The sequence below is a fragment of the Trachinotus anak genome, unplaced genomic scaffold (genome assembly GCF_046630095.1).
Source record: "Trachinotus anak isolate AG129_WGS33_773 ecotype Australia unplaced genomic scaffold, CSIRO_AGI_Tana_v1 ptg000002l, whole genome shotgun sequence".
NCBI classification, from domain to species: domain Eukaryota; kingdom Metazoa; phylum Chordata; class Actinopteri; order Carangiformes; family Carangidae; genus Trachinotus; species Trachinotus anak.
In genome coordinates, this window is record NW_027273853.1 from 1,785,001 (window position 1) to 1,845,990 (window position 60,990).

The window sequence follows — 60,990 nt, forward strand, 5'->3', positions numbered from 1 at the left end:
GCAGAGGTCCCCATCACCCACTGTGAAGATTATTACACTGATGAGGTTTTAAATAATACTAATAAAACTACTACTACTACTACTACTAATAATAATAATGATAATAATAACAATAATGATAATGATAATGATAATAATAATGTAAAAATGATTCTGCACATGACACCAGTAAATAAAAAGGCTGCTACCAAATAAACCTGTTCTAATGTGTCCTCCACTGTCACTCATAAATACACAAATAAATTAATTAGAAAATAAAAACACTGTAGTTTCCATTGAACATTTGAACGTGATTGTGTTTTGCAGACAGATGAGGCCACATTAGAAATCATGCTATGATCTTTCTGATGAAGATTTCCCTCTAAACACTGACAGTAGGTGTGTTTCCATTAAGCTGCTTAATGTGCAGTTTGAAATTATAAACTTAAAAACGAATCACAGAAACACATGAATTGAATGAATTGAAATCAAACTAACCAGCCAACTTTAATCTGAAGCTCATTCACTAAGTGCCTGATACTATCTCCTGACAATATAGTCTTCTCACATTTCACTTTTATTTTGACGGTTCACTGCTCACCCGCTCCATTGACGTCAGTCACCTGTGGTCTTCACTTTGTTCCCGCTTTGTTCCGATTTTGATCTTGATCTTCAAAGTTCATGGACACTGGAAAAAGAGGGAATGGGCTCGTTTTGTAATTTTTTTTGTTTTTCGTTTTTCACAGGTTTATACATCAGAACAGCTGCACCACATCTGTCCCATCGTCTGAGTAAAAAAAAAGGGAAGGAAGCTTTTATTTTATTATAGTGCGATGACAAAGACATTTTTCATATTCCAAGATCAGTTCCTGCTGAAATAAGAATGTGTTAAAAACAATGCTGTCAGCAGCCAGTTAGCACATTAGCTTGCTAGCAGCAGGCGTCCCTCAGGAGCCAGAGTCGTACGTGCATCAGGTTCTGACCACGTCCTTGTATGAATGGAGGCATTTTGCACAGCTCTAGCTCAATAAGCTGAACACTGTGACCTCTCTGTCCCCTCCACCACCTACACCACTCAGAGCCCCATTTCCTCCGGCCATATAAACAGACTCTATCAGCCTCAGTAAGACAAACAGCAGCGCTGCTTGGTTTAGCTAATCCTGTCACGGGTATCACCTCTGTTTGGACCGATCACATTTCTCAACAAACCGACCCTGCGACCTTTCATCACGCTGCTGCTCCAATCCCTTGTTTCCCTCAGCGGGGGGAGAGAGCGAGGTGTGAGCTTAACCCTGTCTTCACCTTCAGAGATTCCCCCACACTGCCCCCCAGCACACTCTCACTGTGTTTGTCCCTGAGTTGTGTATTTACCTTTACCAGTTGTTACACATAATATATGAAGTGAAGACTTAAATAATTAAATTAATTAGTCTGTTAAATGTTTGAGTTTGGGTCAAAAACTCGCGTGAGGTCATAGTCACCTTTGACCTTTGACCACCAAAGTCTAATCAGGTGAATGTTCATGACAGATGTAATGAAATTCTCTCCAGGTAATCGTGATATATCACAGGAACAAGAATGGTACATAGGTGAGGTTGACCTTTGACCTTTGACCAGAAATGAAGAAATGAGACCCCGTAGCTTGTAATAATACTTTATTACCTTAATATAATAATTTGATAATCATCATATTTCACCTCCAAATGACATTCACAGTTTAGTTACAGACTCTAGAGAAACCAGCTGTGTGCAGTGCAGGTTACACAGATCACAAGTGTCCAATGAGAGTCCAGCTGCTGTGGTCAGCTGACACAACCCGCTGCCAGGTACTGAACATCACACAGGACATGACATCCAATCAAACACAAGTATCCTCACTGGGAAAAGGCACTTCCTTTATTGTCTAAAAACTGGTACAGTCAGGGAGGACATCCTAGTTTTGAGCGTCCACAATGTCTCTGGGCCGACCTCGGCACGGAGTTCAACGGTGACGTGACACCGAGGGGTTTGACCACGTGATCACCACAAACACAGAGCGGCTGTTTCCTGTTCAGTCAGACATGAGCAGGATGGTGAAAGGTTTCATTTTACTTCCTGTCACCGACTGCAGCAGAGGCGGAGCAGCTGAACTGAAGTTATCCTACAGTTATTTATTTGACTCCAGCACAGAAACTTCATGGTCACTCACTAAAGGAACAGTCTGATGTTTGACTGTTTGTGCTCCAGAGTCAGACGAGCAGGTCAGTGGTTTCACCGCTGACTGTCCAGCACTGAGCTACGTCCAGGACATGTTTAGCCTAGCTTAGCATAAAGAGAGAAACTGAGAACATCTCTTCATCAAAGAAGGACAAGTACTCCTTCCAGAAACACCGGAGGTGCTGCACACTGGTCATGTACAGAATAAATAATTGAGTCAGGACTATAAACTCAGGTTAGGAAGGAAACAGATCAAATTTAGTCTTTCTGCACATTAAACCGAACCACATGAAAGTTAAGCAGAGCAGTCTGTTATTAATGGAAGGTGCTGAGACGCTGTTCTGGTTCCAGGTTGTGGTGATGATCCAGGGTCAGTTTTTATTACTGACTGAGTTCTTGTGTGATGAGTAACATTTAAGCTTCGAGTACAGATGTTATATCCACGGTTCACCTAGCGACAGCTGGGTGATTTAGAAACAGCTAACAGCTCCCGAACACACCACTTCTTATTCTCACCTTCAAATTTCTATTATAAAATATATACAAACAGTTTTGGAGGAAGACAGAGATGGAGCTAGGCTAGCAGTTTCTACCCGCTGCCATTCTTCATGCTAAACTAAGCTAATCGGGGTCCTGGAGCTGTGTCCACCTGGCTCTGGGTGAGAACACCGGTCTGTCAGAGCTGTGTGTGAGGAGGGAGGTGACTTCACACAGATTTAATAAGAAAGCAGCTCATGTAAACGCTGACACTGGTTCCTTCAACACATCAGGAGCCTCATCATTTCGCTTGATGTGTGTTAATGGTGCAAACACTGAGGCTGGGGCCCTTTGGGGCCCCTGGTGGTCCAGCTGATAACCCAGTCACACACACACTTAGTGTTTGTCTGCAGTACTTCCAACCCTGTGCTTGTTGGTCAGTCACAGAGCAGCATAGGTAAGTGATGGCTGCCATGATGAGCACGCCGGAGGACGACTCCATCATTCACTGAAGGGGAACCAGACCTCCCTCATCTTTAATGACGCCTGCACGCCCAGTGCAGTGTGTGCATGTGAACACACACACTGCTCACCTCTTTCCTCTCCTGTGCAGTTTAAAAGTACAAGAATAAGAAAAAATACTCTCATATTTTACACATATTATAAAATGTTCTCTGACATAAAAACTTCTCCCCGCTAACGAAAGTCTCCCTCATCATCTTTTACATTTACATTTTACATGAACATCACAATGAAAAAAAAGTGTTAATGTGACATCAAACTTTGCCAAACTATATTCAGGCCAGGGGGAGTGATGTATGGTTCTGTCAGTGGACCAGTGTTAATAACAGAGCTGATGGTTTGATGTGTTTGACAGTGAAGAGCTGGACTGAAGCAGAGACGTGGAAGATGAAGCTGTGTGGACCTGTGTGGACCTGTGGCTCCCGTTACTGACCTGCCTGTTACTTCCTGACACATGTGTCTACACTGTTGTTACATAAAACAGTAACTGCTTTGGCTCCATATTTAATGTAAACAAGAATATTTTTAATATTTTAGAGGAACATTTTAAAGCTTTACAGCTACAGGTCTGCAGGTCTACAAGTCTGCAGGTCTACGGGTCTACAGGTCTATAAATCTGCTCATCAGGAAACTAAATCTACACTTTGTTTAATAAACAGACTGAGACTGGTTGACAGGTCAGAGGAAACACAGAGAGTAGAGTGTGACAAACCGTAAGGCAATACCTCCAGAACACAGACATACACACGTTTATACACCCCAGATAAGAGAACAAGAGCATATTGTCCCATAATGCACTGCTCCCAAACTGTTCAAACTTTAGAGAAATTTCCTTATTTTGACCTTGACTCTCTGATGGTTCATGTTCGTGTGTTTGTGTGCTTGTTCTATACAGTTCTGCAGGACTGAGTCCTAAAACCTGGACCTTAGTCACATGTCCTCACTTCCTGTCCCCTGGTCCCTAGTCTCTAGTTGTTTGAATGTTTCTGCTTGATGACTGAAATCAGGTCTGTGTTTAACAGCAGCTCCTGATTTCTTGAAGCTTCACCGTCTGTTAAAAAACTGGCCGGTTGCTAACAAGTGTCTAAATGAGATGACAGAGGTTGTCGGGGATGTTAAACGTCATCAGCCCAACATGAAAACCGATCTCCTCACCAGTCCACCTTTACAGCCTCGCTGTGTTTCTACAAACTGTCACTAACTCTGTCAGAGGAAAGAATTTTGAAGAAGAGCTCAGAGCTAAATCAAACTACAGGTTGAAGGTTAGTGGTGGTGACGGTGAAGTCATGCGACCGTGGTGCCGTTGGTTTATAGCCTAACATGAGCTTTTTACTGCTGCTGATTGTATTTAGGGTTCAAACATCATAAAGTGGAGTCATTAGTGAAGATGATCCTGCTGAACAAAACCTGTCAGCATCAGAAACTGTTGCTGATTTTCTTTAATCATCCGAAACACAACGGAGAAATCCTATTGGCTGTTTGTGGAGGGAAACAGGTGATGATGACTTCAGGGATGGACTACAGAAACACATCATCCCTGCAGCTCTCTATGTGTGTGTGTGTGTGTGTGTGTGTATGTTATTAGAGTTATATGATGTAAACCTGCATCTAACTAACTTTCCCCTCTCATCTCCAAAATATTTTCTGAATAACTGCTGCAGAAATGATTGAAAACCATCATAATGACATATGTGAGCCACAGGAACTGAGCTGAGCTTCATGTTTGCAGTGTTGTGGACCCAAATGTTCCACGTCTTTTATTTACACACACACACACACACACACACACACACACACAGATATATATATATATATATATGTATATATATATATATATATATATATATATATATATATATATATATAATATCTTAAGCCTTGAAGTAAACCCATGAGATGAATCGTGTATCAGATCATAAATCAAAATAATTAAATATTAAACAAGAAAGTTACAAAGGAGAATTTTTTTGTTTCACTTTTAACTGGTTTCCTCTACATGTTTGGGTGTTTTGTGATTTATAGTTGGGACCTGGTGGCTCACAGACTTTGAGTGTCTCCACCATCTGTTTTGGCTCCTGTAGGTGTAGCAGTGCTGGGTGAGGTGGAGTACAGATCAGATAAATACACTCTCAGCCAATCACAACACTGCTGTGCTCTGAGCACACATCTCTGATCCGAAACTTCTGATTTATCACTGCACAGCACATGTCATGGATGCAGGATTTCATGAAGTGAAGGAGAAAGTTTTCCAGGTATGTAATCTGTTCCAGGAGCAGATATGGTTTACTCTCTTCTCTCCTCATGTGAATGGACCTGTGAGCTCTGCAGGACACAAAGCTCCACACAGGTCAGCAAAATACCAAACTGTGCTTTACACTGCAATGAAAATAAGCCCTGATGAAAGTATACTGCTCTATCACTGTGTTGTTGTGATGTCTCTGATAGCTTTGTAGGTTTTACAGCCCTTCACACGTAATTTTGTCATGAGATGATTTCCTGGATATGTGGATATCACACTGACTCATTTACAGGAGCATCATCATTATTTGTTATACTGACCAGCTGACACATTATGGCATTAAATCATCTCCCTGGGGTGAATATAAATTGTTTATAGAACCAGATTCTGTACATCACATCAGCCTCATGCTGCAGACACTTAGTGTTGTCAGTGTTGTTCCGTCTGTAGATTGTGAAAACCCATGGTCCACTAAGGCTGGTCAGAAACCAGCAGAACCCCCTGTTCTGTGACTATGTCTGCATCTCTGTCTATGTCTGTCTGCAACTGTGTCTGCACATGTATCTGCGTCTGTGTGTCTGTCTGCGTCTGTCAGCAACTGCATCTGCATCTCTGTCTGCGTCTGTCTGCAACTGTGTCTTTGTCTGCGTCTCTGTCTGCGTCTCTGTCTGCGTCTCTGTCTGCGTCGGCCTGCAACTGTGTCTGCGTCTGCAACTGTGTCTGTGGCTGCGTCTGTATGTCTGTCTGCATCTGTGTCTGACTCAGTCCACCTTAAAAACAGAATCAGTGACTCAACAGGAAGAAGCTGCTGCTCAGTCTGTCGTCTGGCTGAAGGGAGCACAGCTACCTGCTGTTGTTACAGTGCTCTGTGGTTGTACCATCCCTCACTGCTACAGTGTCAGGTGTCAGTATCGTCATGGTTACAGTGTTATGATGTTGCCGTCCTCTCTCATACTCTCGTGACTGCTACTGGCCGTGTTTCCGTTGTGGCTGGACATCGCCGTGGAGCTGTCACTCAGGGATGCTCCAACGCTGTTGGGCAATGAGATGCTCTGTGGGAGGGGCCTACCCACAGTGGAGTGGTGCGGCTTGTTGCTAGGTGAGTCTCTGTTGTTGAGGTTAGTGTTGTTGCTGTTGGTGATCCGGTGGGAGCTGTAGGGCGTCAGGTCGTTCTCCAGAATGACATCACCATCATCATCTTCATCATCGCTGTCACCCTCTGCAATGCTGTTGCTATGGTAACAACAGACAACATGGTTATGATGGTTATAGATTGGATCTAGAAGTTACAGTCTGATTCAGAAGTTTAATAGTTTGTTAGTGTTGCCTCTGTGTTCGCTCTGTGTTTGGGCTCCACCAGCTGCTCTGACTGAGTCTGATGAAAACAGTGAGAGTGAACCAACAGATTTGAAAAAAAAAAAACAGAACAGAATACAAAAACAAAACAAACAGAAATATGCTGAACCTTCATTCTCTGGTCTCACTGAGTGTGTGGCTGATAAATCTGATTAATGCTGGTTGTGTGTTGAAGCTCATGTTTTTCCACCAGTTCTCCAACATCAATATAATCAATAGCACTGTTTTTATCAGGTGCCACCAAGTGTGACAGGCAGGAGGTGCTGTGGAAAATACTGATGAATATTAATATTCAGTGGCCTACCAGGGACAGGTTGACAGTGTTAGTGCATGTAAGATGTGACCAGTAAGTAAACTAAGATTTGTCAGATGGCCTGTAATGTATGATGATGGTGTTACCAGGAAATGGAAGAGTAGAGATTAAACAGTTACCACTTTCACACTAAATCACAGTAAGACGGTTATAACTGTTTAAATTTTAATTATCACTATAACCGTGGTCGATTACTGTGTTAATTACTGGTTAATTTAACTCATGTTAGATTCTGTAGCCACAGTCTCCCAGACATGTGCGCCCATCAATGTGGGTTTGTTTAGAGTCAGTCAAACACAGCATCACTGGAGATTTTTCAGACTTCTAATACGTTTTACACCAAAACCAGCAGGTATATGAACGCAACTGTTTTTGCACTGACGGACAAATTTTTGTTTATGTTCGGAGAGGACACACACAGCTGCAGTAACAGAGCACACACACAAACACAGGGAAAAAGAGTGAGCTGCCAGCTGCTGTGTAAACTGGATAAAATGGATCTGTTGCGTCTCCATTGTTGTTCCTGTCAGTGTTGGAGACTCTGTGTGAGACATTTTGGTCGGTGAGTGTGTGTTTTTGAAACTTATTTCAGGGCTGCAGCTCACTGTCATCCCAGAGAACAGTGTAGCTGCTGTATTTGGTGGTTTAGCAGCACCGTGCTGGACAGGTGACAGGTGTGTTTACAGTATGCGTGCTCTGAAAGACGTTAGAGCAGGAAAGCAATATTATTATTATTATTATTATAATTATCATTATCATCATCATCTTCTTCATCATCATCATCATCATCATCATCATCATTATTATTATTATTATATATTTGTTATTCCCTTGTTCACAGAGTGGACATGCAGCAGTATTACTATCTGTTGGACATGTTATTATTTTAAAGTTTAAAAGCTGAAATTATTTCAGGTTGTCTTTTATTACCTTTTGAATATTTTCAGCATATTTTTTACTATGATAATACTGATAACTGTGATCATTTTGGTCACTAACATCGTGATATAAAATTTTGATACAGTTTCATCTCTATTGGAGAGATGACTTATTTACACAGGAATGATAGTAATGTACAGGGATGTTTGCTCGTATTTGTTCTGATCTGTTTGATCTGTTGCTGCCATTTTGATACAGGGGTGATAATTATTTTTACCTCTTATGCTACAGTTATCGTGATACATGAGAGATAGCATTATGAGAGGTGATGCTAATGTTTATGTCCTTCATTTATTTATATATATTTTATAGCTTTATAGTTTTTATTGTTTTTACTGTTACTTCCTTGTTGGTGTCTTTGTTCTGTGTGATGTTACTGTTCCTTTTTTTTTTCTTTTTTGAAAAGCATTAAAAAGCGAATTAAAACATTTTTAACATTTTTTTCATGATTGTAATTCTTGAACCAAGAAGGTTTATCCAAATGTTAGATACATATTATTTCCATATCTCATGTGCCACTCCACATGAATGTAATGTTCTCCCACCAATTTCATTCTGTGAAACCTCGACCGTTGATATAATCTCTGTCTCTTGTTTTCCTGCTCGTTTCTGTGTTGATCATTATGATCAGGTCGGACATGGGGAAAACACTGACCAACTCTCAGTCCTGGCGTCATGGATTCTCGTCTTAGCAGCTTCACGCAGCTGCTCTTCTGTCCATGTCCTACCTTGCAGTAATGGGGTTGCTTTGAGAGGCGGGGCTTGGTGAGTCATGTGACAAAGTGGAGCCTGTAGATCCAGCTGAGCCCACTGAACCGGAGTTGCCCACCGAGATTTTACTCCCACGATGCACTACGTTGTTCCTCTGGTTCGCTGGCTTCACCGTCACAATGAGGTTGTGGCTGTTGGCCACCATCATGTCTGTGACCTGGAATGACAGGTGGATGGTTGATGATGATGATGATGATGATGATTGACAACATCAGTCACATGGATCACAGTTCTTCTACAAAATAAATGTAGTCTGACTGTTCATCATTAAACAAAGACCAAACCAGACTTCCTGTCTGTCTCTGATTTGTTGAATTAAGATGGAAGAAAAATATATTTATGAAAATGATGATAACACCATGCGATGGTGACATGGTGGTGGTGGTGGTGTTCTTCAAGTTTAAATAACTGAACTGATTTACCATAATATAAAAACAGTTAGAAAAGCCCAGACTTAGAAACACTTCAGTCAGGTTGTACTGGTCTGATACCAATGCATTCAAACATGTTTATCAGCTGTACATCACTGGCCCTGTATGGATGTGATATGACTCTGTCACCGTCATGGCTCTGACTGAGGCTGGGGTGTGATCATGAGACGGCAGGTACACACTGGGGAACCTTAAAAAACCTTGAACTGGGTCATGAAGAGCTGCTGTGGGTGAAGACATTCGTCAGCTTCTCAGTGAAGAGTTTATTTTCTCCAGTTTGTGTAAAACATGAACAGATACATGAATCTTTCTGACTGTCAGTCAGAAGAATGAACAACACTAAACCCTCCAAATTAAAGCCTTACTGCACGAACACAAAGGTAACATACATACATATATTATATTTTAATATATGAAATATATGTTCATATAAAATTAAAGCACATACGTACAAATCATACAGTACTGGAATAATTTCATACAGACAAATATACCCATATAAATATGTATGTTTAAGTATGTATTCTTATATTGCATGTTGTTTGTTTTGTTGTATGTTACATAGATATACAGTATATCATCCCACAGTCAGGATGTTTTGGTGTCATAAAGAGTAGAGTCTAAAAGTCTGAGACACTTTATCAGGACGAGAAGAGACATGTTTAAAATTTATGAGAAATACAGAAGAAAAACATAAATAAACATATATAGTTTGTGTTTGTTGTTTTGATAAACTTACATATATAAATTCAATCTACATCATTAACATATGGTTACAACATATTATACCATCTAAAAATCATCATAGATATTTTAATATAAATACAATACAAATTTTACTATGTGTATTTCATATACGCTGTAAACTTATATCCTCATATATACAGAGGATGTATATATGTGATGATAATATAGGTGACATGTGTGTCGTGTCATATTTTAGTATAGGAGTTCACACTGTCTTTTTTCTGGTGGCACTTTCCACTGCCACATGTTTCCAAACTGTTGACGTTTTGCTAACAGCTAATGTTACATTATTCACCAGACACCAGTTCTTCTTCACTGCTCTAAAACTGTGGTTGCCTGTTGTGGCACAGCACAACTTCCTGTGTAAGCTGCTGTTTTAGAGGAAACTGCCATTTTATCTGGGTTTGAAACTATAAAGTGAATTAATTAATCACGTGGTATCAGATCAGTGATTAGACTCAGATACCCCCTGACTCCTGATCCTGTGTACTGGGTAGCATCAAAGGTGGCTGTGACTGTAGTGTCAGTATCAGAGCAACTCTGACTGGAAGATAAGATAAGATAAGATCAGACTCTTAAAAAATCCTCATTAGTATGTTAGATATGTTTAAAGTCATCTCATAAGCAGCTGTGCTGAAATGACTGGAACGACCAGGATCAACATCCAGGTTAATAATATTATCATGTAACAGCTCACAGGGTCCCATACAAGAAAACACTGCCTACACTCTTATTGGTCAATCAGGCAACGTCCTTCTGTCTCTACTGAATATTTCATACAGTCTCCGTGAAGGTGAAGGTGAACCACTGAGTTTTTACCTGGTCCAGAGATTTTCCTGCGACATCGATTCCGTTCACCTCAAGAATCTCGTCGTTAACTCCCAGCAGCCCCGTGCTCTCTGCCAGCCCGCCACGCACCAGACGAGATATGAACACCCCTGGAACCTGCAGGATGGAGGAAAGGTGACACAGATTTTACACCTGGAGACAAAATGAGAACTACTTGTCCATTATAGGTCAGAGTTAATGATTAAGCTTCTCTTGTCCTTGGTCTGGTGGAGGTTCAGTGAACATGGAATGTGTTTGATTCAAACGAGTCCTGGGGTCCTCAGAGTCTGTGCGTCACTGACATGAATGATTAATGATTACACGACAGGAATGAGCTGGTCCATCTAATACAGCTGTGTCTATGTCTTTGTGTTGAGTGATTTATTAGAAAAATTAAAATTTCATGTTTTAGTGTGACCTGTAACATCTGTCAGGAGGCTACAGATTATTGTAATTATTATTTATCATTATGCAAATCTCTGTTAATAAATAAACATAAACTTCCCTCCATCTAAATGAGTCAAAACAAGAAGAGGAACATTGATTTTAGAAAATCTCCTCTAAGACCAGCTGTCAGAACAGCTGCTGACATCTGTGTGTTGTTGATGATGATAACAAACTGTCCCTACAAACATCTCTGTTACTGTCTCTACTGACATGATGACTCATTTATAGAAGCTTCATTTGAACTGTTTGTATTAGTGTTGGAAACCTGGATGTGTCCAGTCAGAACAGACTTGTTGTCAGACAGAAGTCAGAGCCGTCTGAGCTGCTTTCAGATCAGCTGTATGGAAGATGAAGAGACTCTGTGTGTCTTTCATCACTGTGATGTTGATATGATTAATGACACACATTATTATTATGGTTGTGTTCCTCACACTACACTGGCACAGGCATTTCCCTGCATTGTTGTTGTTGAACCTTGACCCCTCCCATAGAGAAATGTAATGGGACACCTCTGTCAAGATCGATGTTGCCAACAATGTGGGGGTATATCATTATCACACATATAAATATATGAAGATATAAGTTTATAACATAGATGAAATACCCAAAGTAAAATTTGTATGTGTACATATATCAGAAATGTCTATAAGATGAACCTTTATACAGTATAACATGTTGTGACCATATATGGTAATCATATATTTAATTTAGTTCGGACCCCGGGCCTGGGTCCTTTCTGTGTGGAGTTTGCATGTTCTCCCCGTGTCTGTGTGGGTTCCCTCTGGTGACTCTAAGTTGCCCATAGGTGTGAATGTGAGTGTGAATGGTTGTTTGTCTCTTTGTGTCAGCCCTGTGATAGACTGGCGTCCTGTCCAGGGTGTACCCCGCCCTCGCCCAATGTTGGCTAGGATTGGCTCCAGCCCCCCCGCAACCCGGTTCTGATAAGCAGTATAGATAGTGGATAGATAGAGGGATATATTTAATTTATATATATATATATATATATAAATTAAATATATGATTTTTTTTATTTTTATAATTCATTTCTCAGTAATTTTAAACATGTCTCTTCAGGCTGTGGGATGATATATATTTTATATATTACATACACTGCCTGGCCAAAAAAAAAGTCGCCACCAAAAAAAAAAAGGTCACACACTCTAATATTTCGTTGGACCGCCTTTAGCTTTGATTACGGCACACATTCGCTGTGGCATTGTTTCGATAAGCTTCTGCAATGTCACAAGATTTATTTCCATCCAGTATTGCATTAATTTCTCACCAAGATCTTGTATTGATGATGGTAGAGTCTGACCGCTGCGCAAAGCCCTCTCCAGCACATCCCAAAGATTCTCAATGGGGTTAAGGTCTGGACTCTGTGGTGGCCAATCCATGTGTGAAAATGATGTCTCATGCTCCCTGAACCACTCTTTCTCAATTTGAGCCCGATGAATCCTGGCATTGTCATCTTGGAATATCCCCGTGCCATCAGGGAAGAAAAAATCCATTGATGGAATAACCTGGTCATTCAGTATATTCAGGTAGTCAGCTGACCTCATTCTTTGACCACATGCTGTTGCTGAACCTAGACCTGACCAACTGCAGCAACCCCAGATCACAGCACTGCCCCCACAGGCTTGTACAGTCGGCACTAGGCATGATGGGTGCATCGCTTCATCTGCCTCTCTTCTTACCCTGATGCGCCCATCACTCTGGAACAGGGTAAATCTGGACTCATCAGACCACATGACCTTCTTCCATTGCTCCAGAGTCCAATCTTTATGCTCCCTAGCAAATTGAAGCCTTTTTTTCCGGTTAGCCTCACTGATTAATGGTTTTCTTAAGGCTACACAGCTGTTCAGTCCCAATCCCTTGAGTTCCCTTCACATTGTGCGTGTGGAAATGCTCTTACTCACTATTAAACATAGCCCCGAGTTCTACTGTTGTTTTTCTTCAATTTGATTTCACCAAACGTTTAAGTGATCGCTGATCACGATCAATCAGGATTTTTTTCCGGCCACATTTCTTCCTCGAAGACGATGGGTCCCCACTATCCTTCCAGTTTTTAATAATGCGTTGGACAATTCTTAACTCAATTTTAGTAGTTTCTGCAATCTCCTTAGATGTTTTCTCTGCTTGATGCATGCCAATAATTTGACCCTTCTCAAACAGACTAACATCTTTTCCACGACCACGGGATGTGTCTTTCGACATGGTTGTTTAAGAAATGAGAAGCAACTCATTGCACCAGTTGGGGTTAAATAACTGCCAGCTGAAAGATAATCGCCCATGCAGTAATTATCCAATAGGAGGCTCGTACCTATTTGCTTAGTTAAATCCAGGTGGCGACTTTTTTTTTGGCCAGGCAGTGTATGTCTATAATATAAACATAATTATTTACATGGGTTTGACATATATGTTAATATATGAAATTGTTCCAACTTCTAATAGGTTTCATAAAAATGTTTACATCTATGTTTTATTCTATATGTACATATATTTCATAGATGGCAATTCAATATATGTACATATACGTTTGCTTGGTTCATAACAGCTTTTCTCTATCTTTATCTTGGTTTATTCTCTAAATGTTGTTGCGGACTTATTATTGAGAATGAAATAAACTGTATGAGCACACACTGAACTCACCACTCCTCTAAATGATGTGTTTAATGATGTAAAGAAAGATTGACCCACAGCGGTTTAAGGGTGAGTGATGGAAAACTGGAAGAAGTGGTGGAGGTTTAGTGTCTCAATGAAAATATTAAGAGATGAGATGGAGGTGTGAGATGAGAACAGCCCACCCACATACAAATCTACACATTACATTTTATTTCTTAACTAGAATCACCACCTCATAGCTGTCGACCTCCGCCACTCAGACTAGTTTCAGATCACATCCTGTTTTTCCATTTTAACCATTTGTGTAAAATTTTGTCATAATTGCTCAGTGAAGTCTTGAGTAATGACTAAAAAGTGTTTTGTGAGGTCACGCTGATCTTGACCTTTGATCTTTAACTACTAAAGTCAAATCAGCAATCAAACTGTTGATTGTTGCTTGCTTGAAGAGTGAGTTCAGCAGTGACGCCCCCAACAATGTAAAGATTCATATTAAGATTATGTCCAAATACAACAGAACCTTATATCTGAGTGAGACATACTATATTTATCATTAACTTTGTCATTTGAAATGTGGAGTGATAATTGACGAGTAGACTCAATTAAATAACTGATCTCACCTTCTCTACACCCTGTGGTGTCACCCGCACGCTCACCCCGTCACGGATGTAGAAGCCCAGGGGTTTGTGGGTACCGTGTTTGTGCAGTCGAACGCGCCGGTGTGTCTCAGGTAAGATGTCCACGTCAATGATGGATGAGATCTGTCTGAAGTCCTGTGGCCGGCCAATCATCAGGCCCGGTTTGTTCTTGGTGTGGGTGGAGCCTGAGACAGAGGTGCGCAGGCCAGTTAAGCCCAGCCCCTTTTTACGCCTCTGGAGGGAGTTGGTGGTGAAAACTACAGGTTCATCCTCTGAAAGATGACACAGAAGGACAGAGAGAAGAGTCGTTATTTCAACATGTTCACAGGATGTTTTTATACAGTAAAGACACATGATGAGTGAAATAATCAGTCAACACCATGACTTGATGTTGAGGATGTTGCACAGGAACTCTTAAAAGGTTTTCTTAGTTAAGGAAAAAAGTTAAGGCATTTGCAGCAGAAAAATTCTACTGTATCGTCATGTTTCCCACTCATCCTGAGATTCATGTTCTTCATTTATCAACATTAACTCAGATAACAGAGAGTCAGAGGTATCTTCAGTTTTTATCCTTACTTTGATCACCAAGGTCTATTATGCAATGGTTTAACTGACTTGAGTGATTCCTTTAGTATACAACCAAGATAAGGAGAGAAACTTACACACTGAAGTTAACATGTTAAGGAAACCTTAAGGAAAAGATGTAGGGGTGTTTATTTTAAGGAAACTTTAAATGAGACTTTTAAGAAAATCTTAACTTAAGTTAGGTTAGGTACAGCAGAGGTGTGAGAGAGATGAAGAGAGGAAGAGGAGTAAAGACAGACTGATGAAGGAGAAGGCAAAGACACACACATACTTCACATACTTCAGTGCACCAACACAGGTTTATCTATATAATCTAATCAAGAGGAACAGGACATCTGGATATTTTTCTTCTTTTCTGTTTGGAGGAACTTTCATTTGATTCAGTCCAACAATATTATTCTCTGTGTCAGGTTTCAGATCAGGATCCATGACTCTGACTGTATGTTTATAGTACAGTATTCACATTTTTAATTTCACACTTCATATTGTCTTTTCCTCTTTCTCATCAATGATCACCTGACAGCAGGGCTTCATCAGAAAGACAGATTCCCAGAAAGAAGAGATAATTAAAGGTCCATGTTTTACTGTGCTTTATCTGAAGTGTTGATCTCCATCAGAAGATATATTTGTGATTTAAAGAACCCAAAACCATCTCAGTTTAGTTTACATCTCCTCTCTCAGGCTTCTCTCTGGAGCTCTAGTTACAATAGGTCAGTCAGCTAATCAGAAGAGAGACTCTGAGCCTCTCCTCTGACTGGCTGACTGTTTTCTGAGTGATCCAATAAAAATACAGCTGATTTCAGTTAAACACTAAAAGAAACCAAATCCTGCAAGGTTGGATGGTGGGTCCAGGTGGGTGGGGCTTGGGACAAGACTGAGGGTGGTGACTGCTTTGTTGTGACATCACAAAGTTCCAGAAGTCCTGACAGCTGGTTTTAAGGCTCAGTGTCTGAATACAGGCTGTGTGCATTTCTCTGTGGACTGAGGCTTTGATACTTTCACAGTATTAATATAGAACCTAGACCTGCTTTATAATAAAAAACATATGGACATCTACCTTTAGACTGGATGGAACTTTAAAGGGGCTAATTGTAAGTTTTCTCTGTTGCCGAGCAGGTGGTGGTGATGGTTGCTTGGCCATCAGCCATCACTGCGTTCACAGTCCAAGAAATGACAGTGACTCGGTATCGACAAGTGACAAGATGTTCTAGTTGTACCAGGGCTAGCTGCTTAGCATGCTAACTTCAGTAGAAGAAGACAAGTTCATGGTAAATTATGAGCTGTTAATGCAAACACTGGCTATGTACCAATAACACACCATGTGGCTTCTTTAATAAATGAACATTCCTTCCTCTACGACTCAGTCCATCTTTATATCCAGTCACTGAATAAAGCTAGTGATTCAAATACAGCAAACTATTTTTAATTACAGATATTTTTTAATGAATAAATGAATCATTTAGTCCCATTACCCTGGTGGTCTCTGTGGTCAAGGTAAATTGTGCCCAGTATCTGAGAATCTGTGGTATTTATGTGTGGATGACTGGGTCTTAGATAATTTTCAATCACTGTTTAATATGACAAATACACTCCTGTATGTTGGTAACTGAGCCATGTAAAAGAGTTTAATCTTATTTTCATCTCAATATTAAGATCTGATTTTATATCATCCATTGTGAGTCCTAACTTCCCTGATTGATTATGCGTTAACATCTGGTAACCTCTGGATTAATCCTCACTCTGTGGATTAGGACTAGCAGGGAACCATGTGAGTGATGGCCTGTACTGTGTTTACACTGCTCTCTGCTGAGTGCTGCACAGACAGGGATGATAGCGGTCAGACGGAGAGGGTTAAAGGGTTTCTCAGTCCAGATGTGACTTAGATGTGATCTATTGATTCTGGCTTCATGTAGTAGAACCAATAATATTTATGAATATTTGAGAGTAAAAAGCAGCTTTTTATCGAAGACACAGCCACTAACTGCTGAGAACATGCAGCCGGACTGAACCTGACTCTGAGTCACAGTTCAAATGTCTGAGCTGGTTTTCTGTGTGAGGACAAACAAACGTTTCTCTCTTCGCGTCCATCACATGACTGAGTGACAGGTCTGTAATCATGCTCCTGGTCTGAGAGAGAGAGAGGGGTGACTGTGAACTGTCTGCCCAAGCAGGGAGTCCTGACTCCTTCTACACTGAAACAACACACCATCAGATTTTATCGTGAGGCGATCTCTAGTGGTCGTAGTGATTATGACGGGAGTGAAGGAGGAAGACAGGTGACAAAGTCCATGTCAGGGGAACTTTCTTACAGGAGACTGTTGTTGCCTTGATCCATGATCGTTCCACAACATTTACCGTATCTTTATTATTGTAACCATGACAACAAAGGTCTGGTGCTCCTGCAGCTGGTCTTCGTATCCGAGGGTAATTTAGGTTGGGGGACTTGTTGCAGGCAGAACTCACGCTGAGCGGCCTCACCCTTTCCCTCCACTATGAACCAGACTGTTGCAGCTTTGAGGGAAAATGTTTTGGAAGACTTACAAACACTTGAAAAAAGAGCACTTCACTTTATGTTTCTACATATTTTGTTTCTGCAAACGTCTCATCCTTAAAAGCAGCTCAACCAGCTAACTGAACCCAAACCTGCCTGTGAAGATTTGACTACATGATCAGAGCTGGTGACTGACGTCTTCCTGGGGACAAGAGAAAACAAGTTCAGGACAAAGAGAGATCTTCTGTGGGACACCTCTGGGATGAAAGGCAATCTATATATAATCTTTTATTTATTTATGATAAAGTGATAGTTGTGGTCATGTGACGTGGGGTTGTGTGAGGTACTTATCTGTAGTCAGTGTGACACCTGCAGTAGATGTTCAGAGAAGCAGCAGGTATAGGAGGCTGCTTGTGTGTAGTAATACAGTAGTTCAGTGCTTCAGAAACTGTAGTTTCAAAGTAAAGGTCTGTTTGACGGCAGATATTCTAATTAAACTGAACACTTCAGTTGATATTAGTTTGTTTCTCTGGATATTTCTAAAGAGGCTAAAACGTGTTTTTTTTCTGCCTCACGGCCCCACGTCACATGACCACAACTATCACTAAATTATTGTTTAGCATATGAGAAACTGAAGCAAGCGCTGACTAGTGACTACAACAGAGCGTGTGATCTCCTGCTGTTACCATGGTTACTATCACTCAGCACAAGACCGGACATGTTCAGTGCAAAACACTGGTCCATCTGTGCCCTCAGTCACGCTCGCAGGCAGGACCATGTAAATACGCTGCAGACAGAGAGCAGTCTGAGGACACGTGCTGGACTCAGTCACCTGCTGTCACCTGCAGGAGTGGCTCTACCCCGACTGTGTGTGAGGACATCATCATTTAAGGTACAGTTAGACTCGTTCAACACAACATTGTGTCTTTGTTGTGCTCATCGAAGTCTGAAACAGTGTGAGTGAACATACAGCTTGTACATGGACAGTAGTGGCTGCCGTTATAGAGTAGCTGGTTCATGATATGGTGCAATTAGGACACATGATACGTTTAATGTTAATGAACTTTAAAATATAAAACTATAGATGATAATAAACAACAGTTTGTTTTTGTGACACAGATGAAAACAGCTGATCACTGTCCTCAGGTCACACAGAGACAGGGGGTCACCACCTCCTCTGACCTGTCATCATATCATCACACCTCCACAGGTAACCTGATGATACCTCAGCTAACTCCAAGAAAGCCATGAGATACAGGTGAAAGATCCAGATTAAATCTAGTAAGTGGACACTGACATAACATTGTTTTCTCAAAATTTCTGAAAATGAAATTATACTATAGCTCATACTATACTGAGGAGAAGAGGATAACTTATCTCAGTAGGTATTATGGTACAGCCACACACGTCTCTCTCTCTCTCTCACTCTGTTTGTCCGTCTGTCTCCCTCTCTCTCTCTCATTCTGTCTGTCTGTCTCTCTCTCTCTGTTTGTCTGTCTGTCTCCCTCTCTCTATCTCTCTCTCTCTCTCTCTCTCAGAGCTATCACCTGCATGGTCAGCCTGTACAAACTATTTGAATAAGGTGGTGTCAGCTGATGGAAAACACCTGCTGTGATGTCACTGATGTGGGCGTGACCTCTGGTGAGTCAGGGTTGGTTCAGCCTTTAAATGAAATGAGTGTTGTGTGTCTCTGAGGCTGGACTCAGTCAAACCGGACCTGACATGTATTCATTCACTGCACACATAGATGAATAAAATTCAATGAAGTCAAATGCTCATTAACTGTGATCATTTCAACCCCACCTCTCCACAGGTAACACCACAGGTGAGTGTTTTCATCTGATACAAACATCCAGCACAGTGAGTCACTCAGGTGAGTGTTAGCAGGTCTCCATAGGCTCTTTCACTTAGCTAGTGAGCTGAAAACTGAATGACCACCATGAGTAGCTGACGTTCATCGAACAACGACAATAGTTTCCCTCCACAGAAAAACTACTTCAAACAGTATTTCACATCTTTACTTACAGAAATCACCTGCGACGACAGGAGACAGCACACAGGTCATCTCCTCAAGGCCCTGACCCTCCAACAACCAGCAGGTCAGGGTCTCATCCTTCAGAGGCTACATCTGGACATTGTGTCACAGCAGAGAGACCAGGCTGTCCCAGGTCAAAGGCTCCTTCAGGTGTGTCCTTCTTTACCTTGACCATGAAGGCTCCAACAGGTGGAGACATATCCAGCATATCCCAGGATTCACTGTGCACCAGTAATAAAAATAATCTGTCATCAAACAGCACAGACAGAGAGTCTGAGGATCCCACTGTTAAATGTCAGTGTTGTGTTTAAGCTCAGTTCAACAGTAGAAAAAAATGTACATGTTGTCAAGGTTGCTGAGCAACAGGAGCTGCGCTTTGTGACACAACAGTAAGGGCGGGAACAGCTGGTGACACAAAAAGAAAACCTAGACCAGACTGTCTCATTACAGTTCGACCTTCGGCCTCCTCTGAAGGACGTGGCCCCTGAGTGGGGATACAACCTCCTTCCTGAGTTACAGAGCTGAATAAGGGCCAGTTGACCTTTGACCTTTTGGATATAAAATGGCATCACTTCTTCCTTGTAGACATCAGAGTTAAATTGTTTCATAATTAGTGAATCAATTCATGAGTTACGGCCAAAAACTTGGTCTGACCTTGACCTTTGACTTTTGACTGCCAAAATCCATTAAGTTGATGTCCAAAGAACATTTATACTACTCTAAAAAGACAAAAGACAATCACAGTCATCTCTGACTCTGTCTGGTCAGGAGAGATGATTTCTGACAGGTCCCAGGCCTAAACCCTAACACATAGAAGATTTTTTAATCCAAAAATGCCACTGTTACCTCCTACATGTCAGATAATTATTCAAAGATTGAGCTTTGTTCAGGTTAGCTGCAGGATCTTCATCATACATGACACCTGAACCAGTGGCTCTAACCACAGCATGTCAGTAATGTGGCAGGTAAACCTCATCACAACATGTCATAACTCTGAGGGCCATAAGACAAACTGTGTTAACTTTTCATTCATGTTCACCAAAGACAGGTGTACATTTTATTTTGAAGGGTTTCATATACAGTATCACTGCTCATCTTAGTTTACAGGTGCAAATGTGACGACACAAACACCTGCAGCAGTGTGTGAGAACGGCCTGATGTAAGTGACTGAGACTGGTGGAGCAGAGACTGTTTGACTGTGGCTTGTCTACATCCACTCACTGAGGAGGTGGACGTCAGACCTGTCCATGTGTCTCACTGAGACTCAGATTTATAAAACACAACCAGGCATAGCAGGACTTTACTAATGTGACTGGTGTCTGTCTGTGGACTCACACAGTGTAAGAGAGCTGAGCTGATGGTCCAGGTGAACACACCTGTTCCCTCCAGTTACTCAGACAGAACTGCTCAGTCAAAGAAAAGACACTCTGATGAACCTGGAGCTTTTATTGTGGAGGAGAAGAAGAGCGTGAACAGGCAGCAGCTACTTCTTCTCTGCTGGAGACAAATACCTGACCTGCTCATGCTACATTCCTCCGCCTCGTCACACAGGATGGTTCACATATCCACCAACGCAGAGCAACATCAGCAGCAAGAGGAAACACACACATGCACACACAACACAAACACACACTGTCTGCACTTGGAGAGTGTGTTTCCTGACAAGGCAGACAGACTGAGGCCTGAAGGCACAGACACTGCTAAGCCCCTTCTAAACACACACACACACACACACACACACACACACACACACACACACACACTGGCCTGGCTTTCCCCTTCCCCAAAATATTAGACCAACCCAGTCCTTTAATGCAGTGATACACCCAAAATCTGACCACCCTTATAATCCCTGTAAATCCTACAGACTGAACGTCTGGCCTCATTATGACATCATCATCCAAAACAAAAGTGCAGTCTGTAAACTGACCTTAAAAGGTCCATATAATACAAAGGAGATGTCCATGTCTTCTTTAATTATAAAGCAGGTCTAGGTTCTATATTAATACTGTGAAAGTATCAAAGCCTCAGTCCCCAGAGAAATGCACACAGCCTGTATTCAGAAACTGAGCCTTAAAACCAGCCGTCAGGACTTCTGAGACTTTGTGATGTCACAACAAAGCAGTCACTGCTCTCAGCCATACCCCAAGCCCCACCCACCTGATCCCACCATCCAACATTGCAGGATTTGGTTTCTCTGAGTGTTTACCTGAAATCTGCTATATTTTTATTGGACTACTCAGAAAACAGTCAGCCAATCAGAGGAGACACTCAGAGCCTCTCTTCTGATTGGATCACCAAGCACAAATATATCTTCTAATGGATATCAACAGATAAAACTCAGGAGAAATTAAAATATGGACCTTTAAAATGTTTTCATACTTTTATTTTGTGTAACATGGAGTCAATGGTTAATTTAATATAATGATTGTGTTTGTTATTGTATTGACATGTTGTATGTTTCCTGTGGTCCATGTGTATGTTTATGAAATAATCTGCAGTTAAAACAGATCTGAAACGTATTTGTGTGTGTGTATGTGTGTGTGTGTGTGTGTGTGTGTGTCTGTGTAATTCTGCCTTTGTGGGAACCAGGCAGACTCCAGACATCCAGAGAGAGGAGATGTTTTTCATTCTTGCAGCTCCTGGTGTTGTGACAGAGCAGTTAAAGGTGCTGAGTTGTTTAAACTGAGGCTGTGGTTGAAGTTATGAAGTTGTGAGGTTGTGAGGCTCAGGGCAAGTGAACAAGTGCTTACAACCACAGGTCCTCATAAAGACACAAATATTGGGAGGTGTGGTGTTGGTGCATGTGTGTAAAGCCATATGCAGTTGTGTATTTACACACTGGCTGCAGACAGCTTGATGATATAGACTCATAATGTCAATAAAGATGTGTATTTCATTACAGAAGGAAATTCTTCTCTGTTCTAGCCGTTGGGTTCAGTTTATTGAGTTGAAGGGTACTCTTCACTCACAGACACCATCAAACTGCTGCCTGGTTACACACTGACTGGTTTAAGGAGTAGTTGAGGGACTGGTTGATTACCTGACTGACTGTCTGAGGTTAAGTGTAGTCTGGAAAGAGAGAGTAAATAATAACACAGCTGAACTAATCTAATGTAAATGTCGACCTTTAACCTTTACTGCTCCTCAACAACTTTAATAAACTCACTCAGACAAACTAGATTCACCTCCTCCTGTTGTTTCCTCCAACAACCAATCAAGTTACAGGACACATGTTGAATAATGACCAGAGGTGTTTTTACTGAACATTATGATGCCACAGTGACCTTTGACCACCAAGCTCTTATCAGTTCACACTTGAGTCCAAGTGAATGTTTGTGCCAGATGTCATGAAATTCCACCATCATTTCCCCAAACGCTGCCATCATGCCGCCGCTGGCCTCTTGTCTGCTGTCTCCATCAGTCCCATTCAGAACTGCACACAGCCTGGCAGTGACCGACGTGTACGACGCCACTCCTTCTTCTACTCCTTTTAGTCCACTCACCGTGTTCCACTCTTGCTGTCCCAGCTGCCTGATCTCCCACCTCCCTAATGTCCCTGATGGTCTCTGATTCTTTGGTCTCCAGCAGAGTCCAGCAGCCAAGGACAGGGAGCTCTGACACTCCTGTACTCCCTGATGAAGACCACCCTAATGTCCAGCAGGACCATTTCAGTCTGCTTGGCTCCTCTCAGACCTGACTGACCATCACCCTTACAGCTGAGCTTTACCAAGACACAGTCGTAGGCTGTGGTTGGTCTGACCATGTGTCACTCAGAAAACAGTCAGCCAATCAAAGGAGAGGCTCTGACTCTGAGTCCTCACTGACTTCATTATATGTCGTGACCATTCATCACATTATTACAGAACACGCTATAACCAGGTTAGTATGAGATAGTTTGGTTAGAGACTGAGTTAGTGTCTGACTGAGACAATGAATAACTAACTAGTCTTCATTCAGTACTGATATTAACAATGTGATTGTATCTACCTCTGAGTGTGTGTCTCTGCAAATGAGTCTGTGATCTGCAGCTGTCATAAGCTGTGTTTTCGTTGTCGTCGCTATTCTTAGACTCTAAGGACCTTTAAATACCTTTAGACTGTATGGACCTTTAAAGACCTTTAGACTGTATGGACCTTTAAACATAAATTAGACATAATGTTTACAGCTGTTCTGTTACTCTGATAATCTAAAGGTGAATTTAGATAAACTAATACAGGTCTGTTTGGTGTGTGTGTGTGTGTGTGTGTGTGTGTGTGTGTGTGTGCGTGTGTGTGTGTGTGTGTACTTGTACTTGCTACATAGTAAGGACCAAAAAAAGTATTTTACTAACAGAGTGGGGACATTTTGGGAAAGTGAGGACATTTTGGCCGGTCCTTACTTTTTGAGACACCTTCAAATCACATTTTGAGGGTTAAGACTTGGTTTTAGAGTTATGGTTAGAATTAGGTTTAGGTTAAGGTTAGGATCAGGGTTAGGGTTAGGCACTCAGTTGTGATGGTTAAGGTTAGGGTAAGGGGCTAGGGAATGCATTATGTCAATGAGTGTCCTCACAAAGATAGAAGTACAAGTATGTGTATGTGTGTGTGTGTGTGTGTGTGTGTGTGTGTGTAACAGTGACCTCACTCTGCAGTGCCCACCATCTGGAGCCTGGGGGGCCGCCATATGGCAGTTGTGTACAGCAGAGACATAAGACAAAGACCCACTTCATGCTGTGAGGGTGTGTAGTGACCCACACCACCTAGTGACAACTACAACTGAAAACACAACAGACATACAACTATACATTCATCACTACTCTTGTGTTTCATTGTGCTACAGTCACTGGTGTGTGTCTCTGTATGATGGTGTATGTGTCTGTATGATGGTGTGTATCTCTATGTGATGTTGTGTGTCTCTGTGTGATGGTATGTGTCTCCTCGGTCACTCTGAGTGAGCTGGTCCTTTTAGAACACTTCGACATGTGGACTAGAGGAGCCAGGGATCGAAACACTGATCCTCTGATAAGTGGATGACCTGCTCTACCTCCTGAGCCACAGCCGCCTCTGGGGGAGGAGTGTGTCCAGTTCCCCTCCCTGCTATTCACAGACAATGTGGTTGTGTTGGCCTCATCAGACCAGGCCCTTCAAACTGGGGCGGTTTGCAGCAGAGTTTTTGGGTTGGGTTGGGATGAGGGTCAGCACCTCCAAATCTGTGGTCACGTTCTCTGCCAGAAAACAGTGGGTCGCTCTCATCAGGTTGTGATGGAGTTTCTACTCCAAGTGAAGGAGGTCAAGTCTCTTGTCTTGTTCACGGTGAGGGGAGGATGATGCTGGAAATGGACAGGTGGATCAGTGCCAGCAGTGAAGGGAGAGCTGTGCCAGACTGTCGTGGAGCAGAGGGAGCTGAGTCTGAAGGCAAAGCTCTTGATTTACCAGTTGGTCTTTGTTCTGACTCTCACCTGGTCTTGAGCTCTGTTACTTTAAGGAGCTATATGTAAGTTTAGCTACAGCTACATAGCTAATGTTAGCATTAGCAGCTGTTAACTATAAGAAACGCTTTCAGTTCAGCATCAAACTTCATCCTTCACTCACCAACAACTGTCTCCAGAGGTGGAGACAAACACCAGTGTCAACTCATGTCTGCATCACGTCTTTTCTTCTACTGAAGTTAGCATGCTAACAGCTAGCCCCAGCCCATGTCCTCACTGTTAGCGTCCAGTCTGTCCTGAAGACGTAGCTGCTCAGAGGACAGGTTATAACCTCTAGTGTTTTAAAGACAACAATGGCTGCAGCTGTTGTGAGGCCACAATCACCACCACCTGCTCCCAGGAGGACACCACCTTCAGCAGCGGAGGAAACATAGAGCCCTTTGAACCTCAGTCTATATCCTGTATTTACAAGCTGGTTATTCAGTAATGAAGTTAAATATAATTTCTCGGATCCCTGTCTCAGTTCCTCCTCTCTTCTACTTCTCCAGTCAGAGAAGTGAACATATGCTGTTGTGCCAAAGCTCCACAGACAACAACATTAACATTTTGTCAAAGTCCCACAGTATCAGCTCAGGCGCTGAGCTCCTGTGATGCAGAGAGATGCAGACAGAAAACCTCCATCTTTCCCTCCATCCCCTGCATCTCGTTGCCCGTGTATAAATATTTGATTTCCTCCTCCTACTGTCATGTTGTACTCAGATATTTCAGCCATCTATAGTCAGCTCTCCATCCATAACTCAGAGTGCTCAGTCAGAGGCTGGAGGAGCTTCACATAAATACATTCCTACACACATTTACTGACACAAGCATGTCAGCAGCTGCCGCAGCATTCACTGTATTTATTTGTGTATGTCTGCGCATTGGTGTTATTTCTGTAAAATCATCTCTGTGGCAGGGAGAAGATAAAGCCACCCCTCGTCTTCATCCCCTGCTCCCTCTGCCTCTCTCCTCCAATCTCTTTCTCAGTCTTTCATTTTCTTCTCTCTCTCTCCCACACACACACACACACCAGGCTCTAGCGTTCAGATATGTCGGCTTCTCTTTTAACAGCATCACAAAGCTCACAGTCTGAACCTTTCCCCAACAGGATGCAGAGCTAAGCTGCTGCTGATGGCAGAGGAGCTGATGAGAATACTCACTAGCTTATCATTTTGTCACACACACACACACACACACACACACCAAACAGACTTGTATTAGTTTATCTAAATTCACCTTTAGATTATCAGAGGAACAGAACAGCTGTAAACATTATGTCTAATTTATGTTTACAGGTCCATACATTCTAAAGGTATTTAAAGGTCCATACAGTCTAAGAATAGCGACGACAACGAAATTTGCTGTGCCGAGCCTGACCTCTGCAAGTTGGAAGGCGCAGTCTCTGATCATTCTCCCTGGAATTCCACCCGGTCCTCCAACCTTCCTGACATTTATAGAGCTGAGGATACTCCTCACCTCATGTGAGGTGAGAGAGTCAGAGGGCGGGGTCAGCAGCATCCGGTAGGGGCGCTGCTCCATTATCACTCCCTGCAGTCTCAAAATGCGCAAAGAAGTGGTTGAGCTCCTCTGCAGGGTGGGGGTTGTTATCTGGAGATGGTTGCTGGTTCCCCTTGTAATTTGTGCCTTGCCACATGCATGCTGGGTCCCTGATGGAGAAGTGATCCTCAATCTTCTCCCTGTTCACAGTTTTAGCCTGCCTGATGCCCTTCTTAAGGTTTTGTCTGGCTTTGCTGTAACTCATCCAGGGCTTCCTGTTTGGGAAAACCCTGATGCGTTTGTTGGTGGTTATGTTTTCAATACAGGTTCTGATGTAGCAGAGAACAGTGGGATATGTGTTCTGTTGTTTGTTTATAGCAGTTAGCAAGTAGCTGAGTGCTAACTTAGCATTAGCGTCCGGTGGAAAGTATCAAAGCCTCAGTCCACAGAGAAATGCACACAGCCTGTATTCAGAAACTGAGCCTTAAAACTTCTGGAACTTTGTGATGTCACAACAAAGCCATCACCGCCCTCAGCCACGCCCCGAGTTCTGCCCACCTGGACCCACCATCCAACCAACCTTCTGTGAGTGCAGCTGATATGATTGATGAAGTCTTTTAGAGTAAGATAATCCCACTCAGTAGCAAATGGCTCACAACACCAGATGGGCCACTATCACTTTCTCTCTCTCTCGCCCTCTCTCCCTCCCTCTCTCTCTCTCTCACAGTGAACCCAATGACAAAAACATTTTATAGCCATGAATGAAACTGTCCTCACTCACAACCAAAGGGTAGTGATAAAATATAATTTGATCACAATAATAGCACAAAGGGTCGTTTAAATGGTGACTTACGGACCAATTACCAGACACGAGTACGATACTGACACTGAAACTACAGTTAGTCACTAACAAAGTTCAACCATGGACCTGCTGCTGTGCTGAAGGGTTGCAGGGCTTTTATTTGTTTATTACTCTGTGATCTTCATTAACCCTGCCCTCACTCATTTCAGCAGTCCATCATCCATCCGTCCACCTTCATGCTTAGTTCTTCCATTATAGATTATGGATTGATAATTGTTCACTACACTCCTGTTGTTGTTGTGTCCCAGAGCTCCTTCTCTTTCTGTGTCTCTGCATAATTCATGATGTAATCTTGCTACTTAGCTGCTGTTCAGAGTCACAGACAGCTGCAGCTTTAATCAGGTTAACTCAGCGGTCTGGGAAAGAGACGAAGAGATGGAGAGAGATGGAGAGAGATGGAGAGAGATGGAGAGAGATGGAGAGAGGACAGGAAAGGAGAGATAAGGGAGTCTGGGGGAGGAGTAAACGGAGAGAATGAGATGAGATCAACTTATACACCTGTGTTTTAACACTCTGGTTTGCAGGACACTGCAACTGTTGAACACACACTTTATCAGGAATAATGGTGTAAGTTAATCTCTGTGCTCGAGAAGCTGGCCTGCACCTCATTAGGAAGGATTGGGCCGTGATTTGGCTCAGACAGAAATCTACTCACTTTGTCACTTTATTTTTCAAGTGCAGCCGTGTTTCTTCACTCGTCCACGTGACGGTGGAGACTCGAGCAGCTGAAGCCTCTAACAGGATTCACGCAGCAGTGAGTTCTGTCCTGGTCTGAAGAGGTTCACATTGATACCCTGGTGATGGTCAGTTTCTTTTTCTAGATTCAGCTCTATTGAAATCTTTTTCAATTATTTATAGTGGTCTTTGAGCAGCTCTGTTTTAATATTGCATCTTCTGAGGACTTTCAGTGTGTGTGGATCTCTGAGGTTGTAAAAGCTTCCTAGCTCTGTCAAAACATCATTAATCTCTGTGCCTCCTTATCAAAGCATTTTTCTCTCAACACAGTCTGACTGAACTGAAAAAATCATCATTGATCATGATTTTCCTGGTGATGGTAATTTTTTTTTTCATTCATCTTCATTGAAAGAGTGTTGGTCAGGCCCTCACACCATGGGTCCGCTACCTCACGCAGCTGCACACTTTCATGACCATCAGACAAGATTTCCAAACTTCCTGTGTGGAGTGCATGTAGCATTTCCTGTGTCCACTATGTGGCACCAGAGAACACACGCCAAAACAGCATTTTATTCCCTGTACATCAAGTGGAGACCAGACCATGAAGATTTCATGTAACTGAAATGATGATGTCACATAAGGCTGACTTATTATCCCCAAGTAACACAAACACTGTACGTTGCTCACATATCTTTTCCAGTCTATGATAAAAGACATCAATAAAAGTGCTTATTTAAAGAATATAAAGGTGGTGTACATTTAAACTGACACTAGTTCTGCTCTGCACTCTCTTTCTCCTTCTTCTACAGACTTTCTTACTAATTCAGCAGCTGTTTACATGCTATTCAGATCAGTTACTTTAGCTTAGCAGTTAGCGATGGCCTCTCTTGCTCAGGGAGAAGCAACTGCACCAGAACCAGAGTAGCACTTTTTAAAATTAATTTATTGTTTTGGTAACTGGTTAAAAAAACGTAATGATTCCAGTAACGTCAAACTGCTGATTATCAGTTTGGCAGGATGAGTCTGAGCGGAGATGACAGAGGAGCAGAGGAGCATAGATCTTCAGAACAAGAAACATTTCCTTTAGTTTAAGAGAACACATCCTTCACATTGATCTGAACAAAAGAAACAGACCCTGCATGTGAACGCTGTGGACTTTGACCTGCTTCATCAGCTGGAGGTTATCACATCACTGGACAAATGTTTTTCACACCTTATCAGCACTTTTGCAGAGACGTATTGATTCTGGTCTCTTGATGATGGTTCTGGGAATTATAGACTCTGACATAGCAAGAAACAACATGGAGCGTGATGTGGTGTCATTTGTCAGCCAATCAGCACGAAGACTGATCTTACTGCAGCCAACATCTGAATCTAATGAGAGATGTAATGAAATATTTGGACCGAGAGGAAATTAAATTCTCTTTGAAGAAACAAGAGGAGAAATTTCACCTAATCTGAAAAAAAGCTTTTATGAATCACTTCAAACACATTGAAGGATCTGACAAGAGCTGAGATGGTTCCTGAAGGTCCAGCAGGACTACAAAGGAAAGGAATGAGTTCTGAGGAATCCACCAGCCATTGTTTTCCTATTCGTATGGAAGGACACATATATATGTTATAAATGATACTGATTAAATTCCAGATGAGGGTTGTTAATCACAGCTGGAGAGCCTACAATGTTATTCACCTTTAGATGTGGAAAAATGAACATACACCTATTGAAAGTGACGGATGTTGTTGTTGTTGTTGCTTTGTGTATGTCAGGGTGTGTGTGTGCGCGTGGGGGTTGGTGTGTGCTGCTCACTGTAAATGCTAATCATCAGATGTGATAGTCGACCAGGCTGATATTTGGTTAATTAAAACCAATGAACAGAGGATTTTTCCAACACACAGTAAAGTGGCTGCTCACAGGCACACTGTTTTGTTGATGCCTGGATCAATGTACATGAGCGTCACTAAACAGACACTGTACCAAATAAACAACAACAAACTGATGTCATATGGCTGCAGTTACATATATGTCGATTTTTACTGTTGTTTGAGTGAAATTTTTTCCCCACTGAAATCAAATAATTACTGTCAAGTTTTCTCATTAAATACACTGAACTGTCTGTGATTGGATATGATTGGATGTGATTGGATGTGACTGGATGTGACTGGATGTGAGTGGATGTGAGTGGATGTGAGTGGATGTGATTGGATGTGACTGGATGTGACTGGATGTGAGTGGATGTGAGTGGATGTGAGTGGATGTGACTGGATGTGAGTGGATGTGATTGGATGTGATTGGATGTGACTGGATGTGATTGGATGTGATTGGATGTGACTGGATGTGAGTGGATGTGAGTGGATGTGAGTGGATGTGAGTGGATATGATTGGATGTGACTGGATGTGATTGGATGTGATTGGATGTGACTGGATGTGACTGGATGTGATTGGATGTGATTGGATGTGACTGGATGTGACTGGATGTGAGTGGATGTGAGTGGATGTGAGTGGATGTGAGTGGATATGATTGGATGTGACTGGATGTGATTGGATGTGAGTGGATGTGATTGGATGTGACTGGATGTGACTGGATGTGACTGGATGTGCTTGGATACATGTATCTTTCGCATTACTGTGCTCACCACTGAAATCTCTGAAAATTCCCGCTGAACAGAATAAAGATTTCTCCCTAACATCCTGACCATGTGCTGGCTCTGCGTTTCATCTCTCTCTTTACTTTAGTGTGTAATGAAGGAGATGTGACCCACAACAAAACAACAACACACTGTACCCAGGAGGGAGCTGTATGAAGACAGTCAGAGCATCATCAGGTGCTGCTGTGAGGGAAGAATAAAACATGTTTGATGTGGAGAACAAACAGCCTCCCTGCAGCTGTGCACAGCCTCTGGCTCACACACACACATACACACACACACAGCGGGAAACACCTGACAGGTGTTTGGGTCCCTGCTCCTCTTACCTTTCTTGGTGATGATAATACGGAGCAGTGGATTGGCCGACGAGACGGCTTTGTGGAAGTTGTCATCGTTGTTGATCGGAAGAAGGTCTCCATGGTCGTCGGCGTATCCCAGCAGCACGTCAATGCCGGGGATGTGGTGGATGGTCTGGAGGAGGCGGTAGAACTCCTGGAAGCCACCGGGGCCGTTCCTCTTCAGAGCGAAGCGACGGTATTCTGCTTCAAACTGCAGAAAAAGAACAACACGGTCGTCAGCTGGTGTTTCCTCTCAGATGGTTACAATACCAGTACACACTGATACGTACAGTCATGTGATGGGGCAGTGATGTCATGTGCTCTCTCTCCTTTACATTATAATTATACAGATATGCCTGTCACTCAAACTGCTGGTGTATGGTCACAGTTGGATACCTTCAATCAAGAAGTCAGAGTAGATGAGCTTCAGACCAGTTTTTACGAAATCATGTGAAACTAAATATAAATCAGAGCAGAGGATTTTACAGAGTTTAAAACACGTCTGGAGGAGGTTTAAGAGCATAAAATCATAAAGTGTTATTTTAATTTATTCTGGCTCAGATCATTTATCCTGCCACCAGTCTGACAGCAGACACCATCCTGAGAAAAGGTTTTCTGATACACACCACCGTCTAAACTGACATGACGTCACCAGCAGCCTGAGACCCGCAGCGTTCAGGTTCATGCTGAACAACAAATCCACTGCTTTATGGATCTGAAGGCTTTACAGCAAACCAAACCCAGTCAACAAGGAGAATCTGAATCTCAGTCCAGCTGCTCGATGGAAGTTGGCAACGCTGTGAGGGGTTGCTGGTTCAATCCCCAGTCCACACATGGACGTGTCCTTGCGCAAGATACTGATTTCATGTATTATTTGTATTCAGACAGAGGAGTTTCATGTATGTAGTGTTACTAATGTCACCAGTGTTGAGCAGATATCATAAGAGGAAAGGTAAGAACAGCTGAATCACACTCAGTGGTTCTGACATGAGCTCACAGTCAATAATCATAACAAACATATTCTCAACACGACTTTAATAATAAAAATCTGTTTGACCTCAGGTTGTTTTTTTTCTAATCCATTAGACATCAGACCAGAAGATTTAATTGGCTGATTAAATTAAAACTGGATCACCTGTGTCTCTGTGGCCACAGTCACATCTTAAACCTTTGACTGATTTAACTGCTGTTATTTTATTTATTTTTTCTATATCACATATCATATCTCTACTGTTTCTGAGGCCTGTCAAGCCAGAAACAGAACCTTTGGAACTTCCTGTCAGAACTTTTCAGAATAAAAGTTCAAAATATCTTAAAATAAAGCATTGCTGCAAAATAGGAAACAGGAAACATGGTCACAGTCTCCTCTTCCTGAGTTACAGTGTTGACCTTTGACCTTTTGGATCTAAAAGGTCATCACTTCATTTCATCCTTGAAGACATTTGTGTTAAATTGTGTTATAATTAGTGAATTAATTTGTAAGTTACAGCCAAAAACATGCTTAGTGAGGTCACAGTGATTTTTGACCACAAAAGTCTAATCAGCTCATCCTTGAGTCCACATGAATGTTTGAACCAAAACAATCCTTTTTCCTTTGCATTACTCTGAGAAACACAACATGATTTTCTACCAAACATGTTTTTTGTCTAATAGAGTCTACACTTGAAAATAACTGAGCTCAGGAACCATCAGATCACAGAACAAGTGAAGAAGATCACGACTCCTTTACTTCAACCAGGTGCAGGTTCATTCTTCTGTCACTAACCAAACAGATGTCATGTATCAGGTGTTGTGCCAGAATTATTTTTTCTTTTAAGAAAAAGAAACCATGGGCTGATGGGAAGTGTATTTGTGCTCTACATTCCCTCAGAGAAGACGTTTTCTTACCATAAAACATCTTCACTTGCAAATAAAAAGATGATTAGTCTATGATTCCTCCTCTGTAACTTCATTGAGGTCAGTCAGCCTCCATTAGCAGGAAAGAGAACATCAAAAATGGTGTAACTATCCCAGTGCCTTACAAAGCACTAACTCTAACTACTGTACTTTGTTTTTACAACAATCCTGTACTCACTGTAGTGAGCTTTAAAGCTCCATACAGTCTAAAGGTAGATGTCCATGTGCTTTGATTATAAAGCAAGTCTAGGTTCTTTATTAATACTGTGAAAGTATCAACATCATCAAACAACAGAGAGGAAACACAAGGTGGGTGAACCTGGTCACACACAGTGACATTAGGGCCTGAAGCACGCTGCTGCCACAGCCCTCATTTCTTAAACATATTTCCCTCTGACAAATGATCATTAGCTCCACAGCTCCACTGTTGTTTAATAAACACATAGCTATACTGTCTGTCAGACCTGTGAATGTAGCAGGGTTGTAGGTTTAAGCGCAGGGCATGATGGGTAAAAGTTAGTCACTGAAAGAAGCTGGCAGAAGCGGGGTGTCTGTGCTCAGGGATATATTACAGCGCACACCAGTAATTAAACACTGGCAATACTTGAGTTAAATGGTTTATTACAGGGTTATGTAATTATGTAAATGGATTAACACGACTGTTGCCTAACCTCACTGTACTGGTCTGCATCACGGTGCAGCAGTAAATGGAGCCTTTATTAATGCTACACTGGAACAGGAGCAACATGTGTAATTCAGATTACAATGACATCACAGCCTGGTGAGAAAACCAGTTACACAATCCACCAATCAGGTCTATTCTGGATAGGAATCTGCACTGTGACTTGCTTCTGGTAAGTTCCTACTGACATTAGAACGTAACCCGTCACATGACAGGCTTGTTGCCTCACACTGCAGGAAGCTGTGGAACAACTGGGAGCTAAAAACTGGTGGGGAACGGATTCCAAAATATTTACCTCAGCCACCTGAAAAAAATGATCCCACTTCATAATAATAATAATAATCACAATTAGTCACTATTAGTATTAAAAGGATCTTAAAGTGAATTGTGAAACAGAGCAGGGGTGACGTGTTCTCCTTCTGAGCCTGGTTGCTGAACCACCTGCAGGCGTGACAGTGCAGAATCATTCAAACAGGAAGAGAGGGAGTTACAGTGATCCAGGTGAGAGATGAAGGCAGGGATGACTTTCTCTATGATGTTCTCAGGCAGTGCTGAACTGACTTTAACAACATTTCTGATGTGATGCTGAAAGTTCTGATCCGGCACCACACTGTGGTTCCTCTCAGATGGTTTTGTTTTCCCTGTCTGAGGTACAGTATGGACTAATGTTGACTTGGTCAATTAATTCAGTGACATCCAGTTTTTGACAGCAGTAAGGCAACAGATCAAAACCATACATGAAGCTTGGTGTCATCTGCAGAGCTATGGTAGGAAACCATTTTGAACTGGTGACTAGGATGGAGCCTTGTGGAACCCCACACAAATCACCAATGGATATGTTGAAAGATCTCTCTGTCAGATATGAAGACAACCACCTGGCAGTGCCATCTGTGACAGCCCAGTGCCTCAGTCCAGTATCCAGCAGGACGATTTGACCGACGGTGTCAAAGGCAGCAGACAAGTCCAACAAGACTAAAACGCAGAGCTGGCCAGAGTCAGGAGAAAATCAGCAGAGCAGTTCTCCTTACAACACTGAGGTAAAAGCAGCCTGCAGCGATTCACTCTTCATTATTCATCCACTGTGCTGTTACAGAACTGGATATCATTCATTACATTTATATATAAGTATATGAAGTGAGGAAGGAGATGCAGCTCCTCAGTCGGCCTCAGTGAGTGTGGATGTGATGTAAATACTGTGAGATGATCAGACAGGTGACACTGTCTCATATCACCTATGAAATACAGGTAGAAATCATTTACTGACAAGCTATGAAACTGATGAGTCAACACACCTACAGACAGAGACTAACACAGGACACAATGTGGAGCACATTATTCACACTGTCACTAAAACACACACGCGGCTTTCAGTTATTTCACATATTCATGCACACGCATATAAAATATACTTTCACATAGTCTCAGTCTGGTTTCCTTACATGCTGTTTGTTCTAAATCTCATCAGTTAAATTCACAGTGTAGAATAAAACAAACAGAGATGTCCTGATCCCATGAACAGCTGCGGGCCCATCCAGGGATATTTCAATGGATCAGTGTTGACTAATACAAACCTGATCAAACAGTGATCCTGTCTTCACTGTGTTTTGTCCTCTGAGCTGCAGCACTGCTCTCCTTACAGGCAGTCAGACTGCGACTGTAGAAATCAGCTCTGCCACTGAGTATTTTGCTCACTGACTGTGAGTTGGCAAAATACAGTGATTTTACTTTCCCAAGACTGTTTCTGATAAAGTCCCAGGACAGTGAAGGCCAGAGAGAGACAGAGACGCAGAGATGAGCAGTTTGGACGGACGTCTGATAGAGTCAGTGACAGCTGCTTAACATCCACAAACAGGCAATAACATCTTCATTCAAGTCAGTCTGCCAATCACAGCTCTGAAGACCGCCCCCTCAGTCAGCTGATGGTGGAGCTAACCAGCCAGGCTCCCATCAGCTCTGCTTCAACGCAACACAGTAACACTAACTATGAATCAGTCAGCAGATCTACTGTGTATGTACAACAGTGGAAACATGAAACCAGACTGACCCTGCACACAGAGTATAAATCAGCTGACTGTCTCCACGGTGTCACCCACAGATCCTGACCAAACACAGGCTCAGTGACCAACAGGAAGTCACACACACACATGGCTGCAGAGAGGAGCCAGTGTGTAGTCACTGCACTGAACTCCTCTGTGGCACACACTCTGACAAAGTCAATGTGCTGCTCCTATTCCTCATATTTCATCTAGTTTTTATTGCACTTTCTTCTCATACAGCGAACCACCTCCGCCTCATTCTGAGCAGGAAGGAGATCAGAGTTCAAATCTATATGACAGCCCGTATTCAGAAACTGAGCCTTAAAATGAGCTGTCAGGACTTCTGGAACTTTCTGATGTCACAACAAAGCAGCCACACACCCCAAGCCCCGCCGACCTGGACCCACCGTCCAACCTTGCAGGAACTGGGATGAGAGAGGAGATGTAAAACTTCTGATGGACATTAAAACCACACAGGTCGTTATTATCAACCCTCTGATTCCACCCATAGCAGTGTCTCCTTTATCCCTGCGGCGGCAGGTGTTCCAGACCTTGGTTGTCATGGTTATAATATACACAAATACTGTACTGAGAGCAGCGTATCTACCTTCATCAACATAGTTACTATAATAACGGTCAAGGCTTGGTTAGGTTAAGGAAAAGATGGTGATTTGGGTTAAAATAAGTATTTCCTCAACATTAGATGATCTTTGTTGTCATGGTTACAATAATAACAATGAACGGTCATGGATAACAGAAACAACATAAACTGCTACTTTCACATGGGAATCAAACACGATGAAGTCTCTGGACTTTGTTGCTCTACAAACTACGTCACTGCACTTTTTGGAGTGTTGAGAATAACAACGATCATTGTTGAACCAGGTTTAATCATCCATTGTGATACAGGTGTATTATTATTATTATTATTTTATTGACCTAATCATTTGTCTTGTTTGACCTTGAAGACAGTGAAGTAGCTTGCAGCCTACAATCATTTAGATCCATGATGATGCATGATAAAAAAATTATTTAAATATTTTCTCACAATCACTTCCTGTCCTGATCCAGTTATAGACTGTTGTTGGTTTTCACAGCAGCTCAGTCTAACAGATCTAGACTAGTAGAAGTGTCTGCTACATAACTTCTTTCAAGAGGTTAGGTGGTGTAAAAATGCAGGAAATCTGTTTAAAATAAGAATCCCCCCCCCATCACCAATTATATATCTGTCCAGGTTTGCTCCCCCAGTTTAAAATATAACCAGGCATCCATCTAAACACATTCTTTCACAGCAGAACAGTAACAGAACAGTAACCCTGTACCAAACAACAACATACATGTATGTCCAATGTTAACCCCCATCCTGCAGAGAACAGACAAAGGCTCCCCCTCCTCACTAATCCCAATTTAACCCCTGACTATGAGTCATAATAACCTTCTGCACAGACGACCTATGGGCTCGTTTGTCCTGAACGTGATAAAAATGGGACCTTTAAATGAAAGACTCCCGGTTACTAACTGCATGTTATCTCTTCCTGCAGCGACCTGAGTGTGTAATACATTTATATCATATGAAAATGTATTTCCTTTGAAGTTGTTTTTGTTGTTTTAAATGTTATGAATGTAGATTATTGCGCAAAGTTACAACTGTCAGGTGCTCAACTAGTGGAGAACCAGCCATCACACAGTGACATAAGTGGGGCCACTGTGACTCTACTCCAGTGTTTTATTCTACTTCTGCTCCTCTATAGACCGACAGTGTTTACTGCGCTACACACTACAGTATAATCTCACATACAACACATTACCACCACTTCATAGATAATCCCACTGTAGCCTGGTGCTAACAGAGATGCGGCTACACAACACTGCAGTCACACAGTGACACAACCTGAAACTGGAGCTACAGACAAAGACACACCGACACAAACAGACTGTGGAGTCGGTTTCAGAGCCGGGGCCGGGGCAGGCTCGGGTCGGGTTTGCTGCTCACAGGGTCGGCTACAGCAGACGCACCCAGGCCGCCTGTCAGCAACAACAACCACGGAGCATTCGCTCTGAATCACCGGGCTCACGGTGAAAGCGTCGGTGTGTCTGTAGAGAGCGACACCGCGTCTGTCATCTGGTCCACAGCGGGCGGGTCGGAGAACCAGAGCCGTGTCCTCCCACCACCGCTAACACGAACGGTCGCATCCCCATCACCCCCCCCCCCCACCACTCACTTTGCTCTTGACCTCCACCACGCTGTCGCTGAGTTTTAACGGGGTCCGGTGCTGCTGCTGCCTGGACATCCTGCTCGGCTCAGGCACTGCGGATAAACCCTCCACCGGGAGCCTGCCCGCTCCTCCCTCCTCCCTCCTCGCTCCTCGGGCGCGGGGACAGCGGGGACACACAGGTGCTGGGCGTCGCGTGGAACCGTGGAAAACACAGCTCACGCTCGTGTCTGTGTCTCGTGCCGTCCCGTGTTGTCACGCGCTCACGACGCGGACACTGAACGACACCGCGACAGGTGGAGTCCGGTCAGTCCCGCCAAACCCGTCCGCCTCCTCCAGCCTGACGAAGGGAGGGCGCAGCAGCAGCAGAGGGGGTGGGACATGAGGCCGAGCGGCACCACCACCACTTCTGTATGTTCAGTCCCATCACCGACACCACCTCCTCCACCAGCTCAGTGACACCACTGTTCAGCTGCTGCGTCCACCCGGAGCCTGATGGAAACAGTTACAGTGACAGGACCAGCATCAGGACGCGACTGATCTCAGAGCGACCGGTAATGCTACCTGCAGGGCCGTGCTAAACCTTCCAAGCAGAATTTGAGAACCACCCTGTGTACCCCCCAGGCCCCCCTTATTATTATTATTATTATTATGAGCTGATGGTGAACAGATAAAATAAAACATGTTTGATATTGTCATGAGTTTTCAGTGCTGGCTCATGAAAATAGAGACGTTCAGCGACATGAACACTGTCGACTTCTCCAGAATCAAAGAGAAAGCAGCAAACTGAGGTGATGGTGAACATGGAGGAGACTGTGAGTCGTTTGGTGTAAATACATGGGGGAGACAAGGAAGCCGATTTCAAAATAAAACAGGACATCATAAATACAAAGTCTTTTTATTATTATTATTATTATTATTTCTAGCTTTTTAGGCCTTTATTTATAGGTACAGTGAGAGAGAGAGACAGGAACGTTGGGGAGAGAGAGGATGACATGCAGCAAAAGCCCACGGGTCGGTTTCGAACCCTGGGCCGCTGCAGTTAGGACTGATAATAATAATAATAATAATAATAATAATAATAATAATAATAATAATAATAATAACAATAATAATTTCACAGAGCAAAAAAGTGTGAAAAACAGTTCCTGTAAATTTCCACTGAGAACCTGATGGGAGATAATCTCAAAGGACTCTAGTCTTGTAAATAGTGACCCTGCAAGACCCCCAGTCTTTACAGAATCTGACAGTGTGAGACTAAAAACCCTGAGACTTATGATTCACTGTTTTTAGATTTGAGAGGGGGTCAGACTGTAGTCTTTTCAGCGTCCTCTAGTGTGGTCAGTAAATTACTCTCTGTATCTTGTTTCCTGAGTCTGTACACAAATTGAAACTACAACTATTTCTTAATGTCTGTGTCGTGTGTCCAGCCCAGAATACACCTACATCTGGTGTGCTCAGGTCAAGTCTCTGCACAGAGACAAAGGTACCAAACCTGGCAACTTTGTGATAACAAGACATTGAACGTTGTGCTGTTGTTTGCCAAGAAGTAGTTACACCATGTAACTCTCCGTAAAATCGCAAAGGAGGAACAACCAATCAAGGCTAAGCTAACTTGGCTAAACATATCTTGGGTACAGTTTGTAACTGGCAGTGGCTGACACAGTGTTTGTGGTTGTGCTAATGCTAACTCCGGCTCTCTGTACTATCAAGGTTTCTGGTGTATTTAGCCCCGCCCCCCATCCCCACAGGTTGACAGGCTTCATCCTGGGGGCCCAGATGTGATCTTCAGGATCCAGATGATGACCCGTGCTCCAGTGCCCTCTTTAAATCTGATGGTTTACAGACAATGTGAAATATTTATCACAGCTGATCATAATGAAAGAAAAACAGGCTTATGCTGATGAATGAATGTCTTCATCAGATGTGACCATACGTCAAACTGCTATTATCTGCCCAAAGTGAGGATGACTCACTGAAATGTGTGGATGTGGTTTGAGAGTGAACACAGTTTCAGTTGTGTGTGTTTTATTAGAGATTTTCACCTCTTTCCCTTCTTCCTCCAGCTCAGTGTTTCCTCCTCCCCCAGATTTAAACCCGGTGCTAACCCACTCCTAATCATTTACAGTACCAGCCGGTACCAGTGTAAGTTTGTGTGTGTGTGTGTGTGTGTGTCCACTATGTGCTTATGTATGAGGCTATAATTACCAGCAACATGTAAGCCCTCCAGATAAGAGTGAATTCCAAAGTGAAAGAGAGAGCTTGATGAAAAATAGTCAGTGAAAATATGTTCACGTTTTTAAATAAGAAAATTAACTAAAAAACTGATTCCCTTCTTTCACACTCCTCTCCCTTTCCTCCTCTCTCCTTTCCTTTCCTTGACAGTCTTCCCTTCCTTCATCTCATCTTCTGTTCTCTCCCTCCACTCCTCTTTGACCTTCCCTCTCCTCCTCCTCCTCCTCCTCCTCCTCCTCCTCTCAGTGATGATGGAATGCAGGAATGTGAAGAGAGAAGGAAAAGGGAGGACATGGTCTGACAGTTCATCTCATGCAGCCAGAACTTTGATGCTTACTCACAGTTAACGTGTGTTAGTGTGTGTGTATGTGTGTGTGTGTGTGTGTGTACATGTGTGTATATGTGGGAGATGATAGTGATGATTCAGTGGCAGTATTAAGTCACTCGTGTTTTACTGTGATGAAGATTCCTCTGACAGCTGGAATCTTCTTGTTTGGACTGTTGTTGTTTTTATGTTCTGTACTCTACTTGTGGCTGCTCATTGCCATTCAGAAACTTGATTATTATTAAAAATAATACTGACAGAATATCATCAGTAACAAAAGCACTCAAAATGAAAAGTCTAATCTGTAGGTAATGATAAAGAGAAGGTGCATGGCCTTGACAGCAGTGTGCTCAGAAAAATTTGCATCTCTGTGCACACTATTCCAAGGTGGTTTGCTTGTTAGATTTTTATATATTTTGGCCTGATGGTGAACAAAGGTCAGGGGTCAGCAGAGTGATTAGAAATCATCCTTTGAACATCCACAAACCCATTTCAGGGCAGACTGAACAGAAGTTGTTGAGATTGCCACAAAATATACCAGAGACAGTTTTTAAAGAAACAACTTTCTACTAAAAACCTGTCACGCGTTCTGCCTATCATCCAGAATAACAGGACTTTGTCAAACTGCTACTGATTTTTGAAAATGTCACCAATTCTCAGTAGTGACTAAAATAAACTTAAAGCTCCACACAGTCTAAAGGTAGATGTCCATGTGTTTGTGATTATAAAGCAGGTCTAGGTTCTATATTAATACTGTGAAAGTATCAAAGCCTCAGTCCACAGAGAAATGCACACAGCCTGTATTCAGAAACTGAGCCTTAAAACCAGCCGTCAGGACTTCTGGAACTTTGTGATGTCACAACAAAGCAGTCACCACTCTCAGTCAAGCCCCAAGCCCCACCCACCAGGACCCAACATCCAAACTTGCAGGATTTGGTCTCTCTGAGTGTTTACCTGAAAATCTACAATTTTTTTATTGGATCACTCAGAAAACTGTCAGCCAATCAGAAGAGAGGCTCAGATCATCTCTTCTGATTGGCTGACTGACCTGTTGTTACTGGAGCTCCAGAGAGAAGCCTGAGAGAGGAGATGTAAAACTACACTGAGATGGTTTTTGGTTCTTAAAACCACAAATATATCTTCTGATGGAGATCAACACTTCAGATAAAACACTGGAGTTAGTTAAAATATGGGACCTTTAAAAATCTTTATTACATCTAACTGATATATAAAGTACATTTGTACTTGGTCAAATTAGCTCAAACTGACAACCAGCGATTGCAGTAGAAGTACCAGTTGTTCTTTGATGTCCTGGTTAACAAAACCAGGTTAAAACCTAGTATCTGACTAGTCTGTGTCAGGTCAATGTGTGAAATTGAGGACATAGTTGAAAATGTGTGGAGCTGCTGTAAACAACTGACATCATCACACCATATTATCATTCAGTCTAGTCTCAGCTGGTTTCAGTCCAGTATCAGCTGGTTTCAGTCTACTGTCAGCGGGTTTCAGTCCAGTATCAGCTGGTTTCAGTCTACTGTCAGCGGGTTTCAGTCTAGTATCAGCTGGTTTCAGTCTACTGTCAGCTGGTTTCAATCCATCATCAGCTGGTTTCAGGTCTCTTCTCTCCTCCTCTCTGTGCTGACATTTACAATATTTTAATTCTAATTGACATGTTTTTCTGTTTCTGTTGTCATGACAAGGGAACAAGTTTGAGACAGTGACTGAAACGTGGTCCAGTAAGAAGACATGTTAACCAGCAGTCACTTCAAATCCTGATTTTATACCCACGAGGTCGTCGACGTCTGACAGAATCAAACACAGTTACAAAGACCGAGCTGATTTACTGTGAAATGATTGAAGAGAAAGTTAGAAGAGACATAATGTCTTTATTTTGTAGCCTCTGTCTGGATCCACAACAGTTTTCATTGGGAGGAGAGAACACAGGCAGGAAATCTGTGGTCAGAAAGAGATGACATGCAACAAATCTCTGGCTGAGACGGACTCAGGGATGTTGTGATTACCGGACCAGGACACAACAGGCAGATTAAAGAACAGTCAGAGTCAAAGCAGCAGAGGCTGGGATGTCCTGACTTTTAGTTTTTTAGTATGAGTCAAACTCCAAACATTTCCCATAATGCACCCAGATAAGCAGTAACAGCCTTGTCTGTTATAATGATATTAAAATAGTTATAAGCTTTACTTATATAGCACCTTTCCAACCACAGTTACAACATTGTTTACAAGACAGGCTAAAATTGAGGATGAACAATAAACAATAAATGATAAAATAAACAGTGAAAAACAGTTTAAAGGTTTTACAACATTGAGGAGGAGATAAAAGAAAAACTGTGACAATGTGGTCCAAATGAGATAGAAGATATAAAAGGATTAAATTTATCAATGAAATAACCCCCTCCCCCCCTTTTCAGAATGTAGGCTTCAGCTCAGAGGGTGCTGTTATTTCCCGTAGTGAAGTGGATTGTGAAAACACAATTCTCAATCGTCCAGTGGCAGGTTTCTACCTACAGCCTAGATCCTGTGAATCAGACTAGCAGCAGCTTATAATTAATTTCTGCTTCAGGCAAAATTAGGTTTTGGCACCTTCACAGGCGAAAGGTTAATCCAGCCCTGAGTATAGTGCTACAGTGTCTCTAGTAGCACTGAATGATCAATGGGCCATTTACTGGAAAGACCTCATGTTCAGCATCAATGCACAGACAAAGAACCAGAGAGCTACTGTCACTGTTCTTAAACCATGATTCATAACTGTGACCACTGCTGTCAATCAACAGACCTGTGAGAGACAGAAGGACTGTATGTGTGTGTGTTAACCTGCAGCCACACCCAGCACCAGCTACCTCAGGCTCACTGAACTCAAACCTGACTCACAACTCAATACCTCAGCTTTCTGGCTTGTTTCCCCGGGGAGAGAGAGAGAGACACACACAGATAGAGAGATGTGTGCATGTGAGCAGGAATGTCAGCTATGTGGACCAGTCAGTGAGTGAGCCAACCTGTTACTGCTGTTCATCTAACTCTTCTCTTCTCTTCTCTTCTCTTCTCTTCTCTTCTCTTCTCTTCTCTTCTCTTCTCTTCTCTTCTCTTCTCTTCTGTTGCTAACATATTTAGTTTTTTCCTGTGATGTGTTTTTCTTCCCTCTCTCCTGCCTTATTGGTACTCCCCCTCCACACTGAGCTGACACCACAGTCCCTGATCAAACTGAAACCAATGTTCCAGTTCAAGACAATATCTGACATACTTGAGTGAGGCGAGACTCTGAAGACTTTATTTAGTCCTGTGAGTCACACGCCTCTCTCTGCAAGGTGCGTTACATCCAGTCCGCCTCACGTATGTCCGATATGTGTGGTATGTCCTGGCCTCTGGTCGGGGAAGGTTTGTTTTGTGTGACGGGGTGTGACAGGTGGCGACACTGAAGGACAGGTTTTTATCTGTGTCAGGTGGCTTCATTCATTTCTGGGCGGCCTCCAGTTACAGGGTGGATCTCTCTCTCCCTCTCTCTTTCTCTCTCTCTCTCTCTCACACACACACACCTCTCTCTCTCTTTCTCTCTCTCTCTCTCTCACACAAACACACACACACACAGATACCCCCCCCCCCTTTCAAACACACACACACACACATCCTCTCTCTTTCTCTCTCTCTCTCTCTCTCTCTCTCTCACACACACACACACACACACACAACCTTGTCTGCTTGTCACAGTGGGACCTGCATACCAGTGTGTCTGTCTGCACCAGATGACTGAATGATTTAGTGGTTGTTTGAAACTTGTGTGTGTGATCTTTAACAACACAACATGATGTAGACCCGTGTGACTTTCAATACAAGTTCAGTCACAACCCAACTTTGTTACTTGTTTTTCATCTCTATCTTACAGTGATACGAAACTCACAGACTCACTCACTGAAAAACAGCTACTGGAGGCTGTAGTTGTGTTTCATTTCCAAACTGGCTGCAGCAGGAAATTAGATAGACAGAAACTTAGGAAGGTCCTGCTGAAGCCTCATACCTAACATTCACTAAAGATGAATCACCATATAGGTTGTTGGTTCATACCCTGTGGTACGACCTACAGGAACATCACATTCCTACACTGGCACGATTGGAATCACAAACATTCAGATGGAACAATTGTGGTTGTGTTAGGTTTAAAGCTCCATCCAGTCTAAAGGTAGATGTCCATGTGTTTGTGATTATAAAGCAGCTCTAGGTTCTATATTAATACCGTGAAAGTATCAAAGCCTCAGTCCACAGAGAAATGCACACAGCCTGTATTCAGACACTGAGCCTTAAAACCAGCCGTCAGGACTTCTGGAACTTTGCGATGTCACAACATAGCAGTCACTGCCCTCAGCCATGCCCCAATCTCTGAGCCTCTCTTCTCATTGGCTGACTGACCTGGTGTTAATGGAGCTCCAGAGAGAAGCTCAATTATATTTAGGAAAAGATCATGGTTGGGATTACAGCACAGACTGTAAATAAAGATGGACGTAGCCTCTGTGACGTCACCCTCAGGTTTCTGAAGCTCAGAGTGAGATGCTCCACTGTCACCATGTTAGTGGTGCCTGACTCCACCGAACTCCTGGCTAATCCAAAAATGATCAGAGAGGCAGGATGTGTGGAGCTGAGACTTGGGTGAATGCAGGTTTAGTAACTGTGGCTAGCATACGCTCCTTTTAGCATCTAGGCATCTTGCTTGAAGGCTTCCCCAAGGCTAGTTCATCTGCTGGTCAATTAGCTATCCAAAGAGCGCAGAGACTGATGTCTGTTAATTAGTACTAACATACAAATAAAACAGGAGCTCAGACGTTCACCAGGCTGTGAACATGTTTGTTTCTGCTGTAAAGTTGGACATTTGAACATGGGAGTCTATGGGGACTGACTCACTGCTGGAGCCAGACTCTAGTGGTCACTAGAGGAACTGCAGCTCTCAGCTCTTCACTGCTGATGCTTCATGTTTCACACCTGGAGGCTGATGCTTAGTTAGGGTTAGAGGACCTTTGTTGTCATGGTTAAAACAGTAAACAGGTAGTTAAGGTTGTGGAATGGTCATAGATAAAACAAACAAAGACGACTGTTGGTTTCAAAGAGGAAACAAACAGTAGCCTCCTGCCCTCTATCCACCTCCTAACATGGACTCTGTTGCTCTGTACACTGACTTTAATCACTACAGCTGACAGGGTCACCTCAACAATAACAGGTAACTTCTGAGAAGTATTAAGATGGAGCAGCTTACATTTTGCACCAGCTGGTCACGTGATCCAGACACATTCCAGGCAGTCAAAACATGGAGTCTGGAATGTGGACCAGCTCGTATGACATTCATTCTCAGCATCAAGACCTGCCTCACACCCTGACCCCCACCCACCACTAAAAGGCTATCACACAACAAATACAGGTGTGCATGTCAAATGGTACAAGAAAGCCAGTGAAAAGTATAATAAAATAAAAGTGGACCACAAACTACACAAGGAGCCTCACTCCACTTTTTTTTTTTTTTTTTTTGCCAGAAGAAGACGAAACCTGCCTTCAGACCACTGACTCCAATAACACTGGATGATTCACATCCTGTGCCACCGTTTAGTTCCAATGCAGAACACAGTATGAATGATATCAATTTATTCTTTTCTACCTATTTATTTGTTATATCTGTTTGTCTTTTAACTATGAAGGAGACTGTGTCTGCCCTCTAATTTGATACCAAAAAAATCTAAGGAAAATAGAATAAAATGCTGTAATATGACTGATGTTGGTGGTACACATCCGACCCTGTAACAAATGTCTTCCCAGAGCATTTTCATTTAATGATAATGATCGAATGTTCAGGGCTGAACTGGAAACAGGGGATGATCAATGTTTCTTTGATGTCTGACAGAGGAGAGATCACTTGTTGATTCACCTTTGTATCTCCTTCCTTTTAATTCTTCCTGTTGTTAACCAGCTATCTATTTTGATTCTACGGTTTTTGACATGGATCTAATCTTTTAGCACGACATTTGATGATGACATAAAAGTTCCTATCTCTAGGAATACAAGAGAAAAAAGTGTTGAGAGCTTTTAAACTTAGTTGTGTTGTGACTGCAGTAGAAGCTCTTGTGACTTCACTATTTCTAGTGGTGAGTGAACTGGAAGGTTTTCTCCTCCTCTTCCTCCTACACTCTCTAACTCTCTTATCTTATCTGTGTGAATCAGAATACACAGCTGTACAACAGTCACTGTGTGTAGAGCTGTGAACCTGTAGAAATGACCTCCTGTGTGACTGAAATTGAAAGTTTGACAGAGTTGACATTGAAAGGTTTGTCATAACATTACACAAATATGTAAAAACTGCTCATGTGGTAGGATTCCTCTTGAAGACAGTCAGTTATCAGAGCAGAGCCGTTGGTTCAGTCCGAACAGAGTGTGATGGATGAACACTGCCACCATGAGGTTAAAATGTCACATTACAACAGTAAAGCTCCATTCCTGACTGAGGATTGTGACAGTTGACCTCCAGCCTGTCAGTGGAGAAACTCTGGACTGATAGTGAACACACAGTGTGTAGGTGTGTCACCTGCTGACAGTCACTGTGACTCTGCTAATGCCACACCACATTAAACAACACTATACAATGCTCAACTCTGAAGTATATACACATACAGTTATATTGTAGTTATACATGGTCATAGATTTGGTCATAGGTAAGAGCAAAATGTTCAATAAACTAGAATGTAATGATTAATTGATTATTATATTTCATATAGTATATAATACAGTTGATAAATTATTTATATTAATTTTTAATCATTATTTAAATAGAGTTAACTTATTGAAATCCACAAAATAAAAGTAACTGTTGCACAAAAAACTCCCAGAGTATTTAAGGTTTGTTGAAGAACCTTCATTAATGAAGTTTAGCCAAAGTCCAGTCAGGAGGACTCCCTCCTCCCACATGCTTTCTAAATCCCAAAGCACCTCCACCAGCTCATTCTTATCTTCATCCAATCACAACCTGACATGCCTTTAGCCAATCGCTTGTAAGCTGTCAAACTTTAAAAGCATTCTCTCTCTCTCTGCTGTCATTTCAGCACCATGAAGATTTCATGACCCACCTCCCACCTTCACCCCCCTAGCTGTGGATGCCTAACCAGTCAACTCCAGTCAAAGTCTATTCCTTCTGTTCACAATAAATTACATTTTACTTCAAATTTCTCACACTCTTTTGTTCCTCTTATTAGTCTGCCCTGATTAACATGACCCTGAGGTACAGAGGTGTCTCTGGTGTGGGCAGTGTCCCTCCCAGGACCTGGCGCTGAACTTGACACTTAACGCTTGTCACACCGTTGTCTGGTGACACCTGCTGGTCAGACTGGTCAGTGGCACTGCAATGAGCCAGATGTTTGTTCATTAGTATGTTAACCTCAGGGCAGACCAAGATTATTATCATTAACAAAAACTAACAAAATAACAAAAACTAGACGTAAAAAAAAAAAAAAAAAAAAAACCCAAAAAAGAAACAACTAAACATTTTCATTAACAGAAATAAAAATAAAAACTAATGAAAAATTAATGAAAAAACCTCGGGGCAGGGAAGAGCCCCTGGGTTAGAAAAAGGTCACGGCAAATATTTCAAAAACTATGATACTATTATTATGATGATACTCATATTACATTTTCTTCTGCTGGAAACACAACTTGATGGAAGCAGAGTTTTAGCACAGAAGCTTTCCAAGCATTTTTAAATCACTCCTGAGTCAGGGTGTTGATGAGGTTCAACTCTGACGAACCAGTATTTCTTATCACTTCTCAGCTGAGTTCACTAATTCAATGAAGTGTCACATGGTGTCTTACAAACCTGTGAATCCAGTCTATTACAGATGGAATAAAACCTGGACCGTTAGACACATCATCACCAGTCACACACACACACACACACACACAGTCAGACCACAATTAGTCCACAGTTAGACCACAGCTAGAACACAGTTAGACCACAGTTAATCCACAGTTAGACCAGTTAGTGCACAGTTAGACCAAAGATGTCAAAACAAGGTTGCAGACAGTTGCGTAGTTGGGACTTTAGATTTTTATTTTATTTCCTCCCTTCACTTCCTCTTTGTAAACAAAGTCATAATGATGGATCCAATCAGATGAAAGCAGATTTAGCATTTATCCATTTATCCTCATGTCATCACAGGACAGATAACTACATACAGTTCAGGCTCTGAATCAATGAGCTCTGTTGATTTTTACATGAACTAACTAGCCCATGAAAGACTGTTTGACAAAGAGTCACTGGACAGCGTGTGTCAAAGAGTCAGGACGATGCACAGTAAAAATGTAATTGAAGGTAAAAGTGCGTCTGTGTGTGTGTGTGTGTGTGTGTGTGTGTGTGTGTGTGTTTGTGCAGGTGCCTCAAATTAAAAGGACATTAATTAAACAAATTATCTGATTGGTGTTTGTGCTGAGGGAGCCCATGATGGCTGTGACAGTAACATATGGTGGTTTTGTATGTGTGTTATGGCTTTTAAAATCGACACAAACATTCATTAAGGACTTAAGGATGAACTGATTAGAATTTGGTGGTCAAAGGTTGAAGTTTAAGGTCACTCTGACCTCATGAAAAATGTTTTTGGCTATAACTCACAAATCCTTACACTCATTATGACACAAGTTAGCTCAAATGTCTACAAGGATAAAATGATACGATGGCAGTTCAGGACCAGCAGCAATGATGTAGACAGTGAAAACTAAAAACTCCTGCTCCTGCATGTCAATGAGACAAATGAGAATGAATTGTCTCTGTTTTCAATATGTTCTGTGTTAACATTAAATCAAAACTGAAGCTGCTGCACACAACAGTAGTTAAGATGGTTGTTTTCTTTACGGTTGCATGTCAATAAAAACAATGTGTTTGTAATGAACTGCTGTTCATTCACTGCAGTGTGTGCATGCTTCAGATCATGTGCATTAGGGGAATCAGATTTTGTTTGGTTGACAGCTTTCATTAAAATGATTAAAAACAAACCTCTGATAAACCAACAAGAGCTGGAACCACACTTCATCAAAAGTGGCTGATGGAAGATTAATCAGTAACTCCTTTTGATAGTTGGTCAATTTTAATTATTTTTCCAAATATATCTTTGTTCCACTTTCTCAAATAGTGAGGATCTGTTGCTTTTCTTTGTCGGACGCTGTTGTATGAAATTATATATTTTAGTGAGGACTGCAGCTTCCACCCACAGTCCAATCACATGCATGTCAGGTGGTGACTCTAAATTTCCCATAGGAGTGGATGGGAGTGTGAATGGTTGTTTGTCTCTATATGTCAGCCCTGTGATAGACTGGAGACCTGTCCAGGGTGTACCCCGCCTTTGCCCAATGTCAGCTGGGATTGGTACCAACCCTGTACGGACCGAGGTCCAAATGATACTGTAGCAACTTTCTGATGACTATCTATACTGAATAATTAGGGTAAACACATATTGGTTATATAAGTATGGTATGTCAAAGTTTCTATTATAGAGTGCTGCAATGAAATGTAGAGGTCACCTGCCTGAATTCCCAGCACAGCTTTCATCCTTTCATCACCTCAATGTAAAGTCCTTCAGTAACTGAATTCAGAATCAGAATCAGAATCAGAATCAGAATCAGAATCAGTTTTATTACCCAGTATGTTTCCACATACAAGGAATTTGTGCTGGTGGTTGGTGCAAACAGTAACATAAATAGACTTGGGGTAAAATAAGAGTAGAATTAAAGTTAAAGTAAAAAATTAAAATAAGATTAAAATAAAATTAAGATAAAAAATATACAACAAAGATGTGGGATATTTGCAATAATGATAAAGACATGGGGAATGTAGTGCAAAAAATATAGACAATGTAAAAAATATATAAATATAATCTGTATAGATATTTACACTGTGCGTGTAACGGGAATGAGCAGTAGTTCTATAGGGGGGCAGGGGGGATCGGGGGGATCAGTGACAGTGGGGCTCTCTAGCCTTGTTGATAAGGCTGATAGCAGACAGAAAGAAGCTGTTTTTGTGGTGAGAGGTTTTGGTCCTGAAGGACCGCAGCCTCCTGCCAGAGGGGAGTGTCTCAAAGAGTTTGTGTCCAGGGTGGGAGGAGTCAGCTACAATCTTCCCTGCACGCCTCAGGGTCCTTGAGGCGTACAGGTCCTGGAGGGACGGAAGATTGCAGCCAATCACCCTCTCAGCAGAGTGGATGATACGCTGCAGTCTGTTATTGTCCCTCTCCGTGGCAGCAGCGTACCAGATGGTGATGGAGGAGGTGAGGATGGACTCAATGATGGAGGTGTAGAAGTTCACCATCATAGTCCTTGGCAGGTTGAACTTCTTCAATTGCCTCAGGAAATACATCCTCTGCTGAGCTTTTTTGATGAGGGAGCTGATGTTTAGCTCCCATTTGAGATCCTGTGTGATGGTGGTTCCCAAGAAGCGGAAATGCTCCACGGTAGCCACGGGGGAGTCACACAGGGAGATGGGGGTGGGTGGGGCTGGGCTCTTCCTGAAGTCCACTATCATTTCCACTGTCTTCAGAGCGTTAAGCTCTAGGTTGTTCTGCCTGCACCAGGTCACCAGACGCTCAGTTTCATTCATTCATTCATCCATCTACAGGAAGGGGCGGAGCCGGCTCTTTTTCCTCAGGAAGCTCAGGTCCTTTGAAGTCTGCAGTGAAATGCTGCACGTTTTATCACCCTCTGTAAGATGCAGCCATCTTGGACAATGCCAGCCACCCTCTCTACAACATCCTTCACACCAGAGAAGCAGCTACAGCAGCAGCCAATCTATCTATCTATCTATCTATCTATCTATCTATCTATCTATCTATCTCAGAGTCCTCAGCTTCTGACAGTATGCATTTGTTTCTCTGACAGGAGTAACTGTGGTGTAACCATGTTTGTCCAGCAGATGCTTGAATTAGTTGTCTGCAGTATGTACTTCCTGTCTGGTTGATTGACAGCTTTGAGGCTGTAAAACCTAAGCAGGAATTTCTCACTTTTTGCTCATCTGGTCTCAGTCCACTGGAGCTGAGTGTGTCTGATGTATTTCGTTTCATCTGTCCTGACAACATGCTCATTTTGCTACAGCCCTCTGAGATACCTCAGGCGCGGTGTTAAAGGTGCACAGCTCTGAGCTTGATCATCCAGTTTACTCTGCCAGAGGCCCTGATTAGCATCTAGCTCAGAAAAGTCCTTTGCATTTGGTCTACAGCAAACCACTTCCTCTACAGTGAGTGATGGGTAATATGAGTCAACGAGAACCTTCTTCAAGTCAGAAACCAAAGAGCACTGGAAAAAAAGAGGATCAAACAAAACTATATTTAAAGCTAACGTAGAACGTAGCTACACGTAGAAGGGTTGTTGCAGTTTGCCACGGTAAGATTGTTGCTGAAAGATCCTGTAAAGCAAATTCACAGATTTGTTTATAAAATCAATATATATGTTGGAGAACTATTCCTGAAAACGTGTGAAACAGGTGAAACTGGTGTGGTACTGCATTGTGCAGTTATGCGTTAAACTGTGTTTCATCATTTTTGCGTTGACCGTTTTTTATGGGCGGGGCCTAAACGGGGTACTGGTGACGCACTTGGACCCTCACTTAGCAAACCCCGCCCCTAAAGCTGTAGCAGTATAAAAGTCTGGAGTGACCCAGCGTCAGTGGTTCTCCTGCTCAGTGTTATTGCTGTTAGCTGAGCCTTCCCTCCCAAAATGTTTCTTTCCTAGTGGCTGCAATACCAAAGGTGTGGTGTTATTAGTAATTAGAGAATAATGTATGCATAGATAATCAGTTATTCACTCATGACGTTTCATCCTCTCATGAAATAGCGGGTAAACGCGCTATCAAAAGCCGATACACTTCTTTTCCGCCGCCAGTCGAGTTTGTCTTTCTGTTCGGACTCAGCACTCAGAGCACACACACACACACACACACACACACACACACACACACACGCACACACACACACACGCACACACACACACACACAGTGGCGGGAGAGTGAGCTGCTAGCCGCCCTGCAAACTGGTGAAAGTCTGTCAAAGTGTCGGAGCCTCCGTATGAGACGTGTCGCTCAGTGATTGTGTTTTAAAGCTCGGAGCTGCAGCTCTCTCCCCCCCCACCATCAGTGCAGCCGCGGAGCTTCAGGTGTCACGGCGCCATGCTGGACAGGTGACAGGTGTGTCTGTGTCCTCTGAGACGTTACAGCAGGAAAAGAGGCGAAAATTAGCGGGTTCACCCGGGTTTTGTGTTTACATCAGAGCCGATCGGAGCAGGAGCCAATAAATACCCGTGTCTACTGCAAATTAATGTAACCCAGCTGTGAATGCCGATTAAACCCTTCATCACTACCGACAGAAGCCCGATGTTAGCGGCTCGTAGCAGGTTTTTTGACCGGTGGAAAACGGGCTAAGTTAGCTCTGTGTATAGCTTAGAAGCTAGTTCTCTTACCGATGCCGGCATCGGAATAGATAAGGTCCAGGGCATCGGACAATTTAGAGCAATTTGTAATGTGAAAATATATACAACACGTGTGTGTGTGTATACAATCAATATAGCTGTTGGACACAGCCATGTTTCCTTTCAGTATAAATCTGTGAGACCGTTAAGAGATGCGGAAGCTCTCCCGACGGTGGGCGTGGTTTCAGTGCCCAGCGGACACGCCCCCAGCGTTCCAGAGTTGATAATACTGCTTATTTTTTCACAAGTTTGAAAGCTAATTTTATATATTTGGCAATATTTTTATTCATTCAAATTTGGCAGCGGGTTTGATATGCCATTTTTCTGTGGTGTGGCAAACTCAGAACTCATATGTTTTTCTGCTTTACAGAATCTTTATGGCAAGTTACACTACCTCACAGTACATGACATACATTATTCAAAGTACTAACTACAAATACAGCTCATTACAAAGTCTTCTGGGATTTTTCTGAACAGAAAATATTTATTATTATTATTATTATTATTATTATTATTATTATTATATAAATCTAAATTGTCTGATTTGCATTAAATACATTAGTGTCTATGCAAATAGTTAGTGTGATTAAACACCAGTAAATCACAGGAAGTCAGAGCATTAATGAATCCAGTACTAACAGACAGTGACTGTTGTTCTGTAGTTAGACAGTTAGATGTTTGCTGCCTGTTATTTCTGCTCTTGATAACTAATATTAGAGCCTGTGCTTCTGATGTTTCTTCATACTCGGGGACAGAGTGGGAATAAAAATCGGCTCCAGACTTTTGACTTGGATTGGCCCGGTCCAGTTTTTATCTTCACCTGATCTGTCTGTGATAAAATCATTAGCTTATCACATGCATATTAAAGACTTTTATTAGCTTATTAAAATTTCTGATGAAACCAGATCAGAACACAAAGCTACACAACATTATCCTGATATATAAACTCAGACTAGGTTCCTGTCGTCTCCTGTTCACTGTGTGAAACTGGACTCACTGGGAGCTGTACTGGGAGCTGTGGTCTGCTCTTTCTGTCTGTTGTCTGCAGATCGGTGCCTGTGGATATAACTAAGACCGTTACTATCCACAGACAAGCTGTTGACTATAACAAAAATACCAAAATGATTTATTGAAGTTGTTTTAATGTGTGCTTCAGTTAATATAGACTACTCACACACAGGTTAGCTAAGAAGTGACTGGTGACAGTTTTAATTCAGTGCCTAATCCATCCATTAAAACTTGTCCTTCAGTTACCTCAGACTCGGGGTTCGTTGGCCTGGGGTCATGACCTGAACATTTCAAGTCTCGTGCTGAGCGATAGTAACTGTAGTAACAGCAGGAGAACGAGCTCCATTGTAGTCGTTTGCTAAACGATAGCTTAAAGTAAATGAAAAACTTTATATATTCTGTCATCCTGGAGGCGTCCCAGGCCAGATCTCTGTTTTTCTCTGGTCCCTGGAATGATGGGACATCATCAGTCTCGAGCCCTGATCTGCAGAGGAAGAGGGAAGGGTGGAGGCAGCAGCAATAGATGTTGGTACAGTAATCATTGAGCTCACAGAGTGTGAGGCAACTGTCCCCATCATTTCGGACAAAAAAAAGCGTGACTTGCAGACAGAGGACATAGTAATTCTCTGAGATCCTCAGGGGAACAGGATCCTAGACGGGACTGGAGCAACAGGTGATTTACTGATTTTTTCACAAAGTTCCAAATTCCAAACATATTTGATCAGTTACTGCACTGAATGCTCTGTAGTTCAGATAATTGTTTCTCACAGTTAGTTAGTTTCATCAGTTAACATCAATGTTTGCTGTACCCTTTGCTGGCTACAGCCATTAAGCTTCATGATGTATCTATATATCGTCTCTGTAGGACCTGGGTTTTGGTGACAAAATTCCAGAGAGGTCATTGGTCTCAATGAGGGCAGGTACCAAACCTAGCAGAGAGAAGAAGAGGAGGAACAGGTAATCACTGAACAGATAGTTAATGTAAAACACGTTCTCCAGAATAACAGTTAAATATTCCGTTTCTTGACTGAGGCAGGTTGTTGGTGATGGTGTGTCAGGCTGCCCACTCATGTAAACCAGGTGAGGTGAACGACAGGAAAACTGCTGGAGCTGATGTGCTCAGCAAATCTTTCCCTGACACAAGGCACCCTCCCACTTTGTCTGTAGTGGGCTACCATCATCCCTGTCCACAGTGACTGCTGACCAAGGACACTAACATCAGTCAGCATGAAATGTTTTCAAAGACTAATCTCACGTCACATGGAAGCCAGCCTCCCTCCAAACTCGACCCTCAATTGTTTGCCTATAGAACAAATAGGTCTACGGCGGACGCAGAAAAATAATCGAGGACTCCTGCCATCCTGGACACCACCTGTTCAACCTCCTGCCCTCTGGCAGGTGGGACAGGAGCATCAGAACCTGGACCAACAGACTGAAGACCAGCTTCTTTCCCTGAGCCATCAGAACTCTAAACTCCATAGATGTTCACTCACAGCCGTCAGCTGCTGGCTTCTTTTAATCATTATGTGTATTTTAACATTCACTGTAAAATAGTAGCTGCTCAGCAAAGGTTCTTTTTTATTTCTTTTAAGTATTAAGTATTTATTTATTATTATAAGTATTCTTTTAAGTATTTCTGTACAGTACACTTTCATGTCCTGTTGTCAATCTTGTGTTTTTTTGTTTTTCTTCTTACTGTTTACACGGATCAGGAGCCTTCATGCACAAACGCTGTGTACACACGAAAACATTGCGCACGCCACCTTTCACGTACGGTCCGATGTATCATGGATGAAATGAATGTGAGAATTTGCATCCGTCTACGCCAGCTTCCTGTCTGACGTACTCACATCACAACTGGCGGCACTCGGAGGGGAAACAGTGAATCTACTGACATTAGGAACTGGTTTACGAGCCTGTTGGACATGTGCCGTTCTCGGAGATTGGCATTTCATTTTGAATGAAAGGGTGGACATCAAAGATGCTGTTCTCTTATTAGAGCTCATCAGTCAGTGGTAGAGATCTGTGACAGATACTCGTGCCAATATCTTCTGTGACAGACACCCAGTCATCATAATCATAATTTCACAAAGCATTTTTTTAATCGAATATTTTAGAAATCCTATTGTGCAATACAACACACAGATCCTGGCAGCACACAGATGAGCAGAGTAGAGTAAAACAAAGGTTGCTTGTTAAACCTCACAGTTTAGGTCTATTATGTTTCTTCAGGGGGTTAGTCCATGCATGCAGAATGATTCTGCTGGAGAGGGGGTAATGGATGATGGCGTGGCAGGTAATGGCGATGAAAGGAGGCAGCAGCAGGCGAGTGGCGTTGCAGGTTACTAAGTGGATTCCCAGCCAGGCAGTCACAGCACTGGGACACACGGAAAGAAGAGAACAATCTGGCAAAATGTGGAGCGATGACCGGGGCTTTTATCCAGGCTTTTATGAGTAATGGATTGCAGGTGTGTTGGACTGCCAGCGCTGTGGCCACGCCCCTGCTGAGAGAAAGCAGAACACATACACATGGATACTGGAAGAGGGAGACAAACACAGGGAAAAACTAGGACCAGGCTGAGTTTCAGAGCAGGATCATGACAGATATAAGTTAAAGATATTTGAGAGAGGGAGAGCAGCCAAACAGGGCGTGGTCTCTGACAACTATACAGAAAGTCTGTGAGCCAGCAAACTGCTCTTGTTGTGTGTTTGAATAGGACTAGTAGTGTATGTGATGACGCACACTCCAACATAACCCAGAACTGGATGGGGGGATGGTTTTTGTGAGAGAAAGACAGTTGTTGCAAAACAGAATGTGGCGCAATAATTTACTGTCTTGTTTTCATAATTGTAAAAACTTGGAATGGAAAATGAAATTAGATTAATTGCTCAGCCCTATTACAAATGTATATTTGTGGTTTGTCATGACCTCGTACAGAACTGGGCTCATATTGAAAGCAAGCAGCGAGCATGGACGTTATTTTGAGCTGGTTACAAGAAGGACACAAAGACTTGTCCCCTTCTTTGTGGCATGCAGCCAACAAGGTCATTGTTTTCTTTTGCTTTATTTTACTTTGGCAAAATGTCGTTCTACATGCTGTGCATAATGATGTTTGTGTTGAGCTAATATGCTTATCCTGTGTTCAGATTTCATGGTAGATCTGTCAACAAGTCTCCAAATACATCAGTAACAAGAGAACCACTTGTGTCTGCCTGTGCTAAGGGGGAATTACAACTTCCTTTTCACAGGCGGTTGGAGGGCTACAGATACCTGGGTGTTAAGCTGCAGTCCCTCTCATTACTGGACCACAGGACCAGACCAAACTCGCTCTAACTGCTTATGCTTGAAGTCCCACAGATTTACTCTGAACTTGGAAAATCTGCCCTCAGTTTCTGTGCACCAGACAAATGGAATCAGCTGCAACACACTTTCAAGATCGACACCATCACTAAGTATTGTCCTCTTTTGAATTGTGTATTTTTGTGTATCTCTACATCATTGCAAATGACGGAAACCTCAATGATCTTTGAGGCTTCAATGAATAACTGAAAAATGAAAATGACTGTGTTACTGTCAGATGTCTACAGTTCCCTATCAGACCTAGAGAAGATTCCCACTCTGACGGTTTGTTGAATGGTCTTTATTCCTGGAATAAAACATTTAGACTGTGTGACAGAAGAAATTTCCATTCATGGAAGATAAACTGTAACAGCTGCTTTCCCTCATATTTATTCAGGAAGGAGTTGTCATCTTTTTCCAGGGAGCCTCACTGATCACCGGACTGGATTCAGGGCTCACCACTGACTTCAGAGGTGTTAGTTTGTTGCTTACAACAGTTGAAACCATGGAAACGTACAGTTGTCAGACTAACTCTGTTGGTGACATCATCAAACATCATAGAGTTTGTATGCTTCACATACATCAAATAATCTTCCTTGCAATAAATCAAGGAACTAATTGAATTATTAGAATTATTATGATGCCATCGAACCTTTGTGATGTCATCATCACAGAAACTCCTTTGATGTTTGATGATGTCACCAACAGAGTTAGTATATAGAGGCATCTCATATATAATTGACACTTTGAACATGAGCAGCCCAGAGAACAACTACCGAGGGAATGTCCTGGAGCCGAGCCAAGCCAGCTCCATTCAGGATGGGACCAGCACGGAGAACCTCCAAGACTTCATCAGGAGTCTCAAAGGAGTTCAGCTTAGTGAGGATCCTGCTAAGGACGACCTCTTCGTGGAGTCATACACTCGGCTGAAGGCAGAGCACGCACTAAATGAGCTGCAGAAGAGGAAAATCCTTAAACTCGAAAAGGAGATAAAGGTTTGCTCTGAGGCCCAGCGGAGACAGAGGGACAACCTCTGTCTGTATATAAAGAAGCTCCAGGACGAAAATCAGGAGCTGCTGTCTCAGATTCAGGACGTAGACTGGCAGATTCTGGCCAAGACCGATGACATCTACAGAAGCAGAAACCCAGAGCCGCCCGACGCTGCGCTCTATCAGAGGATTGGTGAGAACGAGATCGAGATTCTCCGTCTCAGAAAGAAAGTTCATCAGCGGTACAATACTAGTTTCTGTCAGTAACTCTCTCTCTCCACTGTAGTTTGTGCTCTCTCTCTCTCTGCTGTAGTTTGTGCTCTCCCTCTCTTCCCTCTTCTCTCTCTCCCTCTCTCTCCCCTGTCTTCTCTCTCCCCCTTCTCCCACCTATCTATCTATCTATCTATCTATCTATCTATCTATCTATCTATCTATCTATCAGCCATTTGTTTAGCCAACATAGCAACCTCCCAGCAGGCATTTCAAGGTTAATTTAATGTTGAATCACCGTTGAATAAGGTTTCTATTTTGAAAGATAAATCAATATTGATTTCACTATATTGTTTCAAGATCTTACCAAGGCAATTATAGATTCCTGAAAACAGACGGACAGCATCTGTGATGCTAGCGTGACTTTCGAGAGATAACGGACAGAAGAAAATTTGCTGTTCAGTGTCCATTGGTCAACATATTATTGTGAAGAAGAAGAATGGCAAGGAGAGTTTTTCTATTATGCTGCAAACAGTCAATGGTTGCTTTTAGTTTCGAGTTTCTGAAGTGGAGTTTGATTGGTCTGGTCCGCTCTAATTCACTCTAATTGATATTTGTGTATTTCATTCCTCTTTCAAACCATTTCAATGCTGGGACTCAACAGTAGGGGTGGGAATCTTGGCAATGTCACAATTCATTTGTTGTGTTGGGTCACTAAAAATAAAATTAATTCTCAATTTCATCAAGATCATCTGGTGAATTTGATAGATTAACGCTGTTCATGGTCATATAACAAAGCTCTCTTATTGTGTGAGTGTCATCAAGCACCTTCTTCAATTTTGCAATTTCCCCACGATATCTGTTAAACAGGTGTGTCATCACATTTTGAGTTTATATACACATCTTGATAGCATTGAATCAGGAGGTAACTGCAGATCCCTATCCCTCAGATTTGATTATCAGTTTATCAAGATGATCATGTCTCAGCATACTTCTAGATGCTATCATAATATGATTCCATTTGAAGATGATAAATTATCATGTGCAATTATCATGCATAATCACCGGTTAGACACAAGTTGCATATTTCATTTCCTCTTTTTGCAAAACTCTGAACACATTTGCAATCAAATAGATTTATTGTAAAATGTGAGATTATACAGCAAACTGAGGCTGGTTCATGAACACAGGCACTGAATACAACTCAGACATGCTCTGCTTTACATAACTTGTTGACCCCTCCTTATGTGGAGGCTATTTGAGGGCACCATCCCCCTTTTCATCAGATGAGGCACTCAACCACCATTACACGTCTTTGTTTTATGTGAAGTCAGACACTGCGGAGATAAAATAAAAAAAGAAGCAGTGCTTTTGAGGCCCTAACTTTTAACCTGCTGAATGGCTGATACAAGGCCTCTAGTTCTTCCAAGCAGGCCTCTTTTTCAGCCTTGGATTGGTCCCCTCCTCTCAGTCTGGTGCCATACATGTCAGTTATGTAACCATTGCAGAGACTGATTACGTGGCTATGCAGTTTGACCTGAGCTCATGTCATAGCTAATAGCAACATACAAACTAGACTGTACCACGTTGGCCTGACAGAGAAACGTGAAATGGGTTGGAACAGGACTAGGGCTGGGTGACAGTGTCAATGGGCTGGATCAGCTGCAGGTTGAAATTCACTGGATGATGATGATGATGATGATGACCATGATTTGTGTTAATCACACTGCAGGATGAAACAACACTCCTTTGTATTACATTAAACTTTAAGGAATCTGGATCAGTATTGACTGTGATAAAGTGGTATCGTGCAACCCTGTTTTGATATTGTCAGAGTCATTTCTGTTTTGTCCTAGCACTGCGTGACAGAGTTTACAGGCTTGTAGGTCACATGATCAGTGTGTGCCTGGAGCCACAGTTTTTCAGGGAGGCTGTTCTCTCAGTTATGTAGTCTACAAACCTCCTACCATCCCTGGAGGAGACTGCAGACCTGGACTAAAGGCAATTTTATTTTCATTATAACTCAAAAGTTACTATGAAGAATTATTATTCATTATTTATGAACTAAACAAAATCTTTCCATTAAACAGACTGAATTATTTTAAGTTCTATGCATTACTACTGACATACTGTTTCAAAGAAAAGGGAAACTGCATCCAGCTTCCTGTCTCTCTGACTGCAGGCAGGTCTCTGGTCCCACATCAGCTGGTTGTGGTGGTTCTTGTTCTGCTCAGGTGGAGAGCTGAGCCTCCGGAGCAGAACAAGAACAGCTCTCACCAGCTACAGTTAGTGGGCTAGCTGTTTCACAGTGTTGAATGGGCTGGTTTGCAGTGACTGAATTTTTAAAATGAAATATCTAAATATAACAGCTTTAAATGAGTCGATCAGTACGATTCATCTGAAAAGGAGATCATATGCCAAAATAGAACCACAAGGATATAAGATGGTCACCCAGCCCTAATGCCAGCTGCATCTTTATCAGCTTTGACACA

General features: G+C 42.3%; 1 protein-coding gene and 1 long non-coding RNA gene across 2 annotated transcripts; one reads left to right on the forward strand and one right to left on the reverse strand.

The window, feature by feature from the left end:
• Positions 1–1,617: 1,617 nt before the first annotated feature.
• pard6a (par-6 family cell polarity regulator alpha) lies at positions 1,618–38,256 on the reverse strand. Its single transcript, XM_071489199.1, has 6 exons — positions 37,917–38,256; positions 31,069–31,291; positions 14,485–14,774; positions 10,790–10,915; positions 8,750–8,949; positions 1,618–6,646 (listed from the first exon to the last, which is right to left on the reverse strand). The coding sequence occupies exons 1-6, from the start codon at positions 37,983–37,985 to the stop codon at positions 6,334–6,336; spliced, it is 1,221 nt and encodes a 406-aa protein (XP_071345300.1). The 5' UTR covers positions 37,986–38,256; the 3' UTR covers positions 1,618–6,333.
• LOC139627973 (uncharacterized) lies at positions 15,179–28,900 on the forward strand. The gene is made up of 3 exons (XR_011692647.1): positions 15,179–18,470; positions 18,698–18,859; positions 19,117–28,900. It is a non-coding gene; the product is annotated as an uncharacterized lncRNA (long non-coding RNA).
• Positions 38,257–60,990: the final 22,734 nt, after the last annotated feature.

Bases quoted from the DNA above. Each gene is read 5' to 3' on its own strand.
- pard6a (XM_071489199.1), bottom strand. From the start codon at position 37,985: ATGTCCAGGCAGCAGCAGCACCGGACCCCGTTAAAACTCAGCGACAGC. The intron at 31,292-37,916 runs GTGAGTGGTGGG...CTTTTTCTGCAG, and splicing joins TGGTGGAGGTCAAGAGCAAA to TTTGAAGCAGAATACCGTCG. The intron at 8,950-10,789 runs GTAAAAACTCAG...CTGTCATTCCAG, and splicing joins CAGGAAAATCTCTGGACCAG to GTCACAGACATGATGGTGGC.